This window comes from Myxocyprinus asiaticus, chromosome 5 (genome assembly GCF_019703515.2).
Source record: "Myxocyprinus asiaticus isolate MX2 ecotype Aquarium Trade chromosome 5, UBuf_Myxa_2, whole genome shotgun sequence".
Taxonomy (NCBI): Eukaryota; Metazoa; Chordata; class Actinopteri; order Cypriniformes; family Catostomidae; genus Myxocyprinus; species Myxocyprinus asiaticus.
Genome location: NC_059348.1, coordinates 34,207,342 through 34,259,261, shown reverse-complemented (window position 1 = coordinate 34,259,261; position 51,920 = coordinate 34,207,342). Strand labels below are relative to the sequence as shown.

General features: G+C 39.6%; 1 protein-coding gene across 2 annotated transcripts; it reads right to left on the bottom strand.

The window, feature by feature from the left end:
- Window positions 1-4,636: 4,636 nt before the first annotated feature.
- LOC127440399 (voltage-dependent L-type calcium channel subunit beta-3-like) lies at window positions 4,637-50,674 on the bottom strand. 2 transcript variants are annotated; one of them, XM_051696936.1, is made up of 13 exons: window positions 50,377-50,674; window positions 20,419-20,496; window positions 16,590-16,712; window positions 16,330-16,469; window positions 16,121-16,182; window positions 15,315-15,337; window positions 15,085-15,165; window positions 14,675-14,733; window positions 14,417-14,526; window positions 12,515-12,666; window positions 11,929-12,024; window positions 10,962-11,135; window positions 4,637-9,548 (listed from the first exon to the last, which is right to left on the bottom strand). In XM_051696936.1, the coding sequence occupies exons 1-13, from the start codon at window positions 50,422-50,424 to the stop codon at window positions 8,853-8,855; spliced, it is 1,842 nt and encodes a 613-aa protein (XP_051552896.1). In that variant the 5' UTR covers window positions 50,425-50,674; the 3' UTR covers window positions 4,637-8,852. The 2 variants fall into 2 exon arrangements, with proteins under 2 accessions (XP_051552896.1, XP_051552898.1); XM_051696938.1 differs by lacking the exon at window positions 50,377-50,674 and adding an exon at window positions 34,104-34,427.
- Between the last annotated feature and the right edge of the window lie 1,246 nt (window positions 50,675-51,920).

Genomic DNA, 51,920 nt, shown 5'->3' with positions numbered 1-51,920 from the left:
ACGGGCACGTAGCCGCCGGCTTGTGGACGGGCCCGTGACTGCATTGGCACATCAACTGCCTCGAGTTGTTGCCAATTCTGCTCGCCCTGTGGAGGTTTCGGCCATTGATCCAGGGCAAGCACGTGTTAGTTCAGACAGACAACACGGCAACGGTAGCATATGTCAACCGCCAACGCGGTCTGCGCTCTCGTTGTATGTCACAACTCGCCTGCCATCTCCTCCTCTGGAGTCAGCAGCACTTCAAGTCGCTGCGAGCCACTCACATCCCGGGCAACCTCAACACTACAGCAGACGAGCTGTCACAAGAGGTTACACTCAGGGGAGAGTGGAGACTCCACCCTCAGGTGGTCCAGCTGATTTGGAGTCGATTCGGACAGGCACAGGTGCACCTGTTTGCCTCCCAAGAATCCTCCCCACTGCCCGCTCTGGTATGCCCTGACCGAGGCCCCCCTCGGCATAAACGCGCTGGCACACTTCTGGCCCCCTGGCATGCGCAAATATGCGTTTCCCCTAGTGAGCCTACTTGCACAGACCCTGTGCAAGGTCAGGGAGGACGAGGAGCAGGTCATCCTGGTAGCACCCTACTGGCCCACCCAGATGTGGTTCTCAGACCTCACGCTCCTCGCGACAGCCCCCCCTGACGAATTCCCCTGAGGAAGGACCTTCTTTCTCAGAGACGGGGCACCATCTGGCACCCGCGACCAGACCTCTGGAATCTCCATGTCTGGCCCCTGGACGGGACACGGAAGACCTAAGTGGTGGTAGACATGATCACTCAGGCTAGGGCCCCCTCTATGAGGTGCCTGTATGCCTTTAAGTGGCGTCTGTTCGCTAAGTGGTGTTCTTCCTGACAGGAAGACCCCCAGAGATGCAGTCGGATCAGTGCTTTCCTTCCTGCAGGAGAGGTTGGAAGGGCGGCTGTCCCCTTCCACCTTGAAGGTGTACGTTGCCGCCATAGCAGCACACCACGATGCAGTCGACGGTAAGTCCTTAGGGAAGCACGACCTGATTATCAGGTTCCTAAGAGGCACCAGGAGGCTGAATCCCCCAGACCGTGCCTCGTTCCCTCATCGGACCTCTCTGTAGTTCTTCAGGGTCTACAGAGAGCCCCCTTTGAGCCTTTGCAGTCAGCCGAGCTTAAGGCATTCTCCTTGAAGACTGCCCTCCTGAATGCGCTCACTTCCATCAAGAGGGTAGGAGACCTGCAAGCATTCTCTGTCAGCAAAACATGCCTGGAGTTCGGTCCGGGCTACTCTCACGTGATCCTGAGACCCCGACCGGGCTATGTGCCCAAGGTTCCCACAACCCCTTTTAGGGACCAGGTGGTGAACCTGCAAGTGCTGCCCCAGGAGGAGGCAGACCCAGCCCTGTTGTTGCTGTGTCCGGTGTGTGCTTTACGCATCTATTTGGATCGCATGCAGAGCTTTAGGATCTCTGAGCTGCTCTTTGTCTGCTTTGGTGCACAGCGGAAAGGAAGCACTGTCTCCAAGCAGAGGATCGCCCACTGGCTCATTGACACCATAACTATGGCATATCACGCCCAGGACATGCCGCCCCCGGTAGGGCTACGAGCCCAGTCTACCAGTGGTGTAGCGGCCTCCTGGGCCCTGGCCAGGGGTGCCTCTCTAACAGACATTTGCAGAGCAGCAGGCTGGGCAACACCCAACACCTTTGCAAGGTTCTACAACCTCCGGATGGAACCGGTTTCGTCCCAGGTAGTGGCTCGCAATACAAGCGGAGAAGCCCGGGATAGCCAGCCAGGTGTATCGCTTGCACATAGCGCCTTCCACCTCCTTTTGAGCTGAAGACGTGCGCCATTAATTCCCAGAAGTGTTCACAAGTTTTGTTCCTTGGTTGACTTCCCCCGAGCCCTGTGGTAGTCGAGTGTTTGGAGAGACTCGCTGCCGGCCCAGTACATGTGCTAAGAGCCCTGTTCTGGGGTAGGTGCTCCGCATGTGGCGGTTCCCTATAAGGCTAACCCCATGCGATATATATCTTCCGCTAATGCATTTCCCTGTTGGCAAACTGCGTCTTCCTTGGGCAGAGCCCTCTGCCCCAGTCTCCATGTTCATAGTAACTCCTCCCCCATTGGGTAGGATCTACCTTGAAGACTCTCCACATGGTCGGAAAGACCATGTGACGTATTATTCCACTAAAATATCCCCCCCTCTCTTTGGGCGAGGTGTGGTCTCCGCGGTGTCTTCCCCTTGGGAGGGACACCCCCCGACTAGATCTGGCGGCCCAGTCAGATAATCCCCCTTATTTTTTAGGGAGTGGAAAAAGAGAAGGAGAAAAGAGGCCATGACTGGGTTAAGCCTGTCTCTATCTCTTTGAGTAGTCGACTTGTCCCCAAAGGGCCGTTTGACACTCATAACTATGTTGGGGGAGGTTACGTGTCGACCTGGTGTGCTGGCTATGAGGCACACAGTAGTTTGCCCGCCACACACTGCCAGTTCACGTAACACAGTTCAGCCAATTGTGGCGTTTCGTATAGGGACCCCTAGTGTCACTGCATCGACACAACGTTGAGTGAGTGACAGATAGGGAACGTCATGGTTACTTGTGTAACCTCCATTCCCTGATGGAGGGAACGAGATGTTGTGTCCCTCCTGCCACAACACTGAACTACCCGCTGAAATGGCCGGACCTTATATCGGCTCCTCAGCATAAAACCTGAATGAGTGGTTGCATACCAGCTCCTTTTATATCCGTATGTCCAGGGGAGTGGCATGCAAATTCCACTCGTCAATTTTCATTGGCCTTTTATCAAAGACCAGAGGTGTCTCGGGCTCCCAAGAGTGACCCCTAGTGTCACTACATTGACATAACATCTCATTCCCTCCATCAGGGAACGGAGGTTACACAAGTAACCATGACGGTTTGTTTACTCACAATGGTGCATTTGTGTGTTTATCCTGGATGTCTCTACCGAGAGAAAAATGTGAGATTACGCCTGTAACATGCCAACACGAATTCGTCACACGAAAGAGGTGTACGCAGCGCTCTTGTGAATGCGTATAAGGCTGCTGACCGAAAGCGATGGTTTAGAGTTAAAAAGTACTTAAATATTGTTATTTTTCACAACATTAATTTAACTGCTGGAGTCGTATGGATGAAGTTTATGCAGACTGTGATTTTTGGAGCCTCAAAAGTCTGATCACCATCCACTTGCATTTTAAGGACCTACTGAGCTGAGATATCTTTTTATTTTTCTTCAAATGTATTCTGCTGAAGAAAGAAAGTCATACACACCTGGGATATTTTGAGGGTAAATATTGAGAGAATTTACATTTTTAGGAGAACTTTCCCTTTAAGTTAAGCAAACCCTTAGTGACAATATGCTTACGATTGTATCTAAAGGTTTTCTTGAAGGTTTAGTTCACGCAAAACATTTAAATTCCCTTATCATTTACTCATCCTCATGTCATGCCAGATGTGTATTACTTTCTTTCATTTGCAGAACACAAATGGAGATTTTTAGAAGAATATTTCAGCTCTGTAGGTCCATAGAAAAAGCAATCCAGTCCATTTTGGGTGAGAACAGGCAAAAATGTAACTCCTTTTTCATTATAAATCTTGACAGCAGTCTCCTTGGCGATCATGATTTCATGCTCGATTACATCAAGATGGGGGGGTCTCCCCCTATCTTGTCATATAAGATGTTCATAAGATAAGGACCATTTGAACAATGGAACTATATTTAATACAATTGCTTTAGGGAATACAGAGATCAATAGAGGTTCTATGCAACTGCCGATGTCGCCCATGCCTAAATCCACCACTGACAGAGATACAACTGACATTATCAATTGGGATTCTCCATTGTTTAGACTTAAGTATGACCTTACATTTGTCTGTTTTCCCTGCAGTAATAAATCATACAATTCAGGCCCCACCTAAAGGTGATGTGACTTAATTCCTAATGCCTTTCCGAATCTCATGAAGTTTTCAAGAAATATTGCTTTAAAAATGCTTAGAGTAACTTTTATACCTGAAAATAATGCAGACTTATTTTCAAACTTGCAGATAAAATAATAATTTTGACCATTTTTAATATTAAAAATATAGTGTGGTTGATGTATGAAAGGTCCTGAACCTTATTAAGCAAATACTGGTTTGGCTGTGTTCTTGGGCATTTCAGTGTTCAGCGTATTGGGAGTTCTTGCTTATATTTACCTCAAATGTTCAAAAAGACTATCTTGGCCTATTTGAAAATCCAATTTATAGTAATACAGAGGCTACTTATTCTGGAAGTAAAGATAACAAAACATTGATTGACCTTGATATATCTGAATAGACTTGTTTCATGGTGCCCCAATACCAGTGTACATGTAAGGGATAATGTACTATACAGTCAGTCATTATTGTTGTGCCCACTTTTAATTTAATGGCAATCCAAGCCATAAGGCAAATAAATATTTTGCCCAAAACATCAATTAAAGTACAATTGTATTAAATACATTTTTCAAAACTGTCTATTTATACTGCTTTTATACTTGTACTGCTTGTGCATTCGTAAAGAAAAATACCTTTTTTGTTAACGCTTCATAGTATAGTTCCTTTTTCCCCTAATTAATCCAAGGTGAATACACAATGAGAGCTATTTTTGGAAAAACAAAACAATGCACAACAAAAAGGAGAAAACATAATAAATTTGAAGTGTGTGGTATTTGGTAGAGGAGGACATAAAAATGATTTACAGTCAGACCAATTAAAAATAGAAATACATCTATATTACATTGCAGCAGGAACTATCCACAGTTTTATCAGTACATATTTACAAAGGCATTTATGAGGTATGTACAAATGCATAGAAATCATTTTCAAGCTATAGTGTTAAACATTAATGCATAGTGTACTCAGGTTATGTAACAGGAAATTCAAATAAAACTCATGGAACCAGATGTATCAACAATATCAACAGTTGTTTTGTTTTGTTTTTTTTTTTTTGTTTTTTTTTAACAAAACTGGAAACAAAACTTTGTCTATGCTTTTGATTAAATAGCTACTTTTTTAAATAATTGTACCTATTTCTCTCAGGACATTAGAGTGTGCCTTTATCCATTCCATATGTATACTGTATGTATTTAAAAAATAAAATAAAATAAGAACATCTGAATAGGTTGGTCCAGGGTCACAGAAAGCATTGTTATGTGTAGGGCTCCATGCAGAAACCAGAAATACATGTAGTTGGTTGGTTAAAAATATTTACATTTTATATATTATAAATCAAATTTGGAACAGAACGAATCAGTGTTCATCTGCATTAATTCTTCTTGAGCAACAGACACCACTTTAGTATGGCTTGGGATTTGATTTTCACATAACTACAGTTGAAGTCAGAAGTTTACATACACTTAGGTTGAAGTCATTAAAACTAATTTTTTAACTACTCCATAGATTTAATATTAGCAAACTATAGTTTTGGCAAGTCGTTTAGGACATCTACTTTGTGCATGACACAAGTAATTTTTCCAACAATTGTTTACAGACAGATTGTTGCACTTTTAATTGACTATATCACAATTCCAGTGGGTCAGAAGTTTACAAACACTAAGTTAACTGTGCCTTTAAACAGCTTAGAAAATTCCAGAAAATGATGTCAAGCCTTTAAACAATTAGCCAATTAGCTTCTGATAGAAGATGTACTGAATTGGAGGCATACCTGTGGATGTATTTTAAGGCCTACCTTCAAACTCCGTGCCTCTTTGCTTGACATCATGGGAAAATCAAAAGATATTTGCCAAGACCTCAGAAAAAAAATTGTGGACCTCCACAAGTCAGGTTCATCCTTGGGTGCAATTTCCAAATGCCTGAAGGTACTACGTTCATCTGTACAAACAATAGTACACAAGTATAAACACCATGGGACCACACAGCCATCATATCGCTCAGGAAGGAGACGCATTCTGTCACTTAGAGATGAACGTAGTTTGGTGCGAAAAGTGCAAATCAATCCCACAAATCAGAACAACAGCAAAGGACCTTGTGAAGATGCTGGAGGAACAGGTAGACAAGTATCTATATCCACAGTAAAACGAGTCCTATGTCGACATAACCTGAAAGGCTGCTCAGCAAGGAAGAAACCAATGCTCCAAAACCACCATAAAAATGCCAGACTACAGTTTGCAAGTGCGCATGGGGACAAAGATCTTACATTTTGGAGAAATTTCCTCTGGTCTGATGAAACAAAAATAGAACTTTTTGGCCATAATGACAATTGTTATGTTTGGAGGAAAAAGGGTGAGGCTTGCAAGCCGAAGAACACCATCGCAACCGTGAAGCAATTGGGGGGGGTAGCATCATGTTGTGGGGGGTGCTTTGCTGCAGGAAGGACTGGTGCACTTCACAAAATAGATGACATCATGAGGAAGGAAAATTATGTGGATATATTGAAGCAGCTTCTCAAGACATCAGCCATGAAGTTAAAGCTCGGTCACAAATAAGTCTTCCAAATGGACAATGACCCCAAGCATACCTCCAAAGCTGTGCCAAAATGGCTCGAGGACAACAAATTCAAGGTATTGGAGTGGCCATCACAAAGCACTGACCTCAATCTGATAGAAAATTTAAGGGCAGAACTGAAAAAGCATGTGCGAGCAAGGAGGCCTACAAACCTGACTCATGACCCAAAATTCCAGCAACTTATTGTGAGAAGCTTGTGGAAGGCTACCCAAAAAGTTTGACCCAAGTTAAACAATTTAAAGGCAATGCTACCAAATGCTAACAAATTGTATGTAAACTTCTGATCCACTGAGAATGTGATGAAAGAAATAAAAGCTGAAATAAATAATTCTCTCTATACTATTATTCTGACATTTCACATTCTTAAAATAAAGTGGTGATCCTAACTGACCTAAAACAGGGAATGTTTTCTATGATTAAATGTCAGGAATTGTGGAAAAACTGAGTTTAAATGTATTTGGCTAAGTTGTATGTTATGTACGTGCATAACTATCTATCTCTGAGCTTATCAAAAGATGTCTTTGGAACAAACAATCCTTTAAAATGTATAGAATGTATTTATTAAAATCTATTGGTTTCAGGTCAGGTCACACTAAACACTAAACAGTGTGTCTTTTTAATGCTCTTCAAACTGTAATAACTAAATACAATTTTAAGAAATTAAACCAGGCTGCCTATGGGCCCCATTCATGAAAATTTCGTAAATATATGAAAGAACTGGGAGTAATTTCCGCTGGATTCACCAATGCTTCGTATTCCCCAGATTTGTTAGAACAATTTGTGTATGTTACTGAATTCCAAACGTTCATAAATAGAGTGCGTGAGCAGGTTCATTCACAATTATCATAATCCACGCCCATGAAAACGCCATATAAGGAAAGCTCAAACTCGCTAGTAAATGAGAATAGGGAGCTTTTAACATATATGCGAACAGTAATAAAAGGTTGTTTTTTTATGCCGTTCACATAGTAATATATTGATTTGGCAAACACACGCATCTAAAAAGAAAGTGAGGAACTTACAGTAATCTTTGCTGTCATCAGAGGTTCTTTTTTTTAATTAAACAGTCCAAGAGGTCAATAAAAAATTTGACATGAAGCTTTTTAGAGAAAAACATTTTAAGTTCATGCCAAAAGGAGGATGTCCCTCACCTTCTCTGGTTCGGTTGAGCCCATCGCCAGCATCATAAGAGAAACTTCTCAAGTAAATCCAGCTGTAAAGTGATATACTTCCCTTGCAACAGGAACAATCTTCAAAGAAATTGATAGAATTCCTGAAGAAGGTCTTTGAACGATACTGTGTTAATGTGTTAATTTAAGGTTTTACCACTGACAATACGTCAACTGAACGCGATTTACCGATGCCTATGAAATCTAAATAATAGAGCTTATTTCAAATATTTCTTTTTCCAGCCAGTCACTTTAGAGGGCATTATTATTATATATTTTTTTTTTTGTTGAGAAAATCAAATGCAAATCCAAATGCAAGCAGCAGAGAAACGTTTCTAAATAAAAGCTTTTTTAATTATTATTATTTGTTATTTTCTTAAGGTTCATTTCACTTATTGAATTTTACTTCTATCAAAATGTAGTCATGGCAGTGTGTCATAATAAAATGTTCAGATGTCTTACGCATGATTTACACATGGTCGGGAGCAGGTGTAAATTTTGTTTGTACCGACTAACGTTCTGAAAATACGAAAACTTTTATGAATCCGAAAATGTATGTCAGACTGACTTTACGAACGATTTACAAAAACATTTGTTCTGCTTGTGTTTCATGAATGAGGCACTTATTCAGTTGTTATTCACTGATCATCCTTCACTCTGCCGCTGCTTTTAAAAAGATTATCAGTGTTAGTTAGCTAAACAACAGAAGAATATTATCAGTGAATAACAACTTGGCTTCAGAAGACTATAGTGTACCAATCACATGTATTATATTTTTTATGCTTTTTTGGACATTTACAGTTGCTATCCACTTTCATAACATGGAAAAGACCTGCTCAGATATACAGCTTAAGATATCTTGTTGTGTTTCACATTCAAAAGAAAAGAAAAAGAACGGAAAAGAGAAAATAAAGAAAAGAATGCTGGACTGGAATGACATAGGGTGAGTAAATTTTCATTTTTGGGTGAACAATTCTTTTAACAACAATGGTAATAGCAAGTAAGGTAAAAAGCATAAGGAACACAAATTTATATGAATGAAAAGCATCAAGAGAGAGATAAAGGAAAGTTAGACGTCGACCAGAGGAGGCAATCATGCAGCAGTATGATCAACAGACAGGGCACAACAGATCAAGAAAGAGAAACCGTGTTGCCCTGAGTACACAGTAGACAGCATTTCATATAGCAGCATTCAAAACAATGCAAATCCAGACCATCTCAGCGATGAATGTACATATCTTCAGTCCATTCCTCTGTCTCCACACACCTGTCCCTCTCTCTGTCTCTGTCCCGCTCCCGTCCCTGATAGTGGTAGTGATTGTGATGTGGGTAATTGTAGTGATGTTCTTGGTGCGAGCACAGCTGGCTCTGGTGTCTCTGTTGCCTTTTACTCTTATTGTGGTCTAGCTCGTAATCCTGCTGGCCGTGGTGGGAATAATCCGCCGGAACATCTGTGGTCCCACGGCGGTGATGATGATGATGGTGATGGTTGTGATGGTGGTGGTTATGGTCCCTGTGAATTGTAGTCCTGTTTTGGTAGACCTCGGTTTGGTCCAGATCATCCTTGTCCAGGAGCACACGCCTGCTCCGGGGCTCCGTATACAAAGAGTCTTTAGTGGGCAGCAGCTCCGTGTCAGTGGGCTGCTGGTGGCGCACTTGGTGGTGCTGGTGTTTGTTTTGGTGCTCAGTTCGGTTGGTGCTGGAGCGATGGTGATGATGGTGATGATGGTGATGGGTCTGTCTCTTTGGCTCACTACGAAGGAGTCTCTCCTCCTCCTCTGCCTCCTCCTGCACTTCCTCCTCTTCCTCTTCCTCCTCCTCTCTCGTCTCCTGGGCCTGGGGCAGATGCTCCTGCTGGTACTCCTGAGATCCTTTCCTCTTAGTGGCAGCCATCTTCTTGCTTTTCTCCTCATCCTGTATAGAGGAAGAATAATGTTTTGAGATTAAACACTCTGGAATGTTCATGTTTTTTCCCATTTTTTCTTTGTTTAGCTTATGCTGTCTCCCTCTATGGACTTTCCTTAAAAAAAAAAAAAAAAAAATACCCGTACAGTGAGAAGGTTATCTGAAATAATGCACAAATAAAGGAAGCTGTTGATTATTATTTATTTATTTAAAAAAGAAAGAAAAAAAAAACAGTTCACACATTTTCATGTGTGCAAAATAGTTTAAAAAAGCTATTTGCTCTTAGCCTACACACCTGCCATTCGCCTCCTAACCTCATTCTCATATACAGGTGACATAATTCATAATCAATAAACCAAAAAAAAAAGCTTATACTTGAAATGGCTCCAACACTCTTTTTTTATTATTTAGAGTTGCTTCTCTAAATAGCTGCAGTGAAAAAAGTAGTTGCTTAAAAAAAAGTGTTAAGAAAATACACTGAACTACAAAAGTAGCACTACCACCCTATTATAATGTTTACTTGCAACACCTAATATTCATAAAACTATGGATTACAAAGCACTAGTGTCTACTAACACTACAGGCATTGTACCCTTAGAGTCCATCCTACCATCTCACTCACCAAAAGTTTTACCTCAAGTCTTCTTTAAACATCCAAGAGAGTTTAGTAAGAGGTGGGGAGGAAATTAAAAATGTTACAGAATGACACACCACAAAAGTAAGTTTTTGGAGCATTTTTGAGCTTGCAGATGTTCCAAACTTAAAGGCAGTAGATTTTTAAAATATATGAGCTCAGGTTGACGGTTGCATTTTAAAGAATGATCATGTTAAACCTGTGTATGATAATCACACTGCAAAAAATAAATAAATAAAAAATAATTACATTTTCTTAATCAATATTTTTGTAAATTGTGTTATATTTTCCAGTAAAATACTTAGTGTAAGAAACACAAAATATATATATATATATATATATATATATATATATATATATATATATATATATATATATATATATATATATATATATTAGCCTATTTTTAAGAGTTACACATTTCAATTTCATAACAAAATTCCATCAAATTGAATTGTATAATTTTTAACAAAAATAATATACCTTAAAATATATACAGTATATATATATATATATATATATATATATATATATATATATATATATATATTAGATATTTTGTTAACGATTACTCAATTCAATATGATGGATTTCTTTTTTTAAGACTTGTTTTCAGACAATAGGCTATATCTTGCATTAAGTTGTTACCAGCGGTGTAGTAGTGTCTGAAGAGGTGGGCTTTGTGGGATACTGTGAATTTATGAAGTCGTTTTGGATAGCTTTTTAATAGCTTTCTCGCAGTACTTTTGCTCCAGCTAAAATACATTTGCTTCTGTCAGTGTGTGTACCTTAGCAGGTGTGGGGCTGGTGGGAAGTGTGTTTTCTGCCAGTTTCTCCAGCATGGGATTGGGAGGCTCCATTTCAGGAGGGTGGGTGGCTCTCCAATAGGCCTCCAGGTAATCAGCGATGTGCTCACAGGCATCTGTGAGCTGGTTCTCATCCAAGATGACATCAAAAAGCTCCTGTGAGACAGAGAGATGATGATGTCATAACAAGGGTAAGAATAAGTGACTGTGAAACAAAGCCACAGAGTAATGCTGGGAGGCAAATTTATGTAAATGACTGCACGGGGTGTCCCTTAGGTGCCTTGCAACATGGTGCAGTTTAAAAATAACAGTCTTTTTTGATAATCAGATCAAGAATGTTTCTGATTAGGCCCTACAGTTAAATTTGGATTAGAAATATGGGCAGTTTAAAAAGGAGGACTTCAAAGAGATACAGTATATCAGCATGAAAACGTGGGTGATCATATTGGTTTTCTAGTAAATATACAGACTGTTAAGTAAAGATTATGAGAGGTTATGTACCGAAGACAAACAGTAACATGGTTAAAGTTTGTGTCAAAAATCCAGACTAACTGACTAATTTAAAATAAATAGTTCACCAAAAAATGAAAATTGTGTCATCATTTAATCACCCAACTATGTATTATTTTCTTTGTAATGTGAAACTTAAAAGGAGATTTTAGATTTCAGTCTGTTCCTCACAAAGCTATTGTATGGCTTCAGCTGGCAAGGAATATAGTGCAAAAGACTTATGTGGATGACTTTTGTGATACTTTTCTGTTGCTTTTTTGTCCTTTTTTGAGCTTGGCAGTATACTGTACTTGTACTTGGATATTCTACTTTTCATGATCTCCTTTGTGTTTCATGTCAGAAAGAAAACAATATGGGCCTGTATCATCATGAGGAAGAGTACATGATGACAAAATATTAATTTTCTTTTTAAGCATGTTTCAATGGAAGACACACTTACATTAGGACACTGGGCCAATTTGTCTGCAGCCACCATCTGAACATTCAGGTGTTTAGTCTGAGACTTTCCTCTGGTCTTAATCAATCTTGTGAGGACCTGAACAGCAGATGAAAAGAGCAAGGCAAATGGACAGGGAAGATGAGTGGGAGGAATAGGGAGTGAAAGAACACTGGGCTTTAGGTCATGTTGGGTCACTAGATAAAGGTTCATGTTTTTTGCGCAACCAACTTTCTCTGTGAAATAAGCATTTTTAAAAAAAAATTTTCATTTGAATGCAATGGCTGTGCATTAAATTGTTTTGGGCAATGAATTAAACCGTTTTTCATGCAATCTAGCACTGACAGATATTTATAATTTTGAATGAGAACACAACTGAGAGCATGCAGACTTTAAAAGGAATTGAATAAACATACTGTATATTTTCAGAAAAGAGACAAGTTTATCAAACAAGCTGATATGGTACCTTCCTAGTGATAACTCTGTTATTCCTATTCATGACCTTATTTTATGAATTTTTTTTGTACTGAAAAACTCTTTGATAGAATACTTGAGCAACTTTCCAAGCTCTGTGAAAAGGGATTCCAACCTTAGGTGATGAAATCTTGACATAGACCAGGATTGGGGCCAATGAGGTCTTGCTAAGCTGGAGAGGGTGGTTAATGGTGTCTGCATCCAGAACCACAAGCTGTAGACTGCGAGCTAACTCAAAAATCCTCTCTACTTCTCCTTGGATTTGGGCTGTAGGGACAGAGAGAGTACATGAGACAAACACTAAAATTCTTTCATATGACATCTTCCAAATATTATTCTATCAAATCTACTGAAATGCAGCTCAAAGTACATAAATGTAATGTGAAGCTTTTAATGTCCAATTTTGCTCATACCAAAAGTAAGAAGAATGTCAAAAAACGATTAAAAGAACAGAAAAGATTCTCCTTAATTTAATTTAGCTTCAGAAGTGAAGCTAAACTTCAGCAAATGCCCCAAATTCAAAACGAAACACATTCCGTTCCATTCAAAAAATTCCATTCAAAGGACATGCATTATGTCATTGAAAATAGAGATGGGAAAAAATGCTGATGGCACAGTTGCTCATCCACAGGAAATAAAAGAACAATGACAGTTTAAAGCTTGCTCTTTTCTCTGAAGTGAGCGAACTTTAATGATAAAAAAACAGGAGAACTGAGTTAAAAAATCAACGTACGCTGTATTGCATCAAACTGGTCTTTCACAACTAACTTGTACACAAACATTAAATACTTTGGCTTGTATTTGTTTCACCAAAAGAATTATACATGAATTACAGAGGATTTAGAGGTTATGGTGTCTAGTAGTAAACTTCACTAAAAGTATCAGGGTTTTTTGACAGGTATAGAGTTCTCTATTAGGTGAAGCAGCTCTGATGACAACGACAGGCTACTGCTGAGTAATACATACCCGCGGCATCTGAGGTTAGAAAGCAGTATGAGGGACAGAGTGGAGAGAACCAATCAGATCCCCTTAACAAAGCTACACACCTCAGATCCACACTTGGTGAGAAAACACAACCACTAATGTTGAACAACTACTTAATTAAAATGAATTCCACTTTTTTGTGTGATGTGACAACTGTAAGTAATTTAAAAACAGTTTCTTTGTAAGTGGGATCATTTCTTTCGAACAGCCTCAGATTTTCTTGGCTTTTTTTAGTTTTTTTATTTGCAGTGATAATTTGCTAATAAATGATTGCTTTTACAGTACATGAGCTAGGCTATAAGTAAAGCTCTGGGTTAAATGACCAATCAAATGTTTTCAATACTCTCTCTGATTCTGTCACTGATTCAGCATTAAATTGCATTTTAATTATTTAAAGCTGAAGTGTGTAATTTTTTTGAGGTTAAAATACTTTCTCCTATCCCAGCTTAATATCCAGACAAAAGTAAGCCATTTCAACACACTCTCACAGCGAAATCGTAAGGATTCGTCCAACTTTTCTAAATTTGGCTAATTCGTATGATATCGTACAACTGCACTGTATGAATTTATATGACTTTCACTACAGCCAATGATGTTGCTGGACATCGTTTCCATCGAATACGTGACAATTACTTGCTTCTGTCACACACAACAACTTCCTATCATGTTTACACACTCTACTGATCGGTTAGGTTTAGATAAGGGGTTTGGGTAAGGGCATAATATTAATAAGCATGTCCTTCACACCTCCAGCGCAGATCTCACGCTTACTTCCGCATTACACATTCGGACATTTGCACATGATGAAATCATACGAATTCATTCGAATTAAATCATACAACATCATACAAAATAACCAACTCGTAAAATATGTACAAATTTTCATGAGATCGGGTTGGCCATTTATTTTAGGTGCAGAAATGACACACTTTAGCTTTAATATCTCAAACCAATGCATTTAGAATATATCATGTAATTAGTTTATAATGAAAGATAAAGATAGAAAAAAAAGAAAAGAGCAAGTAGTGATTACCTAAATTGGAGCGGGTGTTGGAGCGATCCATAATGGCGTGCTTGCTGGGGTTGTTTAGGATCGACCGTTTGGCAAGTGCAATATCCGCCGTCACCCGTGTGATAGTTATTCTAATCATGAATTTGATATATCATAAACATCACATTACTCTATATGACTACACAAAATGATTAAATTATGGCAGATATAAACATTTGTGGACATAAATATGTCATTGCTCAATGGTCCATTAATTCTGTATTCATATGGACACCATACCTTCCTTCAAATCTGTGTTTTAGAAAATCAAAGAGAGCTTTTTGCATCATATCTGTAACCTGTAAAATGAAAAAAGAGGGAAAACCCATATACAATTAAGCTGTCAATTATAAAGACTTCCCAAACTAAAGTGCCATTTAGTAATGTACAGTAGGGGGCAGTAAATATTTGTACTGCATTTGTGTGGCTTTAATGGACATAATCTACAGGTTCTAAGATACTTTATATAAACATGAATCACGGTATAAAATAATTAATTTCTGTTTTGTTTTAAGAGTAAAATCTTCATATTTATCTGATGAGCTACTGGATTCTTCAAAGCATTAATGTTGGAAAAAAGCAGAGACTTTGGACTGTCTGCAAATGACTGAATCCAGCACACATTGAGACACTGGTAAAAGGCCCATCACCTCATAGCCCTTGAGTGAAGGCCCCATGAGCACCACAGGACGCATGGAAGGCACAACATCATATGCAGCCAGTTGTTCTCCCTGTAATATTCAAACAAATTTGGTGCAAATGTTCTTAATCATAAACATGTGTAAATGGTTTGTATAAATATGAGTATACATGCATGTGTATTTATAATATAATATAATATAATATATTATGTGTGTGTACTATATAGGGGGGTGCTTACCGATTTTTTCTTTACTTGCTGAACTGGAAGTTAAGATACAAAATATAAAAATGTTACTGCATTCAGGCAAGTAAAAGGATAACACTGTATACACTCACTGAGCACTTTATTAGGAACACCTGTACACCTACTTATTCATGCGATTATCTAATCAGCCAGTCGTGTGGCAGCAGTGCATTGCATAAAATCATGCAGATACGGGTCAGGAGCTTCTGTTAATGTTCACATCAACCATCAAAATAGGGAAACAATGTGCCAGACGGGCTGGTTTGATTATTTCTGTGATTGCAGATCTTCTGGGATTTACACGCACAACAGTCTCTAGAGTTTACTGGAATTACTAGAATGGTGCCTAAAACAAAAAACATCCAGTGAGCAGCAGTTCTGCGGACAGAAATGCCTTGTTGATGAGAGAGGTCATCGGAGAATGGCCAGACTGGTTCAAGCTGACAGAAAGGCTAAGGTAATTCAGATAACCCCAATGTACAATTGTAGTGAGCAGAATAGCATCTCAGAATGCACAGCACATCGAACCTTGAGGTGGTTGGGCTAAAACAGCAGAAGACCAAGTCGGGCACTTTATTAGGACCATAGTGTTCTTAATACATGATTGTATTTTCTACCTTTATTCCAATTAAAAGCACTGATGCAAATCTGTCTTGTCCAGGTTAATGCATGATAACAATTCTGAATCATTTGATGAGAAACTCATTTACATGCAAATGTAGTAATGAACAGCTCTCTTACATAAGTAATTTCTCTGAATTTACATAATAAATATAATAAGTCATGTAATGTCAGCACACCTGTTTGTGGTGGAGCTACTTTCTTTGCGTTCATATCATCTTTGGCAGAACTTGCCGCTTTACTGGAACAAGAAAAACAAATAATTTTGAACATCATGAATGTTGCAGCAATTTACTTACATTATAATTTCTGAATTATTCTCCCTAAAAGAACCAAAACATACAATATACAAAAAAACAACACACTGTAAAATAAATAAGTTCTTTACTTGGCTAGCGCTTTGGCGGCCTTCCTGGCCTGCACCTCTCTCCTGATCAGAATGGTCTCCAGGTTCACTGGGCTGGGGATAAAACCAACCTCTCCTCCTTCCTTTACAGGCCGCCCAATCCACCAGTCATTATTAAATTTCTGCACAAATAAAACAAAACAAAAATACAATATGTGGTAGCTTAAAAACAACTAAGTGTAATGATTGCACAGATGATTAGCTGGGCAACTACATTGTTGGACAACCTATTCCTCTCTCACCTCTTTTATATGTAGGAAGTCTTTAGCCTCAAAGGAAACTCCTTGCCCTGGTATAGGGACATTGTCGTCATCTGCAGGAGTGTAAGTGAAGTTTGTTCGAACAGCAAAAGCAACAGGTTTACACTGCATAATGGGGTTGGGGGGGGGGGCGGTAAAGAGTTTGAATCAATTGAAATTTCTGCCTTTATTTTCACACAACCTGGTTAATTCTACTTTTTTCATACATTTATTTTTAGTAGCTCAGAGAAATATGTTGATCAATTTACATCACCGACATACAGTACAATATATAAATATTCACTTGTGTATGCAATATATGGATATCTACTACGTCTTTGGTTAACCTATTGTACAGTAAAGGACAATTTTAATATTTCAGTGTTATATATGCAACATAAATGTTTATAGAACTGTTTATTTTTTTTAACAAAAAAAGAAAAATAATAATTGTATTGTAAAATTTGTAAAAAAATATATAAAAAAATTGATCCAGGGCACTTCTCATAAAGAGTAGGGGTGTAACCTGGTGTCCTGTTAAAATCCCCCTCATTGGCCCTTATCAGTTATGGCCTCCTAATAATCCCCATACACTAACTGGCTGTATCATTCACTCTAATCTCTCCTCTCCACCAATAGCTGGTGTGTGGTGAGCGAACTGGTGCACTATGGCTGCCATTGCAGGTGGTTGAGGACTGTCCCCTGTTCACTATGTAAAGTGCTTTGAGTATCAGAAAAGCGCTATATGAATGTAACATTCATTCATTAATTCATTCATTAACCAGGAAAAGAGAGCAGTCTGTGTGTCTTTCTATGTGTTATCATTAACTCATTAAATCAGGTATATGCTCTGCTGTGTTATTTTCAGTAGATCACATTACTATATAATGGCAGTCACAAATGTCACAAATGATCCCAAGCTTTCTTGAGAGAATGAATCACAACTCTACGATCCGATAAAAGGATACATACAGAAGGTGAATAATGTGATCCTTTGTGAGCAGATACCGCTACATTACTAACAGTGTGTTTCAGTTCAGAATATTATGGCTATATTATAGCAGGGATGCTGATACAGAAACACTGTTGAGTTCAGCATGTGAGCAATAGCACATGTGCTGCATTGCCCCAGGCAAGTTACTAATAATAGCTTTCATTCATTTACCTTCAAACCAATTAGAATGCATGACTTCATTCTCGAAGAACTCCATATCTGCCCAGTGATAGGGTACCATCAAATGGCAACTATATGAGGCTTGAGGAGAGTGCAGGTTTGGATACTTATGATGAGATCGAGTGATATCATTGTAATTCAGTGTGCACTGTGAAATCTTTGCACCTGCTAGCCAAATAACGTAAGTTGTCCTTAAAGTTCTGTAAAATGTGCAAAAATGGTTAATATGGAGTGCAGTATGGTGCCCTTAAATAAGGTCTACAACGTGCTACCATGTGATCATATTTGCTTCTTCCATATTTATTTATCCTTGTAACATACTGTACAGTAACATGACAAAATGACTGGTGTGGAATTCAGTGTTGACAAATGGGATTTTATGATAAACATCTCAATTTTCTTGGATCATAATGTATACCTATCTTTTTTTTAAATATATTATCCACCCCATACGATGAAAAGAAAAGAACAGAAAAGAAATAGAGAAGAAAAGAAATCTGGCCAAAATATATGTCTGACAAATTAATAAATGTAATGTGAAATGTAGACACAATTAAGTGGCTATAACTTTCTATTTTTTAAATATATGTTTTTAAATTTTTTATATTTAGATTTTAAAATGGCCAAATATTTTGGGGAAAATAAATGACTAAAAACATATTCGAAATACATCAATATATATATATTAGCAATACATTTTTTTTTATATTTTTTGGGCCTTTTTGTATAACAAAAACATAAAGATTGTCTCCATATTTAAAAATCCTGTCTCAGTCACAGTACAAACAATAATAAATAATAATTTTATTATAATTGCATGCAATTATTATGTCATCATTTGGTATTTAATTTAAAGCAAAGTCAAATGACAAAACAATGGCAGTCTAGCTGTTTATAGCTTGGCCCGAGGGAGTTGGCAGGATGTCATGCTTTCTGCTCCTTAATTAAAAAGACCATAGGGGGCTCATTGACATGGGCAGGGAATTTAATTCCTTTTTTTAAGTAAATCTAGCTAAATTAGACTCTGTAAAGAGCTAATGATACAACACCGAGCATTTGTTAATCATTCACAGCTTGCTATGTTACAGGTAGTTGTTGTAAGTTTTTGGATTTCTTAACAAATAGAACAAAAAGCATCTAGCTAAGGCAAGTTTTACTTTCATTATTGCTCATACCAATGGTTAGGGATTTGAACCCTTGAGTATTGAATTTTGGCATGTAACTTTGTGATGAGGAGGAGGGTGCGGCCGGCCGTAATGATGGACGCCAATCAGCGGGAGAGGGATAAAGAGGAGGCAGGGAAACCAGTTTGAGAGAGAAAGAGACGCACGTGTTGTGTGTATGCGCGCCTTTGTTTTGTTTATGTTCGTTTAAATTCAGTTCTTTCATTAAAGTTTACGTTGATTGTTCAGCCGGTTCCCACCTCCTCCTTGCCCATCCTTACTTGTTACCTTGGTGCCGAAACCCAGCAAGGAGGAGGGATGTGCTGTCATGGAGTTCTCGCCGCTGCTGTCCACCAGGGGACGGAGGAGTTGCTGCCGGCCACTGAGAGTCGGAGGAACCACTGCCGTCCGCCAGGGGAGGAGAGGCCATCATCCGCCAGAGGGTGGATAAGTGGCTGAGAACCAGGCAACGACATGTCCAGTGACTGGCGAGCTAGTTTTTCTCTCTCTTTCTGTCTCTCCCCCTCACTCTTTCCCTCTCTCTCCCCTCGTCTCTCCCAGGGCTCCAGAGAGGTGGGGAAGACCTGCCAGCAGAAGGACGGCCGGAAGGGCATCACGAAGGGGAGTACGTCATGCTGGAGGTTTCCCAAACCTGAATCAGGTGGCAGAGGAGTGTGACGATGGATGCCCGGCGCTGAATCAGCCCAATCAGAGAGGGATAAAGAGGACCCGGGGATGCCAGTTCGAGAGAGAGAGAGAGGCACACATGTTGTGTGTCTTTGTTTTGTTTATGTTTGTTTAAATTCAGTTCTGTCATTAAAGTTTACGTTGATTGATCAGCCGGTTCCTGACTCCCCCTTGCCCATACTTACCCGTTACAAACTTGTACTGAACTGTTTGTGAATACGGACATGAATGATACTTCAAATCATGTGGATAACTGGGGAGAGGTGTGCCATTACTTTTCAAAGGGATCAGCCTTATGATTTTTCGTGGTGGACTCTTGTCTCTAAATTTGGCTTGGATCCCTGCTTCAATGTGAGTCTAGTTACATTTTCTACCTGTATTGTAATACAACAAACTTGGAAGAGGGCTCTTTTGTCTTAGGCCAGTAAGCAACCACAGAGCACCTTGCAATGCCTTAGCAACCACCCAAAACACAACCAGGCAACTATCTACAATAACCCTATAATTGCAGAGACGAATAGCACTGACACGCACATCTCACATTTTCTTCAGCAAAATGTAAACATCTACTGCCTCTCAGTTAAATGTAGGCCAATGCTTTTGTAAGGTTCATGATTTAACACTGATGTGGTCTTTTCAGTCAGAGCATATAGTAATTAGCTACTTTGTTACTTTGACAGAGGAAAAACCAGTCATTCAAAATGTATGGCCACATCTAAGGCGATAAAATATTTCAGTCGATGTGGCCATGTCATACATTAGGTAGCTGGAAATGGGCAGCAGAGAGAATTATGGAGTTGCACTCTACCTTGGCCTTCTCCAGCTGGACTTGGGCATTCTTCTCCTTCTCCTCAGTGACCCCTGAGTCCTGACGGTCCGCCGAACCCTGCAGCAGTCCAACACAAGAGAACCAGCATTATTACAACACTCAGACTCACTCTCTTTCACATGTCTCTCCACTCTGTCATGCTGTAGCTCAGTAGAGTCACAGACTCTAAGAAGTAACTCTTGACAACAAGCACTTGTGTAAATAGTGTCAAAACTAACACTCAATAAAATGTGAGATGAATCAAAATGTGTTGAAAATATGCTGTCTTTCAATTACTAATTTAATTCTGGTGTTCAGATTCTTTTGTTTTTGACATCCATTCTTGAACCAACACACCAGATTAACACAGTTAATTTTAACAGATGAATGAATATATTGATAATTTTATTTTACGACCAACACAGTGTATACAATATCTGGGTATTTACTATGTATTTGGTTAAATGTTTACTGTTGTATGTGAAATGTAAATGTAACATCTGTATAAGTGAAAATTAATTATTTAAAGGTCCTGACATTGACAGTGAAGTTTAAATATGGCTATATCTGTTAACTAGGAACAGTGAGCACTGTGTCTTTTCGTGTGACACCATAAGGTATCTGAATAGTAGCATTGCCATCAAAGTCACAAATGATCCCAGGCTTTACCCACTGTCACAAAACTGTATTAATGACGACGCACAAAGCACACTGTTCAAAGTCATTTGGAGAAATTCTCCGTAATCTCTGGTGATAACAATTCAAAGAAGCATTAGCTCTATCATACTGAACTAAGCTTGTAAATTGATACAAGCATAACATTCCTTATGATTTTTCAACACCAGTCTATCAATGGCAAAGTGCTACCACAGAAGAAAGTAAATACTGGGTCTAGAAGGAAAAGTTATTATATTTGATTCTATGCCCTGCTTACCCTACTGAGGGGTTTTTATAACATTCATGCTGCCTCTTTAAAATCTTTTGGTCACACAACAAAGCTATAGAAATTTAAATGTTCAAATGTGAGACCCTCACAAAATTGTCTCCTCCAAGTCATCAGCTATACCACACATAATGCAAGAACTGATGCACCATACTTTCAAAACACCCAAAACTAAACTAGTGTTACATTAGCAATCAACCAAAGGCTATACTTATCCATAAAGATGTTGATAAAAGTCAACAAACCATACTTGTATCAGTATTCTTGCCTAATTATCCTGAATATATTTCTCCTGCATCCCCAAATTAACATAATCTCTCCTGTTAGAGATCACTTTAGAAAATTGTCACTGCATATGTTAGCACAAAAATCGCTGCCAAAACCTGTTTCATTCACATCTACAGTATACATGCTCACACACACACACACACACACACACACACACACACACACACAGATATGTGGACAGTAATTGCACAGTGACCAGTTCCTGGTGGTATGCAGTCAGACAACATCATATTTATCTTAAAGACCCCATGAACCATGATTTGCTACTTGTTAGACACTTGCAGGTGGTAAGTCCTTCTTTTGTTTTTTTGTGATTCCCGTTCTTCATGCATATCGCCCCCTACTGTGCAGGGAGGAGTATTTATGGTAAAAATTTACTTAAATATTGATCTGTCTCTCACCCACACCTATCATATCACTTCTGAAGATATTGATTTAAACACTGGAGTCTTATGGATTACTTTTTGTGCATTTTGGAGCTTCAAAATTTTGGCACCCATTCACTTGCATTGTATGGTCCTACAGAGCAGAGATATTTTTCTAAAAATCTTCATTTGTGTTCTGCTGAGGAAATAAAGTCATACACATCTGGGATGGCATTAGGGGGAGTAAATGATGACATAATTTTCATTTTTGGGAGAACTATTCCTTTAAGGGAGGGACATTCTCTTTCTAGAGAGCATTAGATTGGAAAAAATCTGTGTAGTGCAAGATGAGTCATCGATATCTTTGGTTTGTTTCCCAGAAGAGAAAGACAGTACATTTTAAATGCGTACATATCTGCTAACAGTGAATTTTGTCAACATGTAGGAGTATGCTAGCATGGCCTCAAAGGTAACACAGATGGTCTGAAAGCCACAAAACTCCAATTCTGAACTCCAAAGACACAGTCACAAAGAAAACATGCACTGTGATGAGGTTAAATTATGTACATTTTTCATACTCAAAAGTCTGTTAAGAATGTAAATGTGATCTCAGCCTGAATATTATAATTAATACATATTACTTATGATTGTTTAAAATTAACAGGCCTTATAGGTTACAAAACACAGTATTACTCAAGGGCATGCAGTGAACTTATGAGAAGAAATTAGGTTAATTAGCAGAGAAGGTGGTGAAAAGTGATGGAGAAAAGGAGAAAATAAAATAATGAAGTAAAGGAGAGACAGAAATAATTGGGGTGGGGGTTGGGGGGTTAGGATTCCCATAGGCACAGTCATGTAGAGGTGCTTGCTTTCATTTCTGTCATAGACATCTGTTCACTCAGCGGCATCTCTCCTGAAAGTCAATCACAGAGAGAGCAGTACAAAACATTGCTGAATTATTAAACAATGCCACGGTCACCAAACTACAGAGTTAGCAAGGATTGAGATTTTTTACAGACAACACTGAAACCTGTAAAATGTTATGATCACATTCTTACATATCAGCACTCAACAATTAAAAATGTTATACTGACCTGGGCAGGCCAGCAGTTCAAATTTTACTTGTTTAATTGTTTTATCTTGGACCCACCACTACAAATTCTTCATTTTACTTTCAGGAATGTATTTAATATGCATCATATATATATATATATATATATATATATATATATATATATATATATATATATATATATATATATACATATACACACATACATATACAGTTGTGCTCAAAAGTTTGCATACCCTGGCAGAAATTGTGAAATTTTGGCCTTGATTTTGAAAATATGACTGATCATGCAAAAAAACGGTCTTTTATTTAAGGATAGTGATCATATGAAGCCATTTATTATCACATAGTTGTTTGGCTCCTTTTTAAATCATAATGATTACAGAAATCACCCAAAATCAAAAGTAACAGTCAGTATCTGGTGTGGCCACCAGCTGCATTAAGTACTGCAGTGCATCTCCTCCTCATGGACTGCACCAGATTTGCCAGTTCTTGCTTTGAGATGTTACCCCACTCTTCCACCAAGGCACTTGCAAGTTTCCGTACATTTATGGGGGGAATGGTCCTAGCACCAGTATGGCTGGTGGCATTATCATGCTGGAGGGTCATGTCAGGATGAGCCTGCAGGAAGGGTACCACATGAGGGAGAAGGATGTCTTCCCTGTAACACACAGCATTAAGATTGCCTGCAATGACAACAAGCTCAGTCCGGTGATGCTGTGACACACCGCCCCAGACCATGATGGACCCTCTACCTCCAAATCGATTCCGCTCCAGAGTACAGGCCTCGGTGTAACGCTCATTCCTCCAACCATCACCCCTGGTGAGACAAAACCACGACTCGTCAGTGAAGAGCACTGTTTGCCAGTCCTGTCTGGTCCAGCAAAGGTGGGTTTTTGCCCTTGTTTCCGGTGATGTCTGGTAAGGACCTGCCTTACAACAGGACTACAAGCCCTCAGTCCAGCCTCTCTCAGCCTGTTGCAGACAGTCTGAGCACTGATGGAGGGATTGTACGTTCCTGGTGTAACACAGGCAGTTGTTGTTGCCATCCTGTACCTGTCCTGCAGGTGTGATATTCGGAAGTACGATCCTGTGCAGGTGTTGTTACACGTGGTCTGCCACTGCGAGGATGATCAGCTGTCCTTCCTGTCTCCCTGTAGCGCTGTCTTAGGCGTCTCACAGTATGGACATTGCAATTTATTGCCCTGGCCACATCTGCAGTCCTCATGCCTCCATGCAGCATGCCTAAGGCACGTTCACGCAGATGAGCATTTCTTCTGGTGTTTTTCAGAGTCAGTAGAAAGGTCTCTTTAGTGTCCTAAGTTTTTATAACTGTGACCTTAATTGCCCACCGTCTGTAAGCTGTTAGTGTTTTAACGACCGGTCCACAGGTGCATGTTCATTAATTGATTATGCTTCAGTGAACAAGCATCGAAAACATTGTTAAACCCTTTACAATAAAGATCTGAAAAGTTATTTGGATTTTAACAAAATTATCTTTAAAATAGAGTGTCCTGAAAAAGGGATGTTTCTTTTTTTGCTGAGTTTATATATAATTTGGACCATGGTATGATTGTTGGTGCCAGACAGGTCTAATACTTATGGGTCATTGGCAAATCCAAGGTGTAGAAATCTTTTAAAATCTAGTTTAAAACACTTGTGTCATGTTCTCAGAAATGTAATCTTTGTTTCCAATTTGGTTTCATAATTTTTTTTAAAACCTTTATAGCATTTTCTACAAAACAAATTTAAACTTTAAAACTGTCATGTGGTGAACCATCAAATAAAAAGTATTATAATACTTTATTTGCACCTTGAATACATGAGAGTATAAACAACATAATAATTCATTTCCAAAAAGTTTTCAAACACATTTTTCAAGATAAAAATAAATACAAATTTTTTTATAAATATTATGAATTTTTTAGTCAAAAATATCAATAAGTTTTCTCAGGGTTACACCACATGACTTGAACAAAATGTGCCTTTTCATAAAAATGTCAAACTAAATATCAGATTTTTTTTTTTTTTAACTTTAAGCTCAGTCTTGAGGGTCTAAAGATGTCCACTCTGTTCTATGGTTTTTATGGTCAACATAAACCTACATGTTGGTTACACCCACCCAATTACTTTTATTTGGTGGACAAAAGCGTTTTTAAATATTTTAAAACACAATTGCTTCACTGCTTATTTTTTTTTTTTTTTCAAGAAATAACAATAAAAAATTATTCTGCAATAGTCATGCCTACATTATTTTTTCAGGAATTTCACTTTTTAATGAGACTTTGACTTTTTTTTATTGTCCCTGGACACCACATGACTTTTTTATTTTAAGCCCCAGAAAAAAATATCAATATGACTTTAAAGTCAGAAATTGAAAATATGCTCATCATAGAAGAGGTGTATTCAAGTAAAAGTTTGAATTGCATTTTTTTATGTATTTTTAATTTAATAAATCTGGACACAAGTGAGCATCACTTCATTAACCTTAGAACATGTGGCCATAATATGCACATATTACCCTCTGTTATTGTATTTTATGATTAATTTTATGAAAAGAATCCATGTTATGATCAGGAATTTATTTATTTATTTATTTATTTTTTAATCGCTCATCCATTGTCACAGACAAATTTTTTCTACTCCAATAACCAAACTAGTAAAGGAAGTTTGGGCTGTTTCTATGAAGGATCCTTAAACAGTTGTGTAAAAAAAATTGTTCTACACACAAAACGGTTTTATGGGTGAAACCCTGAAAATTATTTGAATTAAAACATGTACATGTTGTAATTGTTCACTCGTCATAGCAATATATTACATTCTGTTCTCTGGCCATTTTTGAAAGTGCATGAAACTTTGCAAAGTTGCATTACCTTCAGTGGTGTAAGTTTCATGTGAACACTAGAAAGGACAAGTCAACCCAACGCTAAACTCTGACGTGTTTGCCATTGTTTTCCAACAACCAGCATCTTTTCGCAGTGGAGAAATAGCTCACGTGCTCAAGCTTGCCAGATTTCGTGACTAAAGCGTCGCCCTGACAGAATGTATCCAAACTGTACAAGCGTCAAGGGCTAATTGGGGGATTTCACCTATAGAACTCTGGCAACCTCACACGTCGAAATAAAATCTGACCGGCTAATCAACCTTATTTAAAGTCTGCTATTTATCAAATGTAGAAAATTCAGTATTTTACTTGCATGATTAGTTCTAAGTAATACATGACGCAATTGATCTAAAGGGGATGGTAAGGGGGATGGTGGTTTTACAAGGGGGATGCTTTTTGATATTTCTTGCAACAAGGGGGATGCCATCCCCTCGCATCCATATATATATACTGTATTATGATGAGGAGGAGGGCGTGGCCGGGCCGTGAGGATGCACACCCGGCGCTGAGTTGCCTAATCAGTGGGAGAGAGATAAGGAGGAGCCAGGGATGCCAGTGAGAGAGAGAGACGCATGTGGCCATTGTGTGTGCGTGTTTGTGTGTTTTATGTTATAAGTTCCTCTGAGTCATTAAAGTTTACGTTGACTGCTCAGCCAGTTCCCGCCTCCTCCTTTCCCACCCTTGAACTGCGTTACATTGGTGCCGAAACCTGGGAAAGGAGGAGCAGCACGCTGTCCGGGAGAACTCACCGCTGCCGTCCGCCTGGGAGGCGAAGGAGCACACTGCCATCCGCCAAGAGACGGAGGAGCTGCTGCCGTCCGCCAGGAGGTGGAGAAGCCGTTGCCGTCCGCAAGGGGACGAAGGAGTCCCTGACGTCCACCAGGAGGGGGAGGAACCGCTGCTGTCCGCCAGGGGGCGGAGGAGCCATTGCCATCCACCAGGGGGCGGAGAACCGGCTGAGGATCGGGTGGGCCCACGGGAGCTGAAGAAGAGTGTTTTCTTTTCTCTCTCTCTCTCCTACTCGCTCTTTCTTTCTCCCCTCATCTCTCTCAGATTCCCAGGAGGCGGGGAGGACCATCGGGTGGCGGAATGGCCGGAAGAGCAGAGTCTCCAGAGATGGGGGGGAGGGTAAGCCAGTCTGTATGGCATCCCGGCCTGAATCAAGCGGTGGAGGAGTGTGACGAGGAGGAGGGCGTGGCCAGGCCATGAGGATGCACGCCAGGCACTGAGTTGCCTAATCAGCAGGAGAGAGATAAAAGAGGAGCCGGGGATGCCAGCGAGAGAGAGAAAGACACAAGCGGCCGCTAGGTGTGCATGTTTGTGTGTTTTATGTTATGTTAAGTTCCTTGGAGTCATTAAAGTTTACGTTGACTGCTCAGCCAGTTCCCGCCTCCTCCTTTCCCATCCTTGATCCATGTTACATGTATATTTAGACTATACATTTTATTCAATGTAAAAGGAAAAACAAAAATGCAATTTACTAAAATGTATTTATTAGGTTTTCAATAACAGCTGGAAATGAAACTATAATGTAATTCCATGATAAAACCTAATTTATGTTGTTAGCCAGTTAGATAATTTTAAACAACATTTTATTAACATTTAAATCAACAGAATGTGCAACAAAAATGTCCAAGTCCTCATGAAAAAACTAATGTTTAAGTTGCAAAATCACATACTGTATAGTGTTATAATATACAGTTAGATGTGGCGACAACACAGCACTGGCTCAATAGGGCAAGTAACAGTACTGCCAACTATCCTCATTGTTGAACTCTGCATGTAGGAGTGTGCCTTATGGAGAGGTATCTCCATTATGCTGAATACAGACATTATATAAGACAGAAAGGAAGTACTGGTAGCTGATTTTCTCTAAGCCAGTGATCAGACCTCTACTCTCCACTGTTTCCTGCTCAGACATTGTTCAAGTTACTCCGCTGTTTTGCTAATTTGACAGAGGAAATTGTAGAGGAATCAAATGCAAGGCTTATCTTATTGTGACAAGAGCTCTTTAGGAGGTTGACCCCAAACCCAGGAATGTTAACTCAGCTTGTTTGATGTGGCATCAGTGTTCCTCCACCACAGCTCATGTACAGTAGTGAAGGGACTGTGATTGACTTGCCAGTGCGAACCCAACAAGCAAACCACGTAGTGGATGTCAGCTTGCAAAATGGTTATTAACAAACATTTAGTCAGACTCTGAAACACCTTTATCATGAAAATGTATCATAATTTGTTTTAAAAAGCATAGATTTAAAATAAAATAACTCACTTTTAGAGCAGATCTGGGGCAACATCATTAAAAAAGAAGAAAGCAATAATATGTGTTTTGCATCTTGTTTTTGTTGCACTTTATGAAGAGGATAGATAGATAGATAAGTGTGCCAAGAGTGGCCTATTTTAAATAGTCCCACTCATCCAATGCAGTCCTGTGATTTATTTTCAGGTTTGCTTTGAATCTTGTAAACCAAATAATAAATTTTTTGAGCCAACCATCATCTGCATTATATCAGGAAGTAAATTGAGTGGTCCTTCCTGTGTGATGCACATGGCATGAAATGTGGCTAAATAAATATACTGTGTTTAGTCCAAGCACACAGCTATAGGCAAGCCGAGGGAGAGTCTCCTAACTTTTATATGAATATGCATAGTTTAAGTGCAGCTTAATGTGCACTTCTTTATGGAATTAAGTTTAATGGAATAGTTCACCCAAAAAGGAAAATTCTCTCATCATTTACTCACCCTTATGCCATCCCAGATGTGTGTGACTTTATTTCTACAGCAGAACACAAATGAAGATTTTTAGAAGAATTCCTCAGCTCTTTTGGTCTATACCATGCAAGTGAATGGGTGCCAAATTTTGAAGCTCTAAAAATCACACAAATCAAGCATAAAAGTAATCCATATGACTCCAGTGGTTCAATTAATGTCTCCAGAAGTGATGTGATAGGTGTGGGTGAGAAACAGATCAATATTTAAGTCCATTTTTACAATTGACCTGTTTCATGTGATGTCACTGTTTAACCGCACCGTCATGTTTGTGACCAATATTTCACATACCTTCAATGTGCTGCACTGTGGGATGCAACAAAAGCCTTCTTCAGGATTTAAAAGCAACTCCTACATTCATACAGGCAGGATCATCACAGATGTTTTTTAATACTGTGACTAAATCAGACCAGAAAACAACACAAATACATTTGTAACTTCTGAATGAGAGATGTTTATGGTGATGTACTGGTGGGCTTGTGTGTACTCGCCGGTCACACATCAGACTCGCCAGCATACGGAAATGAATTGTGGATAAAATATCTTTTAATGTCTGCGAAAGTTACATTTGTCAATATTTGTTCCGTTTTCAGACCTGTATGAACATTTCCTGGGACTGGGCATGGACCAAAAGCAATTTTTGATGTTTTTCTTGATATTGTTTCCCGGGTGTTTTTCCATTCACCGGCATTGTTTCTTCCCGCTGATGGTCACAAATATGGTGGCAGCGGGGAAAAGTGACATAATTGAAACAGGTCAATAAATTCTCCCTGCTCAGTCAGGCTGCACTTTAACTTTAACTTTCACATTCACATTGTTCTCCTTGTGTTTTTGGTGATTCACATTCTTCATACATACGCCCCCTACTGGGCAGGGGGAAGAATTTCAAGCAAAAATGTACTTAAATATTGTTTCTCACCCACACCTATAACATCTATAACATATTAACCACTGGAGTCTTATGGATTACTTTTATGCTGACTTATGTGATTTTTGGTTTGTCGAAATTTTGGCATCCATTCACTTGCATTATATGGACCACAGAGCTGAAATATTCTTCTAAAAATCTTAATTTGTGTTCAGCAGAAGAAAAAAGTAATATGCATCTGTGATGGCATCTGGGTGAGTAAATGATGAGAGAATTTTCATTTTTGTGTGAACTATTCCTTTAATGCCTGACCTAAGTTGCTATTATCTTTAAAGCCAAGTAAATTAAGAAGAAACAGTGACATAAAGGTTTATTTGAAAAGACTTGCTATTAGTTGCTAAATTTTATTTGTGTGATGTTCATTTTTAAGTAAATAAAGTTGAATGAACTGATACATTTAACAAAGGTTTTCTAGTTGTGCTGATATAAAATGACCATAAGTTGAACTTACTTAAAAAGCGTGATGCAAAAATGCTTCGTATATGTATTTCAAGTAAATCCATAACATTGATTCTGACAATTTTGTTGTAATACAATAAAACTGTCATGGTCCTGTCACTCTGTCAGTCTGTTTTTTTGTCTTACAGGACCGTGGCGTTATCATCCCATGTCTGTCTTGTGTTTCATTGTCTGTCTTTCTGTGAGCACGCGGTTTCGGTTGTATTCCCTGCCGTGTGCTCTTCGGTCTGACTAGTTTCATGTCTGAAGTATGGTGTCTGGGTCTTGACTTCCTGTCTGGTTCGGTTTCGGTCTGTGTCGGGATCCGGACACTCGTGTTCCATGTCTGTCTGTTATTGACGTGGGTGCATCACGCTTATGTCATCTTGGCAGCATGTACTCAAAATAAATTGATAATTAAAAAGTTAATTATCCTTCATTCCAGCAGTTAATGCATCACATAACGTGATGTAAGCGCGTCAGTGATTTCACGCGAGAATTCGGAAGCAGCGCTTATTTACAACAGAAGAACGAATGTCATGCGAGAGTCTGGCCATTTCAAACAGCATCAGAGCCTTGGACAGAAGCGCCGATTTAGTTAAGTTAAAACTGTTTTAATTGTCAACTTGTTTCTTACATAAACCTATCGATTCGCTTCAGAGGACATTCATTGATCGACTGGAATCATGTGGATTATAAGGATCTGACAGATATCTTTCTTCTAAAAATCTTAATTTGTGTTCTACTGAAGAAAGACAGTCATTCACATATGGGATGGCATCAGGGTAAGTGAATAATGAGAGAATTTTCATTTTTGGGTGAACTATTAGTCTATTATATCTATAGGTGAGAGGGAATATATTGTACTCAGAATTTACCAGTGTTCGAATTGAGTCAGAGCTCTTGGGGGGTCCCCTTATACCGACTCCTCCAGGGAGGCAGAACCAAAGGAGATCATCTTTATTACCTCCATTCTCTTGGGTTTCTCTAACAAAACAACAGGTCACCACATGTTTACCTGACCACAAACAGAGTTAACCTGATTCAGCTGAGCTTTTGTGCTGAAGATATCCAACGCTTGACATATTTTCACTTTTGCCTCATGTTCTTTCTCTGTTCAATTTTCTGCTGTAACTCGCTATGTTGTCTGTGCTCCAAATAAACTACATCTCTGACCATGTTACTGCATTGGCATTTCGCATGTATCAGCTCTAAAACGGGGAGAGATGATGTTCGGGCGGCAGAAAAAATGCTGGTAGCCGTGAAAACACGAGACTGTCTACCCCGTTTGAACTGAATAATCACATCAGACATACATGCATGACTCCCTACATTCCCTATATACACAAATATCCCTCAACACAGGCACAGCAAAATAATTAGACAAAGATATTTCTCCACATAGCATCCATATAATACCTTTAAAACTATGAGCCAACTTGTTGTGTTAGATAAATACTGGCAAAACTATATGTATATTAACTGCGTGCATATTAATTGACCTCTAGCAATGGATAAGTTCTAAAATAAAAGATGAGGTAATGTTAAAAATTTAGTAGTCTACCAACAATCATATATCAAAGAAGAAATATACCTTACTATTATTGTGAGGTGAAAATGAGGATTCACTCTCCCAGTGTCACTCAGTCACCATCTGTTAGTTCCTTCAGAAAACAGCGAGTGGCACACTTGAGTGTGTTTCTAAATTTCCGACGTAAAAAATCTAGATTGGATTATTACGAAAACTGGACAAATAATGGACAATGTGGTGTTCTGTTACTGCAAACATATGAAAGAAATATAGTTTTATGTTTATAGTATTCTAGTTTTGATAAAACACCAGGAGACCCCCAGTTGCATTATTTTGGTCTTATGGGGCAATCCCTTGACTCTTATGACGCCCCCCAATTCGAACACTGCTTGTTACAGTAGGCAGAAAGCTTTCCTGAGAATGTTTCTTTAAAGGACCACTATGAGCTCTCTGGAGTCAAACACAACAGAGGAAAAATCTGTGTATGCTGGAGTCCCACACTTTCTTATTTCAAACTGCCTCCTAATCTAATGAAGACTAAGATTAAGATTACCAGACTGTTGCTAAATGAGCTCTGGCAGGTCACTCAGGTATTCAACCACTCTGTATTCATGCCAATGCCAAATGGTACTGTCTGTACACTGCAAAATAATGACTGTATATATTTATTTACATTAAATGTGACCTGTAATTTGCAAGTAAGTGATGCTATCACCTCAAAACTGCAGCATAAACATACAATACATTACACAGCTTATTCTAAATTCTCAGTGACACTGGGAGTGTCACCTCTCCAGCTTCTGAAGTGAAATCTATGCAGTGGAAAAATAATAAATGCCAACTACTGTATATTTCTACATCAACTAGATACAATTTTGTCTTTGAAACTGCTTATGTGATAGCTTCGGTGGCACTGCGTAGCACAGAGACAGCATGGTGGCCGTTCTGTACTGAAACACACTACCACAATCAACTGTGGTAGAGATGCTAGGTCAAGCTACACTCATGCACAGTACGTTTCTCTTTATCACTGTTGCTCCTGGTCATGATTGCTTCTCTGTAAGGAGATTAAGATGCCATGCGTCAGTCCAGGATTTGGAGAGAAAGAGACAAATGCAAACTCCCCCTGGCCAACGGACAACACTACAGATAGAGACAGTTTCACACATCCCTATTATCCTGCAGGTGCAAATCAAGGACTACATTGTTTTTATTGTTATTTATTTCACACATGGCTCACTTATACCACACTATCACCTGTCAAATTATTTAATCAAGGCTGCATAAAGCAATGATTTGGAATGCTTAATCTTGTTTCAGGTGTGACTACATCACAGGACACCCACTTATTTTAGTCCACAAATTACAGCTCTTTGAAGAGGAAAGACTTTCAATTAATACAGGATTATGGTGGGTGTAAAAAGCCAAATCAAATAAATGTCTTTGTTTTTAGTTTTTTGTTTTGTTTGTTTTTCTCCCCAATTCCCAATGCGCTCTAAGTCCTCATGGTGGCATAGTGACTTGCCTCAATCTGGGTGGCGGAGGACTAATCTCAGTTGCCTCCGCGTCTGAGACCGTCAATCCACACATCTTATCATGTGGCTTGTTGAGCGTGTTACTGTAGAGACATAGGGCGTGTGGAGACTTCATGCTATTCTCTGCAGCATCCATGCACAACTCACCACACACCCCACCAAGATCGAACCACATTATTGCGACCACAAGGAGGTTACCCCATGTGACTCTACCATCCCTAGCAACTGGGCCAATTTGGTTGCTTAGGAGACCTGGCTGGAGCCACTCAGCATGCCCTGGATTCAAACTCAGGGGTGGTAGTCAGCGTCTTTACTCGCTCAGCTACCCAGGCCCCCATAAATGACTTTGTTTTTCTTTTTTGAAGCTGGAACCAACATGGGCCTGTTTAAGTGCCCCACTGACTGCTCATTAGTAGCCTTTTCTATTCTAGGTAACAGGTATCCAAAGAAAACACTATACTACGATAGGAAACTGTCAGGTATTTTACCACAAAAAAAAAAAAAACAAAACAAAAAAAAAACACCACGCTTGTTCTAAATTTAGAGATCATTTGAGAAACAGCTGAGTTTTGTAATCCTGACAATTGGAAACGGATTACGCACATAACACAGCTCAGCACAACTACATCCGTTTCTGCATTACAATGATTGTGCAACCTGTCACATGGAGGTTACACTTCAGCACAATTCCACCCAGTTCAATTACAAGTTTGCATATATAAAACACCTAGCACACATCTTTTACCCAAGCACTGGTGTACACAGTGTATTGTCCGTGGGACATAAAAGCAATGATGCAAAGTAGCTCAAGCTCACATGGATTACATCTGAACGCAACAGATGGCACTCTCCTCGAATGGCACTCTCATGTCTACCTCATCACTCCCTGGAGCTCACATACACATACACATACTACACATGAGACGTTTTACCTTTTTCTTGGGTGGCATGCTCTCTTTTTCGTTTTTCTTTACGTTTCTCCACGATTAACAGCTTGAGTAGTGGTCAATTTTAAACGGTCAAACCAGAGATTGACCGACGACTGAAAAATATCCATGTACTATGCTTCTTAATCTGTTCCGTCCTGGGACAGTCTGCCAACTTCTATAACGTTCCGCGAGCGGGCTTTACGGTTTATGTTTTGCGCATTATTAAAATCATAATTTCGCGAGCGTCGGATTTCTTTGATTGTTGTCCAGGAGAAAGCGCAAACGATGGCTACTGGAAGTCTATCCATCAGTGGATACTTCAGCGCAGTGAGCGGCTCCCGCATTGAGTGGAGTTTGCCACCCCCTCCCCTGTTGAAGAGCTTATTCCACAGCGTGGCATCTGTTGCTCCACGCACGAGTTACAAACCTGCGCGATATGCAAACGTGCTTCATGTTCCATCACTTAGCGAGGAAAGCACTCATTTCATTTGATTCGACTTGTTTTTCTCAAAGGTAGGCTACGATTTGACAAAACGCGCGTGAAAAGGAAATGTTGTTTTTGTAGTGTTAGAAGTCATTTCGGTTTTTACACACATATTTTTCTGTCATGGTTTAACTTTATATTGACTTTTATTGTTTTTAAATTGACTGAACTAATAATATTTTTTATCCCATAACCTAACCACTTTGCTGAAGAAGAAAAAAAAAATGTTAACCTAATGTACTTCATGTGATAACTTTTAAATTAACTGTTTTTATTCAAGTCAGAAATATTAATTAACATCACTAAGTCAACCTGAATACATTTGGTTACACCAACAAAAACTCATTTTTAAGTGTTCAGAAAAAATGGCTCCTTTAAGTAACATTGCAGGTTACCACTTTTTTACAGTTCACTAAACCTAATCTGTACAGAAACATTTTTGCATAAAAAAAAGCTCACTTTAGCTTACTTCTTGAGACAAATTTGTCCCCAAACTATAGTTACGTATGTACACACATGTTTTTAAATAAAGCTAATTATAATTACTATTGACTTCTAACCCCAACCCTGACCCATATACAACTCAAAAAAGTGTAAAAGTCCTCTTTAGAAATAATAATTATATTTTATTAAAATTCTTTCTAATTCAGGGTGTCCCAGATGTCCCTGTCCCCTGGGCCGTAGCAGGGTATTCTGCTATTAAAAAAATTTCCTATTAAAAAAATACTGTTTAGAATTTGATGTGGGCCCCCCTGGACCTGTGGGCCCCTAGAATCGTTACCACTTTTCACTCCACAAGCTATGGTCCTGCCCGTCCCCAAAGAGATGTTTGTCAGATTGAGCAAATTTCTGGGGACAGTTTTGACCTCACACTATAGCTAAGTAAATCCATAAACCCATACACACACTTTAATTTTGATGCAAAATGTTTTGTCTTCTTATTTCCATTGGAGTTTAGACCACTACATCTTACATGACATATATATCACACTAATCAGATGACAGAGTATTAAAGGTGTGCACCTGTAAGTGTGCCATGGCGATCATATATGTGTGTGTGTGTGTGTGTTTGTGAGCAGGTTTATGTGGTTTACAAGAACTTTTTTTAGGTTACAAACTCCTAATTACAAGGGTATTATGCTATAAATGTGGTTTATGAGGACATTTCTAGTGTCCCAATAATTTTAATCGCTTAAAAACATACTAAACGATATTTTATTGAAAATGTAAAAATGCAAGTTTTTTGTGAGGGTTAGGTTTAGGGGTAGGGTTAGGGTTAGGGGATAGAATCTATAGTTTGTACAGTATAAAAATCATTATGTCAATGGAGAGTCATAATGATAGCTGCATTATGTGTGTGTGTGTGTGTGTGTGTATGTGATCATATTGGTTCATGTTACTTTGTGCATTTTTCTAAACTTGCTTTGAAAGTATGGAAGTATATGTAACACCAGAGGAAAACTCTAGGTTGTTTGAAAGTATTCATTACCTGTGCATATTTGATGGATTGGGTGAGACACTCAGGGGACAACAGATGTGTTTATTAGGGCTCATAAATCCCTAGACGCTTGCCTTTTTGGTACCCAGGGAAACAGATACAGCTTTATAGCAGAGTTACATAAGAGTCAGGGCAAGGGGAGCTGAACAACAGCCATGATCGTTGCAATAGAGACTCAAATGACTAGGGCAATAATCTATGTACAAGGCACTTGTACAGTATGACTGTCTCACACCTCATAAATAATCATGATGTCATCACTGGTTCTGCACACAAGATCACAGCAAGACATGTAAGCAACACATGACTGAAGTGATGAAAGTGGTAAACTTTCTTAAACGTGCCGATGTTGTTTATCAAGTAGTCATAGCGGAGTATACTTGAATTTCAATCAGTGCGTACATTTTAGTTGCAAATTTTGAGATGCATTTTGAGCTCAGAATATTTAAATGGTGTGCCTGCTTGCCTTGTTCACATATGAATAAAATCAAGAAAGAAATGCAAATTTAATTTTTTTAAATTTTTTTAATTTTTTAATTAAAGTATTTAATATTAAAAGTATACAAACATGTTTTTTTTTTATCAATGAAATTATATAAAGTCCATGCATAATAGTGTAGTAAAATATATTTGTAGTTTTTTTTTTTTTTTTTTTTTTTTTATTGTGGCAGTACACTAAATTTTAAGAGGCAAATTATTATTATTATTATTTTATTTATTTTTTATTAATTTTTTTTCAGTATTAGACAGATGCCATAAAGATGTCTCATAGACAAAACACTAACACAGACCTTGCAGGGGAACATGAGAAAGTGGACCAGAAGAACAATTAATACAGGACTGCAAATATTGTACTATTTTTTTTAGCATATGCTGTATATTACTGTATATATAATTTTCAAATAACACCCAATTTTTATAAATATCCTGGTTAAATTCTTAATTCCTGGTACCCTGGATATTTTATTTCTGTTTGCTAATAAATTATATAAGCTTGTAAGTAACCTTACAAGAGTAAATGACCTGATTTTGGTTTGTTTTGACAAAATTTGTAATTAATGTGCATTTTGCTTTTGCATAGCTGTATAAATGTCATCATTAGTCAAAATAATGTCTTATATAGAATAAATTATCTGTAACTCTATTTTGGACTTTTTAGGGTTTAGTTAAGAAAAGTGACAAAGATCTCAAAGATCTATATTTTTCTGAGAAAGAACAGTACATCTATACATTTGTCTTGTACTCTAATGTTCTTTCTTAAATGTCAACCACCCACTTACAGTGCACAGTCATGTTGCATTCCATGAGTACAGATGCACTTACTAAATTAGGTGACATATCTTAGCGGGGGGACCTTTCCCATCTCCCATAGTAAAAGAAGAGGATTTCTGTAGAGCAATCACTGACCATAAACATGTCTGTTACATTGTCTAAATATAAATTACATTAGCCTAGACATAATGTAGCCCAAATAAGGACTCTGATCTTTTCTTTTTATAAAATTATTATTTTAAATAAATATTCCTACACAAATGGTAGACACATACATAATATATTCATACTCATGAGAATGAAAGTGCATTGATATGCATGTGAAAGCATACACAGCTAGATTATACTTTAAATGCACACACACACACACACACACACACACACACACACACACACACACACACACACACACACACACACACATACACACACACACACACACACACACACGGCCAATCTGTAAGCCTCTTACAGAGGGTGTGTGCAGTGTAAAGCCATGCTCTGTAATGCTTTTCAGTGGGAGATCACAAACTTTGACTGCACAGCTCCTTAGAACTTAATGTGTAGTTCCTTAGAAATTGTAAAGGGATCCGATACAAGGTCATCGTTGAGCTTAATGATGAATATTAACTTTGGTCCAATATGAACCTGAAAATTTTGCTTCTTTTTTGTATCATATTTGCAACTAGAATGTTGGATTGTCTGCTAACAATACTCCAGAAGAGCTTATATTGCATTTCTGAGAGGGTTATATATTTTTTTTCCTCAGTAATCCTTGTTCTTAACAGCATTCAGGTCATTCATTATGCCTGTTTGAAATGTGTTTGGTCATGAAAGCAGAAGAGTGATTTGGAAGGGTTTCTGACTTTGCCTGCACATCTGTTTGAATACAGTATTACAAATAAACTTGTTGGGTCTTTAGGGACTATGGAGCCATTTTTAGTCCAGCTGAGATGCGTTTTGTATTCATGTTTTCAACCTCAAACCACTTCCGCAAGATCACTGTGCACTGCTAAAAATGTCAAACTAAATTAAATCCGGCATATTGGCTAATCTTGTAGACTGTCACATGCTGCCAGCTTTATTTTGTTCAGGATCTTGAAAAACAGCCCTTATTGAAACAAATTTGGCATTGTTATGCCATTCTAACCACAAACTGGGCATCACAGACTACAGAATACAGCTGACAATAGTGTTGGACTGAAGAGAGCTTTCTACAACCTACAGTCCATTTGAAGCCAAGCATCCCATTCAAAATCCATGTGCCTTGAAATAACATTGTGAGTAGAGTGAGACACACACATATAAAATGAACAATTAAACAGTAGACCTCAACTGAATAAGGTAGCTTAGGTTAAACCCTTTAAGGTTAGAAAGTACTCACCCAAGAGACATTTTTATTCTTAAGAGTCCTGGGCATTTCTGCAAAGAGGAAAAGGTGACCCAGCGATTGTTGCCCTCAAGCTCCACTTTTTTGAGAGTTCTGGTGCCTCTGAGATCTTTGGCCCAGTAGCACTGGTGTTTAGTCCCACTGATGTTCAGATTAGGCTTTGATATGATTCCAGCTTGAACCATGAGTTCACATTAAACTATACAGTGGATATCAGCCACCACCTACATGATTTATAAAGTAGTGCATGACGTGGACGTGATGAAAAACAAAAAGTGTTGTCTTTTCTCTACCATTTTTTTCCTCTTCAGCCCCTCTGACTGGCAGTGCATTAAAAAACCCATATGAATATGCAACGTAACATCTGGATGGTGCTCCGCCCCGTAGAGCTGGAGGCTGGAACTCATGAGCGGCCAATCCTGCCCACCCAACAGCTGCGAGAGGAGATTTAAAATTATAGAAAGAATAAGGTGGAGCACAGGGCATGTCCTGCCCAATGTTGTCAGACAGATTGTATGTCTCTCTAAAACAGGATGAGCATTGCTCATAATCCTACAACACTATTCAAACACTCTGTATTTGACCAATACATTGAGTACTGCAAAACAGCATAATGCATATTCGCTATGCCTTTCATTTTATGAACTAACACCAGCCTTCTTTGTAACTACGATACTCTGAATCCAAAGGATTTATTAATAACCACATAAGAAATACACTACGTGGCAGAAAGTATATGGACACCAACTATTAACATGTTTTTCTCCAGCCCTTAATTCCTGTGAAGACAAATCTCAATTCTACAGCATAGTGACATTCGAAATAATTGTGTTTCCAACATTGTGGCAAAAGTTTGGGAAGTGCCCTGTTTTGTTCCAGCATGACAATTGTCTGTGCACAAGCCAAGTTGAGGTCCATAAAGAAATGAGTCTGGTGTGTAAGAACTTGACTTTCGCTTACAAAGCTCAGACATTAACAACCTTTGGGGTGAACTGTAACATTGATCGCTAGCCAGGTCCCATTGCCTAAAATCAGTACTGAACTTACTGATGCTCATTTGTCTGATTAGAAGCAAATCCCAACTGCCATGTTCCAACATCTAGTGGAAAAGCCTTCTCAGAAGAGTGGAAGCTGTTGTAGGGTGTAACAGTTTATCAAAATATTCTCAACTCTGTGATTGGATATTTGGACAAAAGGAATGTTTCAGAGAGAGCCTGTAAAACAGGGCTGCTTAGGCCACTGCCAAGTGACTTAAAGTACAGTTACAACAGAACTGTCAGTTTAACAGTGCTGAAACTTAAACCTTTGTCCTGGTGTCTTCATTAATTTCCTCAATTCAAAGACAGTTTCCCCAAGCTAGCGTTAAACCATCATCAGTGTTGCACATGATTCCTCACATAAAACAATAAAATGCTAAGCATTTTAAAAGGTCATGAAATACACAAGCCTGTTGCTAAGGTGCCATGTAAATACATTAATCATTCCTGTTGGGGGACATTAACACTACAAATAGTAAAAAAAAAAAAAAAAAAGGTAACACTTTACAAAAAAGTTGTATATGTTAACATTAGTTAACACAAAAATTAACATGAAGTAACAATGAACAATGATCAACAATGATATTTTTATGCAAATTAACACAATAGAGGCACTGTAAAGGCCAAAGTATACTTCTGTTGTCTGCGCTGAGGTTCGCTCCATGCACAGTATGCGTGACGCAAATTTCATTATCAGAACAATCTGGGCAGAATGTCCTTGTGCAGCCCAGATTTTCTTGCCACAGGCACAGTCCTCATCTGTGTGCTTTGTCGACGCATGCACCTGCCGATAACTGTACTAAAAGAGGATCACCAGGCAGTCATAGTGCGCATGCGTCGAAAACGTTTGTATTCACTCACGGTCAAATGATTATACTTTGAAAGGCAACACGGCCGACCGGGTGCGATCCGATCCGAAATGCAGAACGATGTAATATACCCGAGCCTTAACAAGCAATTTTTGTACCAAAGGAGCAATGCAAGCTTTGAAGTGCCACCTCCATGTTTTTGCAAGTCTCAGCCAGCAGGAGGCAGTAAGCACAGCTCCAGCTGTACAGGCAATGCCTTGCTTTACAGTTAACAAACTGACAGCTGATCAAAGACAGCTGGACAGAGAATAGAAAATATGCAGGGGTCTCAAAATTATTTTTTTTTAAAGTTTCAAACTACTCTTAAAGGTAGTTTAAGAGTAGTAGTTCACCCAAAAATTTTATTCTCTCATCATTTACTGACTCTAATGCCATCCAAGATGTGTATAACTTACTTTATTTAACAGAACACAACAAAGATTTTTAGAAAAATATCTCAGCTCTGTAGGTCAATACAATGCAAGTGAATGGTGATCAGACCTTTGTAGCTCCAAAAATCACATAAAGGAAACATAAAAGTAATCCATATGACTCCAGTGTTTAAATCCATATCTTTAGAAGCAATATAATAGGTGTGGGTGAGAAACAGAACAATATTTAAGTCCTTTTTTACTCTAAATCACCACTTCCACTTTCTGATGTGAAAGTGAAACTAAACAGACACCACATGTGACTTTCAGATGTGAAAGTGAAAGTGGAGATTTAGAGTAAAAAAAAAGGACTTCAATTTTGATCTGTTTCTAGGTGAACTATCCAATATAATTCCAAAGCATTCTCTGGTTTCGACGCAAGCAGTTAACATCTGCTTACAGTCGAATGTTAGCTTTTCAAAGTACTTCATTTGACAGTGCGTATATACACAGACGGTTGGCGCATGCGCGCTATGACTGCTATGAGATACTGGACTTTTTCTCTTCAGGAGTTTAGACCCATAAAGAAGTCTTTATAGTCCTTCAGACTGGCATTATTCAAATGCAGGTAACTACTGACCTCCTCACAAATGCACTCTTCACACGCACATCCACTTATTTCTACCTTCGTCTCCTGTTATTTACCTCCTATTGCATCTTCATCTGGCAGTTCTTCATGCAACGGCTCAACATTGAGTGTTTCCACCTTGTGGACCCACGGCGCATGCGCAGTCTGCGCGTTCAAAGTATGCGCGGTTAGAAAAATCGGGCCGTGCGCAAGCACTCTGCTGATGACGAAATTTGCGTCATGCGTCCTGTACCCATATGCCTAGTGTTCACGTCTAATGTCCTAAAAATGCAGCGTTTATGGCTAGAGATGCTGAAAAGCAGTGAAATGCAACATAACCACAGTGAGACACTCCAAAAGCTACCGTCTGATGCATATGTACAGATGGAACTCAGGATAGGCTTATGTTCAATTATATGGAAATAAACCAAACAATGTATTGACTTGTAAAGCCACTTTTTTATTGTACAATCAATGCTTTACTCATCTGCCACTTTAATGTATTTACCTTGAATTATCTGAATTTATATATATATATATATATATAATGTTTATTTGGGAGCCTTCAGCAAATACTGATAAATGTGATTAATTTGATTAATTAATCGCCATATCATGTAATTATTTCAATATAAAATTTTATAAATTGACAGCCATAAAATTAACATTAACAAATATTTTAAAAATGCAGTAAATGTTCTTATTCAATGTTAGTTAATGTGATGCCAAATACATTCATTTGAATCTTATTTTAAAGTGTTACAAAAAAATACATAAAAAAAAAAAACAAAACAAAACAAAAAAACTGGCTTATCAAACAAAATGGGTTTGCATGGACCTTTTCATTTATCTAATGCTTTGTATGTGAATGCCAGAAATTGGCATTAACAGAGGCATGTCCTTCATCTGATGCCATCCTGTCTCTGGTATCCTGTCAGGATCATGACAGAGAGGGGTGATCTGCATTAGCCACTGCCAATAGCCAGACAAACACTTAATATAATTCAGTTTCACTCAGGCTCACTATCTGCCAAAGAATATAATTCAGGTTCACTCAGACTCACTATCTGCCAAAGAAAAACAATCGTAGAACATTGTATTGGAAGAACATTAAAGTGAAGGCTGAACTAGTCCCTCTTTCCAGCCCTTCCAATCTCATTAGAGCTTTAATGTTTCACCTTGTCACATTATGCTGCTATGCAATAAAATATTTTCATTTAATGATTTGCTCTTGAAACTATTACTGATTAAACCATTTCTTTCTCACAATATCACATCAAGAACCACATCAAAAAATCACACCATAAAAAAAAAATAAAAAAACAAAACAAAAAACAAAAAACAAATGACAAACTCTAAAGATTAACCTTTGATCAATTTCACAGGCCTACAAGTGCTATCACCAAGGTTTATCCAATGTTGAAACAGTAATGCAATGGTCTCTGTCTCTCAGCCACAAAACTGCGCAACCCCCAGGGATTTTTGAGGCTACCTTATATTTTCTCTTTGGTGGCTTAATGGAAGGAATAATCAATATGTGCGTCATTTTGGAGAAAAATAAACTCTAGGCATCCTAGATTAATGTCTGATGGTAATTTTCTTGATGCGTTGCTGCAAAAGACCATTGCTGGTCACCAGCTTATGTAGTATTTTGGGTCCTGGTCCCCCAACATGGGATGCTGATGTGCTGGTGTCTGCATTAGGCTTTTAAACAAGCTTAACTAGCTGCATAAGAAAGGCCATGCTGGTCAACTTGCTTCACTAGCTAGGTTTTGCTGGTGAAAAGCAGGGCTATGCTGGTCCACCAGCTAGACCAGCACCAAACCACCACTAACCAGCATAGACCATCATGGGAACTGCATGCAGGGTGCTCAACTCAGTTTGTCTAGCAGTAGCAAGTTTTGCTCTGCAGCAGCAGCGTAGCAGATCTAGCCCACCAAGATCAATATCCTATCAATATGTCATAACTACATTAACATGCTAAATATTTCCAAGAGTTGTCATGACTGAACTAATGTTATTTATTTACTCACCAAGACGCATTTACTCGCATTTTGGCGCTTGGCCGAGTGTTAATTCTAGACCTGGCAAATCACCAGGTCAGAGAGTCTTTGGTTAAAAACAATGGGTTAAAATTTTTATTTTGAGCAACCTGCATGAGATCTAATGTGAGATTGGATGAAATTTAAATAGTGTCTTTTGGACACAAATACATGCTGTATAATCCATGTTAGAGGATTAGACACACAACAAAACCAAGAACACATGGCAGGGAATTGGAACAGGCTGCACCTCCCCACTGCACTTCAAAGGCTTAAAGGAATATTCCAGGTTTAATACAAGTTAAGCTCAGTCAAAAGTATTTGTGGCATAATGTTGATCGCCAAACATATTTATTTAGACTCGCCCTTCCTTTTCTTTAAAAAAAAAAAAGAAAGGTTACAGTGAGGCACTAACAATGGAAGTGAATGGGGACAAGTAAACATTAAAATAATCACAAGACAGAAACAATATGCTTGTTTACATGATTTTAGTATAATAAATTACTTACTAACCTTTACTGTGTAGTTATATAATTTTACAACAAAACCCTCAAACCTAAAATATTTTAATTTAAACAGCTCAAATAATACACAAGTTCTAACAGAAGAAACATTGTTAGTGCTTTTATAAAATTATAAGCTTCACATTTCTGCCTTTAGACCCTTCAGCAATTGGCCCCATTCACTTTCATAGTAGGGTCATTCCTACAATTCTGTGACACTTTGGCCTTGAAACTTTTGAAAAATTGAATACACATTTTTATAAGTATCTTTATGTTTCATTATTAAAGGAACATGTTAAAGATTTTATAACCTACCTGTCAAGCTTAATGACTTAAACTTGTGATGTCCAGCATGAGATGTCCATCCAGTTAAATGGGCAGGGTCAGAGTGGAAAATAACGGGGTGGACAATTAATATAAATGGACAATGGATAAATTGGCCACTACATGGTCTGCGAATGATATTTTGCAAACATAAATGTAAACCTACACTGATTCCTTTATTTCTGTTAACATAAATATTTAGAAATTTTAAAATTACATAAAATTTCCATTACGGGGTCTTGACCAATTTAAATAGCATCACAAAATAAAAGAAAATATCAATAAAACAAAAGAGTTGTGCACTCAAAATAACTCAAAATGATTTTTCTGAATGGCTGTTGTCATTTCATAACATGTACAGTATCTTTAATTAAATTTCACAGTATCATGACATTACAGGGTGGACAATAAATCAGGGGACACACAAAAAACCTCCACTATCAATGTTAAAATGACATGTTTACCACAAAAAAATACATGTTTGTAGAAGGATCAACAATATGGAAGCGGGAAGCGGGGTGGCAGTCCAGGTAAATCACACTCAAAGCATTGGCTTTTCAGCTTCACCATCAAAGTACTGGTTTTTCAGCTTGCAACTTCGGGTGTGTGTTTGTCTCTGACTCTCTCCTCCTCACTGGCGTTCTCGGTGGCCTTTTCAAGCTCATCTCCGTCGTTACTGTAATGAGACACAGGTGTTACATATCATTAATCACCAGGTGATGGCCCTTACCGCTTCCTCTCTCCCCAGCGACAGACACATGACCATGTCCCGCTCCACATACCCCCACCGCCCAACTCAGGCCCGGGTAATGTCTGACCTGCCAACTCCCCCCCCATACCTGGAGAGAAAATTAGCCACAACCATCTGCAGCCCCAGCCTGTGGACCACCTTAAATTTGAAGGGCTGAAGCGCCAAGTACCAACGAGTGATCCACGCATTGGTATCCTTAATGCAGTGGAGCTACTGAAACGGGGCGTGATCAAAGTGAAGGATGAAGGCCCACCCCAGCAGGTAGTAGCGGAGGGTTAGGACCGCTCAATTGATGGCAAGGCACTCTTTCTCGATGGTGCTGTACTTAGTCTCTCTCAAAGAAAGCTTACGACTAATGTACAACACGGGGCGCTCCACATCCTCCACCTCCTGCGAGAGCACGGTCCCCAACCCCCTCTCTGATGCATCTGTCTGTAAAATAAAGTTAGGAGCATGTAAAAGCGGCCCGTCACAGAGTGCAGATTTCACTCTCATGAAAGCCTGTTGGCAAGCCTCCGTCCACTGGACCGGATCTGGTGCCCCCTTTTTAGTGAGATCAGTCAAGGGGCGGGTCACATTGGAAAAATTAGGAACAAACCTTCTGTAATAGCCAGGCAGCCCCATGAATTGCCTCACCTCATTTTTGGACTTGGGACATGGGCAGGCCGCTATCGCTGCCTTCTTATCAATTTGGGGACGTACCTGCCCATGACCCAAGTGGAAGCCCAGATACCGTACTTCCACCCGCCCAACTGCACACTTTTTCGGGTTTGCCGTGAGCCCCACCCACCTCAGCGACTTCAAGAGAGCTTTCAGATGCTGCATATGCCTCTGCCAATCATTACTGTATATAATGATATCATCCAAGTAGGCAGCAGCATACGCAGCGTGTGGCCAAAGGATCTTATCCATTTGGCGCTAGAACATGGCGGGAGCCCCAAACAAACCGAACTGAAGAATGACGAATTGGTGTAATCCGAATGGTGTGGAAAAGGCAATTTTTTCTCGGGATAATGGAGTTAAAGGGATCTGCCAATATCCCTTATTTAAATCCAGTGTTGATTTCAAATTGAGCCGCACCCAACCGATCGAGCAGTTTGTCAATTCGGGCATTGGGTACGCGTCAAATTTAGACACCGCATTGACATTCCAGTAATCAACACTGAACCGGAATGACCCGTCACACTTAGGTACAAGAACAACCGGGCTCACCCAATCGCTGTGCGATTCTTCTATCACCCCCATCTCGAGCATTGCCTCTAATTCGTCCCGAATCACTTTTTTCTTGTGTTCAGGTACGCGGTATGGCTGACTATGCACTACCACTCCCAGTGGGGTCTCTATATGGTGTTGAATGAGGTTAGTCATAGACCAGGAAGAGAAGAGAACACGTCCGCAAACTCTTTTTGCAACCTGGCCACCTCCGTGAGCTGGGATGGCGAGAGGTGGTCTCCACAAGGGACTGGGGTGAATGGATTGGCTTTGAACTTCACCTCTGGCCCGAGCTCCGCCCTCTCCGGAACTACCATCACCATGGACAAGGGGACCGCCTCTCTCCATTCGTTTAACTTCATAATCGAGGTCCCCGACTCGCCGTGTAACCTCAAAGGGTCCTTGCCACTTGGAGAGTAATTTCAAGCTTGATGTGGGGATTAATACAAGTACTTTGTCTCCCGGTGCAAATTCCCATAGCTGGGCACCCCTGTTATACAGCCGGCTTTGTGTCTCTTGAACTTGGAGCAAATTCTGTTGTGACAACTGACCCAGTGTAGTTTTGCTTGATGATCAAGGACATATTGAATTTCATTTTTGCTCTGGGAAGGTTCCTCCTCCCACGCCTCCCATATGACGTCAAGCACCCCACGGGGCCGGCATCCATACAGGAGCTCGAAGGGGGAAAACCCCGTGTAAGCTTGCGGGACCTCCCTGACTGCAAATAATGGGGGTCCAGCCACTTGTCCCAATTTCTAGTGTCCTCATGTACGAACTTATGAATCATGTTTTTTAGGGTGCGTTTAAATCGTTCCACCAGCCCGTCAGTTTGTGGGTGATAAACGCTGGTGTGAATCTATTTAATCCCCAGCAATTCATAAAGTTCGTATAGTGTGCGTGACATAAATGTAGTGCCCTGATCGGTGAGAATTTCTTTAAGAATCCCCACCCGGGAGATAATTTTGAAGAGTGCCTCCGCAACACTGCTGAGATGTTGCGCAGGGGCACTGCTTCCGGATATCATGTTGCATAATCCATCAGGACTAACACAAACCGATATCCGCGTGCTGACTGTTCTACGAGGTCCATGCCAATTCTTTCGAAGGGAACCTCAATTAGCGGTAACGGGCACAATGGCGCTCCTGGGGAGGCTGGTGGATTCACCAACTGACATTCGCGGCATGCCGCACACCATCTGCGCACATCCCCGCGAATGCCCGGCCAATAAAAGCTGGTCATTAAATGGTGTAGTGTTCTTTCTTGCCCTAAGTGACCTGCCATAGGATTGTGATCAGCCGCCTGGAAAAGTGTTTCACGACGGCTCCTCAGGACTAATAGCTGGGTTGTATTTTTATGGGTTTGAGTGTCCTGCGTCACTCAATACAACCGGTCCCTAATAAGTGAAAAATACGGATATGTGAGGGCGATGTCAGGCTGGAGCTGCTGGCCATCGATTACTCTCACTTGGTCAAAGGCATGCCTAAGGGTTTTGTCACGTGACTGCTCTAGAGGGAAGTCCCCCTCCGGGAAATCACTAAGGGCGGGAATGCCGAAGGATTCCACCCCTGCGTCATTCTGACGCTGAGCAGATGCGGATGGCCCCGGCTCCGCCTCCCCAGCCATCGTGTCACACATCACACACCGTGTTTTTGGTTCGCAGGACCCATCCACACACAATGCTTTTAATAAACTCCGGCCAACTGTTTCACAGAATCAGTGGATGGGTGAGGCGGGAATTAACCGCGGCCTCCACTCTATGCTTTACTCCCCGAAATTGAATAACGGTAGTCACTACCGGGTATTTGTGAACATCCCCATGCACACACCTCACCATCACCTTGTGTTTTGTACCCAAAGCCCCGTCATGAACCAAGCCGTGCTGGATCGAGGTTTGATTACAACCCAAATCCACCAGGGCTTGGTATGTACGCCCCTTAATTTTTACCAGTATCCTGTACTTCCCTGCTTGACTGGGGGCAGAATGTGGCGTGTCGTTGACCTGAATCCACGTCTCCATCTCTTTCACTGGACACCGGTCTTGGACGCGACCCGGCTCCCTGCAACCCCGACAGACCGGCCAAGGCTTCCCGGCTGCACCCGTGGCGGTGGACACATCAACCTAAGAAGGACGGTGGAGAGGGGTAGGGGAGGGGGCCGGCGCATAGTGTTTCCAGCTTCACACTCAAAGCATTGGCTTTTCAGCTTCACCATCAAAGTATTGGCTTTTCAGCTTGCAACTTTGGGTGTGTGTTTGTCTCTGACTCTCTCCCCCTCACTGGCGTACTCGGCGGCCTTTTCAAGCCCATCTCTGTCATCACTGTAACGAGACACAGGTGTTACGTATCATTAATCACCAGGTGATGGCCCTTACTGCTTCCTCTCTCCCCAGCAACAGACACATGACCACGTCCCGCTCCCAAATGTTAGAGAGAGAATGTCATACTAACCACTTAATTGCATGGGACAAAATTTAGAAATCAGATGTTTGACGTGCAGCTCTGGGGACATGATGAAATGACATTAGTGCAACAAATGAAAATTATTTCAAATATTAAAAATTTGACTTTTATGACCATAGGAACGTGTAGCATTATTAATACACTTTATTATTTTTACCAAGCCTATTAACTGTAATCAGGTTATATTAAACAATATGAATATCATAATTTGTACATGGACTTAAATGTCACTGAATTGTAGGAGTGATCCAGTAATAGCCTCATTTTAACCTCGATTTTTGGGACTCAAGGGTTGAGTCAAAATATGTTTTTTGTGGTAATCAACATTATGCCACAAATGCTGTTGACTGAGCTTAACTTGTATTGAACCCAGATTATCCTAAAATGTGAAAGTTAGGGTCCGATTCATCCTAACACATCGATATTGAACCGTGCTCCCACACAGTCTTTCTCCATGCTTGCAGATGCTTCTAAAACCATTTTACCTTTGGCCAGTCATTGGTTTGACTAAATCAGAAGTAAACCTCTGTCATTGTACTGACTGTCTTCTAGCAGAAAATACCAATGGAGCACTTTTGAGGCTTTGCAAAAATTTGACACCGCCGTTACTGTAAGAGACATTGCTTTCATCTAAGAATTATTTTCTTTGTACTGTGAGTTCTTTTGCTGACACTGCATACAGTCTGTAGCACGATAAGCCTCTTTACAACCTGTTTGCTGTGACTACTTTTGTGCTCAGTGTGTTTCTGTGTGACTCTGATCCCCCTTTGCCTGCTCTGGGGAGATTTAGGCAAGGCATTCATCATGGCACACACACTGTGACTCTTTTCTCAGATGCTTTTCTCATTCCATTCTTTACACACACTCTCATTCATTTTCTTTCCATGCTGCAGCCCAGGTGGCAGTGAAAACATGGCTTGTAAAATCAGTGAGTGTATTTTTAAATCATCAGCTTTTTGCAGTGAGGTCCTAAAGTAAATATATGATCCTAAGTCAAATGTTATGAATGAATGATGAACTAACATATAAACTAGTCTTGGGTGTTGTGTGCTGTTGTATGTGGATTGTGGGGTAAAAGGCCATTCTTTTCTTAGTTTTCATCTCTGCACTAAATACTACAGTGGGAACAGGTTGCCATTTTGAAATCATAAAAGTCCAGAATGAAACTGCCCAGCAGAAAAACAAAAAGCGTTCAAAACCTGGATATTATCAATGACATGAATTTCACCCCTGTTCCCAGGTATGAAAGCCAATACACACAGAAAAACACTCAATTAAAACTTTAAGTATGCATACAATTATATTGCATAACATTATCTCACACATTTAAAAATACATCTAAAGTACTCTTTATGGGTCATATGTTATACTCTTACAGTAAATATAGCCCTCAAGAGCATCCTGTCTAGTCACTTTCGCAGTGGAAGATGACATTCAAGCATTCTCAGGTTACTCACATAGGTGGACTGTTCTCTCCGCCAGTGTCCCAGACCACAGCAATACATCAAGAGAACATCCAGGGGGTCGTGATGATGGTGCAGCCAAGAAGAGAGTCTAAATCACTCTTCCTGTGACTCACAGCCTCTTGATCCCTTATGTGAAGGCACAGCCATCACATCAGTCTTATAAGAGACACAGCAGGTCTCTACCTCTGTTTCACGCAGCCTCTGGTCATGTCTATGCATTCACAGTGCATATTAAATACAAACATCCCTCCACAATTGCCAGGCTGTCAGTCTGATAGGCATTCCATTGGATGATTCACATCCTTTGCTCACCTCCTGGATGCTCAGGACCAACAGGCACACAGTCTGCTGACTCCAGGTGTGTGTTTGTTCCGCTCTTCCCTGTAGTGCTCTTGATATGAGTTTCTCTCCTTTATTTATTTACGCCAGTCTGCACCCTACCCAGACAAGCCCCCCTCCCCTCCCACTGCACCCCTTTCCAAAGACACACAGGTTCAGAGTTTAAAATTGATGCATGGTGTAAATGTAATTTTCCTGCCTGACTTTCTCTGCATCAGCCTCTCCCTGCCCTCTCCGGCCAATCAGAATCCAGAAGCGAGCTGCGTCTAGGCAGCCTTGTCTCCAGTCCACACAGGCAGAGGCTGGAGTCCACACTGTGCCTTTTCTCGGCAGTTACTTTACCTTCACGACTCCTCCCTGCCTCCTTCCCCTTCAGTCCATTGCAAGCTTTCTAGTATCTCTCTTCTTGTGTATCATGACACGGGCTTTCCTCATTACCAGAGTTACCCCTTCTGTCCTTTCTGTGGCTCCCGGAGAGGCTGTGGTCTTCTGTTTTTCTCACTCCCTGTTCCTATATTGTGTGCTGGCGCTTGTAACGCAGGAGAAACACGGTCTGAATTCAAATGTGCCTCTGGCCACACAGCTTTACAGCACTTTCTCTTCCTCTCTTCGATTCTCAGCCCTCTCTCTATCATTTGCCTTAATCAGTCCACTCTACTGCCTCCTTTTTATCTCTATACTGTATCTGTAAGTCTGTCCTTGCTTTCTCCTCTCCCCCTGTTGTCCCCTGCTGAGGTGGTGAGAGAGAAAGCTCATGCAATTTTACTTGCAGCATCTGTTCACATGCTGACTGTCAAGTTTAAACTGAATGAATTAAGCTTTATTTTACAATCCGCAGGAGGCACACTGAAGAGAACAATTCATCTACACTCAGAGATAGATTTTTAATGCCTACTCTCAAGGAAGAAAATTACACCTCGTTGTTTAAATGAGAATAATGCACAGGAGAAAATATGCGTCAACTAGCATTCCTAAACACCAAGTCAGAAAGAAGTCAGCCATATTCTTCTACTGGAGTACTTACCAATACAAATAGTGTAATGTATTAAGATGGATTGATGAAAGAAAAAGAAAAAGAAAAAAGTGTCATCGCACATAAAACAACATCCTGGTGATACAGTATTTGATGTGATTGATTATTTGCGGCAGTTCTATTGTTTTTTCCCATGACATTGATCACTGGAACCAAGTATTTT

What these genes read in the sequence shown, in the direction of transcription:
- LOC127440399 (XM_051696936.1), bottom strand. Translation starts at nt 50,424, where the DNA reads ATGTATTGCTGTGGTCTGGGACACTGGCGGAGAGAACAGTCCACCTAT. An exon ending in GCCGCCAAAGCGCTAGCCAA is followed by an intron (nt 16,183 to 16,329) that starts GTAAAGAACTTA and finishes TTCTTGTTCCAG; the next exon opens with TAAAGCGGCAAGTTCTGCCA. An exon ending in AATTGGCCCAGTGTCCTAAT is followed by an intron (nt 11,136 to 11,928) that starts GTAAGTGTGTCT and finishes TCTGTCTCACAG; the next exon opens with GAGCTTTTTGATGTCATCTT.